The 72,089-nt window shown below is 44.5% G+C and overlaps 1 long non-coding RNA gene across 1 annotated transcript; it reads left to right on the top strand.

The window, feature by feature from the left end:
- The first annotated feature begins 58,506 nt into the window (after positions 1 to 58,506).
- On the top strand, positions 58,507 to 61,673 carry LOC144143295 (uncharacterized). Its single transcript, XR_013317082.1, has 2 exons — positions 58,507 to 58,583; positions 61,440 to 61,673. It is a non-coding gene; the product is annotated as an uncharacterized LOC144143295 (long non-coding RNA).
- The last annotated feature ends 10,416 nt before the right edge of the window (positions 61,674 to 72,089 follow it).

Raw genomic sequence — 72,089 nt, 5'->3', positions numbered from 1 at the left:
GTTCCTTGTTATTCGTGTATTGTGCTGACACTGCGACTGTAATTATCCTAGAATTTTTCTTTTTCTGCCGTTTTTATCATTAAAAGTTGCCATATTCACTTCATGCGTCCATTTGATACTGAAAATGTACGCTTCCCGAATCTTGTAAAAACTTTCTTCTTTTCACTCACCCTTCCGTATAGTTACGCTTATTGTAAGATGTCTTCTTGCAATTGACCAGACATTCCAGTTTCTATTGATTGTGTAATGTTGCCTAAAATTACACTATGGAATTTTTATTCTTCTTTCAAGTTGTAGTTTCTTCTTATTTTTTGCTCACTCACTGTTCTTTTGCCAGCTGTTGATGCATTTCATTGCTGTCTTATACCTTTTCTGTGCGCCAGCACGACTTGATTGTGTAAAGTCGGTTGGATTGCACTATTTTATTTCTAATCTTCTTTGCCGTTTTTTGTAGGTCTTTCTTTCTTTCCTTTTTTTTTGCTCACTGAGTGTTTATTAGCGAATTGTCGATGCACTACAGTGCTGCATTTTCCCCTCTGAGTGCTCCAGCACGAAGGCCTCCGCTGTTCCTGGGCACTATAATAAACATTGATTGATTGATTGAATATTATTATTAATATTATTATTATTATTATTATTATTATTATTATTGGGTTCAAAATAAGTTCCTTTCTATCTTTAGGCACCGTTTCCGTCATGTACAAGAAGACGCAAACGGCAGCATGTCTTGTCTCAAAAGTATTCCTTCCCTTTGGTGTCGACGAATGAGAGCTGACATTATCTTTCTTTATAAACTTCTTCATGGTGATATTTTGTGTGATGACTTGGTTGCACTTATCAATGTCAACTTGCCGAACAAACTTTTCCGAAGATTTCGAACTTTCAGAACACATGCTTTAAGTAGACGACGCTCGTCCATCTGCAGAATACAATGTGCATATAATGAATATTCCGATCGTCTTGATATATTCCAGAGCTCTTTGTCTTTGTTCTCTAATGAATTGAAAACTGTTGTAGCTTAAGTGCATTTATGTCATTTATGTGCTGTATTTCTGTTCCATATTTATTTTATGCAAATCATCATCTTGCTTGTTTGTTTTTCACTTTTCCTGATTTTGTGTTGCTTGAATTTCTGTCGGTTTAAGTGTCAGTGCTTGTAATGCTGAACTTCGTTTTTCCATTTTGAAACTTCCTAACATTTTGTTACAAAACCTTTGTTTTATGTGTATAATCTATCTCCGTCATGTTCATTGAGTATTTGCTTGTGTATTTTCAATTTTTCACGTGCCTTCAACGTTTTTGCTGGCCGGGTGTCATGGCTTCTAACACTAGGCTTCCTTTTTTTTTTGCTGTTTTGCATTCTGGGATCTCTGTAACTATTTTTACCTTATTGTTTCTTTCATATATATGGTTTTCTGTGTTGTGTTGTCTTGATTTTAGTTTGTTTTTATGAATGCTTGTATATGGTGTACCAGTACCAAGACCCTATGGTTGTTCCTGGGCACCAAAAATAAAGGTTGATTGATTGATTGATTGATTGATTGATTGATTGATTGATTATCGACCACTACCAATCTCGTCAACTTCATGCTGCATGCTTCGGAAGCTGTGCAAGGGAGAGGTCAACTTGATGTAGTCTACTTTGATTTAAGCAAGGCTTTTGATGTCGTCTGCCACGCGCTCTTAGCCAAAAAACTATCTGAGCTTGATATACAACCATCCCTGATATCTCTTATATGCAATTATCTATGTGATAGGTCATGTTTCGTGCATGTAAATGGACAGGCTTCTCTTTCCTATGAGGTCACCAGTGGTGTCCCTCAGAGCTCAGTGCTCGGGCCACTTCTCTTCTCAATCTTTATAAATGATGTCGCGACAATATTTATTGATTGTAATTTTCTTTTATATGCCGATGATGTAAAATATTTAAATCTGTTTCCAACTCTGCCAGCTGTTCCGCTCTCCAGAGAGCAATCTCGTCCTTCTCGCATTGGTGCTCATGCAACAAACTCCTCATTAATACATCTAAAACTAAGGTAATGACATACACAAGAAAGACTGACAACATCTTGTTTCCCTATAACATCAACGGTGAATTACTCCCACGTGTGGTAGAGGTTAATGACCTAGGCGTCACTTTGGACCGTAAACTGAGCTTCTCTCCACATATTCAGGTAATTACTCGTAGAGCTCTTCGATCGCTTGGCGTTGTCTGTCGCGTGTCCAAGGAGTTCAAGGAGCCACTTCCTCTTCTCAAGCTCTACACAACTATATGTCGTCCTCAGCTTGAATATGCATCTGTTGTCTGGAACAGCACGAGCAAAACAAACCGTAAGCTTGTAGAAAGGGTCCAAAATAAGTTCATATCTATCTTCAACCATCGCTTTGGCGATAGTAGTAATTATAACCCTGGATCGCCCTCTTCATTGACGCTATCATGCTTAACTTCCAGGCGGAACAAGGCTGATATTCTCTTCCTCTTTAAAATTATGCACGGCATAGTGTCTTGTGGTGAGCTGCTACAGCATGTTCGTCTTTATGTGCCGCAAAAGTGGACCAGGAAACATGATACCTTTTGCAACCCCAATTGTCTGCGTGTCTTGTGCCCTGTGTGCCGACTGCAATGCACGTACAATCGGTACTCGGATTACCTTGATATATTTAATGATTGCCCTACTCTGTTTCGCACACATGTCTGTGAGTTCGTATTGGCGTAACTGCCAACTTTTCTTATTCTGCATTTGTCTTTTATCCTTGAGTTCATGCACTTAAATGACTTTCATTCCGTAACTTCAACATAAGCTATACTTCCGTTTTTTTTTTCCTTTGTATTTTGTATTTTATTTTGTATTTGAGAGATGTTTTGTTTCGTGTGTTTCTGTTTCCGTGCGCCAGCACTGAGGCACCCCCGGCTGTTCCTGGGCACGCAAATAAATGATTGATTGATTGATTGATTGATTGATTGATTGATTGATTGATTGATTGTTATTATGAGCTTCAGCTCCTCAGGTCTGGTGCTCGGCCGTTCAGGTGTAATATTTGTGAAACGGCTGAGGTGGCGGCTAGGCCTAGCGTAGCCAACGACGACATCGGCCCGTCCGCAAGCAGGGCTGCTTCCCCCTCCCTTCGACGAGACTCGTCGGCAGTCGTCAAGAAAGCCCCGCCGCCGCCGTCCCAACCGGTTGACCTTGGAGGGGAAGCTGCCGGTCTTCGCGCACTCCTCATCGACGCGCTGGACGGCATTTCTTTTCTCAGCGACTAAGTGGCCCGGCTGCGGGAGGACAACGACCTCCTACGCCGGGAAAACGCGCAGGCTTTCGACCGTCTCCGTCAGTGGAGGGAGGGTGACCGCGCCCATTATGCGCAGGTAGTTGCCTCCTTGCGAGCGGAGGTGTGCTCCCTGCGTGCCCAACTACTTCACCACCCCGCCGCGTTGCCGGAAGGAGTGCGTCACAGCTCAGGGCAGCCTTCTTTTGCCCAAGCTGTAAACAAGGAAATGTTGCCTTGGGCTACGTCTGCTCCGCTGCAGTCGGTGTCTTCGGCTTCTCCTGCACTGCCTCCTACTCCGTCCCAACTTTCCCCGGTGCATTCTGCGCCTGTGCTTGACTGTCTCCCCCCTACTGCTGAGAAGTAGCGTCGAAGCCGGGCATGTGTAGGTGCATCGGACACATGTGGACTGGTCGTCGTTCCGCAGCCGAAGCGCCCCAAAGCAATGTTCGTTTCAAAGCTTTCTCCGTCCACAACCTCTGCTAGTCTTAATGCCCATCTGACAACCTTAGGTGTCTCGCCCTTGAACTGCCGACGAGTGAAGACTAAATATGACACGTACGCATCCTTTTATATTTCCGTCAGTGAAGAGTTTTTCGAGCGCTTGAATGACCCCGCTGTTTGGCCGCAAGACTGCCTCTTTAAGGAGTTTCGAGGCATGTTTCGCGAAGGCATGCTTCACAGCTCTGAGCGCAACACATCAGAAAAAGAATAATGACTAGTTTAGTTGTTTTTGTCAGAATGTGCGAGGTCTTCGAACTAAGGCGACTGAATTTTTTGGTAATTTTCTGGCATCTTGCTTTCCGTTAATAGCTATATCTGAAACTTGGTTGTGCCCTGATATTCTATCCAGTGATTATTTTCCTCAAAATTACCATGTATATCGTAATGATCGTGCCTAAACGGGATGCAAACAAAAGGGGGGCGGGGTACTTCTCGCAGTTAACAAATCTCTCCCGTGTGTGCTACGTAGCGATATTGAAAACGCAGGTGAGTCTTTATGGGTCGACATTCATATCTCTAAAACTGAAAAACTTCTAGTTCGTGTTTTTTACGTTCCTCCTATTGCAGTTCCTGACGCGTCCAATAAGTTAGTCTCCTCCATTGAACAGGTGCTCACTACTCATTGCGACCTCAAGTTCCTCCTCCTTGATAATTTTAACGCTCCTGGCGTTCAGTGGAGCCACCTCACCTGTTCCCACTACAACCACCACTTTCAACAGAAGGGTAATAGGTTACTAGATTTTTCGTCTTTCACTTCCATGGCACAGCGTAATCACATAAAAAAACTGCAGTGGAAACATTCTGGACCTGTGCTTTTCAAACTTCGATGGTGTTAGTGTGTCGCGTTCTGATTGTGCTTTAGTAATACCCGACAAATATCATCCTCCTCTTTCTATTTCCTGTTGCCTTCCTACAATACTCCACCGTTCTGTAATTTCAAGCAATGCGCAAACTCACTACGCTTTCGCCCAGGGAGATTACGTTGGGCTGTATGGCTACTTTTCTGCTGCCCCTTGGTCAACAGTCATTGACCTCTCTGATGTCAATGAACAAGTGGACCGTTTTACTGAGATTGTGCTTTTGGGTATGAAGAAATACATCCCGCAATATTTACCAAAGTTCAAGTTCCCACACTGGTTTTCTTCTGAATTGCGGGATGCCCTGAAACACAAAGAACGTGCGCACAGAAAGATGAAGCGCTCTGGTGCGAATCAGTTCGCTCAGGAGTTCCGGCGCCTACGTGCCCTATGCAAAATATTGCACAATCGTGATCATGCTTTGTACCTGGCGTCAGTTGAAGCTAAAGCAACTCATCAGCCGGGTGCCTTCTGGAAATACATTCATTCCAGATCTAGTACAACGAAAGAATATATTCGTCCTCTGGATTCCATTGGCGATGAGGTTGCAGATGCGGCCGACTGCTTTGCTCGTCAGTTTTCTTCTTTGTTTGGGCTTAGCGGTGGTAGTGATGACGGCGGCGTCTCTTGTCACCAGGACGGTAACTCCGCTTGTTTCCAATTGGATGAGAACATCGTGCGGACCAGCATCAAGCGGCTAAAGCCCTCGTTGTCTTCTGGGCCAGATGGTATTCCTGCTGCAATTCTAAAAACGTATGCAAATATATTCGTTCCTGTGTTCACCTCAATATTTATTAACTGTCTCCGGTCTGGCACGTACCCTCGCTCATGGAAAATTTCTCGTGTATTCCCTGTTTTCAAGTCAGGCCAAAAAACTGACCCCATGAACTATAGGCCAGTGTCGCTCCTTTGTTCTGCCTCTAAAATATTCGAGTTATCTCTTCATGCGGTCTTGTCTTTCTCACTTAAACACGTCCTCATTCCTAATCAACATGGCTTCATGCGTGGTCGCTCAACTTCCACAACCCTCGCATGCTTCATGGAGCAGGCTGTCCCAGCAGTCGTTGGTAGAAGCCAGCTTGATGCGGTCTACTGTGACATGAGCAAGGCCTTTGATGTAGTCAACCACTCGTTATTGCTTGCCAAGCTCATTCTGTTAGATGTTCACGCTTCTTTAGTGGGTCTAATACGTTGCTATCTCCAGGAGCGATATTGCTTTGTAAGTGTTAACGGTCAAACATCATTTAGATACAAAGCAACAAGTGGTGTACCCCAGGGCTCCGTTCTGAGCCCCCTTCTTTTTTCCATTTTCATTAACGATGTTGCTTCTGCCATTCAAAATTCTTCTTTTTTGTTGTATGCTGATGATATGAAAATCTTCAGAGAAGTGCGTAATGTTCAGGACTGTAATTCTCTTCAGGCTGATATCCTGTCATTCCATCGTTGGTGCACCAAAAATGACTTAATTTTGAACCCCTCAAAAACTAAAGTTGTTTCCTTTAGTAGGAAAACTCAACAGCTGCAATACTTCTATAAAATAGCAAGCACTGCACTGCCGAGGGTGACCGAAATTCGGGACTTGGGAGTACTGTTTGATTCTTCTCTGACTTTCTCTTCTCACGTTACACAAATTACCGGACGCTCTATTCGATGTCTGGGTGCTGTTTGCAGGTGTTCTAGAGAGTTTAAAAGTACTCTTCCTTTCTTAAAGTTGTATTCAGCTCTCTGCTTACCTCTTCTCGAATACGGTTCTGTTGTTTGGAATGGAACTTGCAAGTCCAATAGTGACCGCATCGAAAGGGTTCAAAATAAGTTCCTTTCTATCTTTAGGCACCATTTCCGTCATGTACAAGAAGACGCAAATGGCAGCATGTCTTGTCTCAAAAGTATTCCTTCCCTTTGGTGTCGACGAATGAGAGCTGACATTATCTTTCTTTATAAACTTCTTCATGGTGATATTTTGTGTGATGACTTGGTTGCACTTATCAATGTCAACTTGCCGAACAAACTTTTCCGAAGATTTCGAACGTTCAGAACAGATGCTTTAAGTAGACGACGCTCGTGCATCTGCAGAATACAATATGCATATAATGAATATTCCGATCGTCTTGATATATTCCAGAGCTCTTTGTCTTTGTTCTCTAATGAATTGAAAACTGTTGTAGCTTAAGTGCCTTTATGTCATTTATGTGGCGTATTTCTGTTCCGTATTTATTCTATGCAAATCATCATATTGCTTGTTTGTTTTTCACTTTTCCTGATTTTGTGTTGCTTGAATTTCTGTCGGTTTAAGTGTCAGTGCTTGTAACGCTGAACTTCGTTTTTCCATTTTGAAACTTCCTAAGATCTTGTTACAAAACCTGTTTTATGTGTATAATCTATCTCCGTCATGTTCATTGAGTATTTGCTTGTGTATTTTCAATTTTTCACGTGCCCTCAACGTTTTGCTGGCCGGGTGTCATGGCTTCTAACACTAGGCTTCCTTTTTTTTTGCTGTTTTGCTTTCTGGGATCTCTGTAACTGTTTTTACTTTATTGTTTCTTTCATATATATGGTTTTATGTGATGTGTTGTCTTGATTTTATTTGTTTTTATGAATGCTTGTATATGGTGTACCAGTACCAAGACCCTACGGTTGTTCCTGGGCACCAAAAATAAAGGTTGATTGATTGATTGATTAATTGATTGATTGATTGATTGATTGATTGATTATTAATATTATTATGCCCCAAAAATGTTTGATGAATTGCCAGATTATATTTTTGATGCATCCTCTAAAATAAAACTTAAGAAAGCGTTGAATGGGTATGCTGTATAATCTACTTAAAAATTTCGATGTGATTATTGAACCTATCAAGTGTTTTTCGTGTATACATGCTTATGTTTATCTGATGCGGTCCTTCTGAGTTTTCAGCGACTACATGTACCACTTTGCCTTTCATTTGTTTCGCTTCGTCAATTTGCCGGCCCCAGTCCCTCAAGCCAAATCGGCTTTGACGGGCCCGCTTCTCGGTATTGTCACAACCATGGGCAATAAAGTATTATTATTTTTATTATTATTATTAATATTATTAATGTTTTCTTCTGAATTGCGGGATGCCCTGAAACTCAAAGAACGCGCGCACAGAAAGATGAAGCGCTCTGGTGCGAATCAGTTCGCTCAGGAGTTCCGGCGCCTACGTGCCCTATGCAAAATATTGCACAGGCGTGATCATGCTTTGTACCTGGCGTCAGTTGAAGCTAAAGCAACTCATCAGCCGGGAGCCTTCTGGAAGTACATTCATTCTAGATCTAGTACAACGAAAGAATCTATTCGTCTACTGGATTCCAACGGTGATGAGGTTGCAGATGCGGCCGACTGCTTTGCTCGTCAGTTTTCTTCTTTGTTTGGGCTTAGCGGTGGTAGTGATGACGGGAGCGTCTCTTGTCACCAGGACGGTTACTCCGCTTGTTTCCAATTGGATGAGAACATCGTGCGGGCCAGCATCAAGCGGCTAAAGCCCCCGTTTTCTTCTGGGCCAGATGGTATTCCTGCTGCAATTCTTAAAACGTATGCAAATATATTTGTTCCTGTGTTCACCTCAATATTTAATAACTGTCTCCGGTCTGGCACGTACCCTCGATCATGGAAAATCTGTCGTGTATTCCCTGTTTTCAAGTCAGGCCCAAAAACCGACCCCATGAACTATAGGCCAGTGTCGCTTCTTTGTTCTGCTTCTAAAATATTCGAGTTATCTCTTCATAAGGTCTTGTCTTTCTCACTTAAACACGTCCTCATTCCTAATCAACATGGCTTCATGCGTGGTCGCTCAACTTCCACAAACCTCGCATGCTTCATGGAGCAGGCTGTCCCAGCAGTCATTGGTAGAAGCCAGCTTGATGCGGTCTACTGTGACATGAGCAAGGCCTTTGATGTAGTCAACCACTCGTTATTGCTTGCCAAGCTCATTCTGTTAGATGTTCACGCTTCCTTAGTGGGTCTTATACGTTGCTATCTCCAGGAACGATATTGCTATGTAAGTGTTAATGGTCAAACATCATTTAGGTACAAAGCAACCAGTGGTGTACCCCAGGGCTCCGTTCTGGGCCCCCTTCTTTTTTTCCATTTTCATTACGATGTTGCTTCTGCCATTAAAATTCTTCTTTTTTGTTGTATGCTGATGATATGAAAATCTTCAGAGAAGTGCGCAATGTTCAGGACTGTAATTCTCTTCAGGCTGATATCGTGTCATTCCATCGTTGGTGCACCAAAAACGACTTAATTTTGAACCCCTCAAAAACGAAAGTTGTTTCCTATAGTAGGAAAACTCAACAGCTGCAATACTCCTATAAAATAGCAAGCACTGCACTGCCGAGGGTGACCGAAATTCGGGACTTGGGAGTACTATTTGATTCTTCTCTGACTTTCTCTTCCCACGTTACACAAATTACCGGACGCTCTCTTCGATGTCTGGGTGCTGTCTGCAGGTATTCTAGAGAGTTTGAAAGTCCTCTTCCTTTCTTAAAGTTGTATTCGGCTCTGTGCTTACCTCTTCTCGAATACGGTTCTGTTGTTTGGAATGGAACTTGCAAGTCCAATAGTGACCGCATCGAAAGGGTTCAAAATAAGTTCCTTTCTATCTTTAGGCACCGTTTCCGTCATGTACAAGAAGACGCAAACGGCAGCATGCCTTGTCTCAAAAGTATTCCTTCCCTTTGGTGTCGTCGAATGAGAGCTGATATTATCTTTCTTTATAAACTTCTTCATGGTGATATTTTGTGTGATGACTTGGTTGCACTTATCAATGTCAATTTGCCGAAGAAACGTTTCCGAAGATTTTGAACTTTCAGAACAGATGCTTTAAGTAAACGATGCTCGTCCCTGCAGAATACAATGTGCATATAATGAATATTCCGATCGTCTTGATATATTCCAGAGCTCTTGGTCTTTGTTCTCTAATGAATTGAAAACTGTTGTAGCTTAAGTGCCTTTATGTCATTTATGTGGCGTATTTCTGTTCCGTATTTATTTTATGCAAATCATCATCTTGCTTGTTTGTTTTTCACTTTTCCTGATTTTATGTTGCTTGAATTTCTGTCGGTTTAAGTGTCAGTGCTTGTAACGCTGAACTTCGTTTTTCCATTTTGAAACTTCCTAAGATCTTGTAACAAAACCTTTGTTTTATGTTTATAATCTATCTCCGTCATGTTCATTGAGTATTTGCTTGTGTATTTTCAATTTTTCACGAGCCCTCAACGTTTTGCTGGCCGGGTGTCATGGCTTCTAACACTAGGCTTCCTTTTTTTTTGCTGTTTTGCTTTCTGGGATCTCTGTAACTATTTTCACTTTATTGTTTCTTTCATATATATGGTTTTATGTGTTGTGTTGTCTTGATTTTAGTTTGTTTTTATGAATGCTTGTATATGGTGTACCAGTACCAAGACCCTACGGTTGTTCCTGGGCACCAAAAATAAAGGTTGATTGATTGATTGATTGATTGATTGATTGATTGATTGATTGATTGATTGATTGATTGATTGATTGATTATTAATATTATTATGCCCCAAAAATGTTTAATGAATTGCCAGATTATATTTTTGATGCATCCTCTAAAATGAAACTTAAGAAAGCGTTGAATGGGTATGCTGTATAATCTACCTAAAAATTTCGATGTGATTATTGAACCTATCAAGTGTTTTTCGTGTATACACGCTTATGTTTATCTGATGCGGTCCTTCTGAGTTTTCGGCGACTACATGTACCACTTTGCCTTTCATTTGTTTCGCTTCGTCGACTTGCCGGCCCCAGTCCCTCAAGCCAAATCGGCTTTGACGGGCCCGCTTCTCGGTATTGTCACAACCATGGGCAATAAAGTATTATTATTATTATTATTATTATTATTACTATTAATATTTTCTTCTGAATTGCGGGATGCCCTGAAACTCAAAGAACGCGCGCACAGAAAGATGAAGCGCTCTGGTGCGAATCAGTTCGCTCAGGAGTTCCGGCGCCTACGTGCCCTATGCAAAATATTGCACAAGCGTGATCATGCTTTGTACCTGGCGTCAGTTGAAGCTAAAGCAACTCATCAGCCGGGAGCCTTCTGGAAGTACATTCATTCTAGATCTAGTACAACGAAAGAATCTATTCGTCTACTGGATTCCAACGGTGATGAGGTTGCAGATGCGGCCGACTGCTTTGCTCGTCAGTTTTCTTCTTTGTTTGGGCTTAGCGGTGGTAGTGATGACGGCAGCGTCTCTTGTCACCAGGACGGTTACTCCGCTTGTTTCCAATTGGATGAGAACAACGTGCGGGCCAGCATCAAGCGGCTAAAGCCCTCGTTTTCTTCTGGGCCAGATGGTATTCCTGCTGCAATTCTAAAAACGTATGCAAATATATTTGTTCCTGTGTTCACCTCAATATTTAATAACTGTCTCCGGTCTGGCACGTACCCTCGATCATGGAAAATCTGTCGCGTATTCCCTGTTTTCAAGTCAGGCCCAAAAACAGACCCCAAGAACTATAGGCCAGTGTCGCTTCTTTGTTCTGCCTCTAAAATATTCGAGTTATCTCTTCATAAGGTCTTGTCTTTCTCACTTAAACACGTCCTCATTCCTAATCAACATGGCTTCATGCGTGGTCGCTCAACTTCCACAACCCTCGCATGCTTCATGGAGCAGGCTGTCCCAGCAGTCGTTGGTAGAAGCCAGCTTGATGCGGTCTACTGTGACATGAGCAAGGCCTTTGATGTAGTCAACCACTCGTTATTTCTTGCCAAGCTCATTCTGTTAGATGTTCACGCTTCTTTAGTGGGTCTAATACGTTGCTATCTCCAGGAGCGATATTGCTATGTAAGTGTTAACGGTCAAACATCATTTAGATACAAAGCAACAAGTGGTGTACCCCAGGGCTCCGTTCTGGGCCCCCTTCTTTTTTTCCATTTTCATTAACGATGTTGCTTCTGCCATTTCAAATTCATCTTTTTTGTTGTATGCTGATGATATAAAAATCTTCAGAGAAGTGCGTATTGTTCAGGACTGTAATTCTCTTCAGGCTGATATCGTGTCATTCCATCGTTGGTGCACCAAAAATGACTTAATTTTGAACCCCTCAATAACTAAAGTTGTTTCCTTTAGTAGGAAAACTCAACAGCTGCAATACTCCTATAAAATAGCAAGCACTGCACTGCCGAGGGTGACCGAAATTCGGGACTTGGAAGTACTGTTTGATTCTTCTCTGACTTTCTCTTCTCACGTTACACAAATTACCGGACGCTCTCTTCGATGTCTGGGTGCTGTTTGCAGGTATTCCAGAGAGTTTAAAAGTCCTCTTCCTTTCTTAAAGTTGAATTCAGCTCTCTGCTTACCTCTTCTCGAATACGGTTCTGTTGTTTGGAATGGAACTTGCAAGTCCAATAGTGACCGCATCGAAAGGGTTCAAAATAAGTTCCTTTCTATCTTTAGGCACCGTTTCCGTCATGTACAAGAAGACGCAAACGGCAGCATATCTTGTCTCAAAAGTATTCCTTCCCTTTGGTGTCGACGAATGAGAGCTGACATTATCTTTCTTTATAAACATCTTCATGGTGATATTTTGTGTGATGACTTGGTTGCACTTATCAATGTCAATTTGCCGAACAAACTTTTCCGAAGATTTCGAACTTTCAGAACAGATGCTTTAAGTAAACGATGCTCGTCCATCTGCAGAATACAATGTGCATATAATGAATATTCCGATCGTCTTGATATATTCCAGAGCTCTTTGTCTTTGTTCTCTAATGAATTGAAAACTGTTGTAGCTTAAGTGCCTTTATGTCATTTATGTGGCGTATTTCTGTTCCGTATTTATTCTATGCAAATCATCATCTTGCTTGTTTGTTTTTCACTTTTCCTGATTTTGTGTTGCTTGAATTTCTGTCGGTTTAAGTGTCAGTGCTTGTAACGCTGAACTTCGTTTTTCCATTTTCAAACTTCCTAAGATCTTGTTACAAAACCTGTTTTATGTGTATAATCTATCTCCGTCATGTTCATTGAGTATTTGCTTGTGTATTTTCAATTTTTCACGTGCCCTCAACGTTTTGATGGCCGGGTGTCAGGGCTTCTAACACTAGGCTTCCTTTTTTTTCTGTTTTGCTTTCTGGGATCTCTGTAACTATTTTTACTTTATTGTTTCTTTCATATATATGGTTTTATGTGTTGTGTTGTCTTGATTTTAGTTTGTTTTTATGAATGCTTGTATATGGTGTACCAGTACCAAGACCCTACGGTTGTTCCTGGGCACCAAAAATAAAGGTTGATTGATTGATTGATTGATTGATTGATTGATTGATTGATTGATTGATTGATTATTAATATTATTATGCCCCAAAAATGTTTAATGAATTGCCAGATTATATTTTTGATGCATCCTCTAAAATGTAACTTAAGAAAGCGTTGAATGGGTATGCTGTATAATCTACTTAAAAATTTCGATGTGATTATTGAACCTATCAAGTGTTTTTCGTGTATACATGCTTATGTTTATCTGATGCGGTCCTTCTGAGTTTTCGGCGACTACATGTACCACTTTGCCTTTCATTTGTTTCGCTTCGTCGACTTGCCGGCCCCAGTCCCTCAAGCCAAATCGGCTTTGACGGGCCCGCTTCTCGGTATTGTCACAACCATGGGCAATAAAGTATTATTATTTTTATTATTATTATTAATATTATTAATGTTTTCTTCTGAATTGCGGGATGCCCTGAAACTCAAAGAACGCGCGCACAGAAAGATGAAGCGCTCTGGTGCGAATCAGTTCGCTCAGGAGTTCCGGCGCCTACGTGCCCTATGCAAAATATTGCACAAGCGTGATCATGCTTTGTACCTGGCGTCAGTTGAAGCTTAAGCAACTCATCAGCCGGGAGCCTTCTGGAAGTAAATTCATTCCAGATCTAGTACAACGAAAGAATCTATTCGTCTACTGGATTCCAACGGTGATGAGGTTGCAGATGCGGCCGACTGCTTTGCTCGTCAGTTTTCTTCTTTGTTTGGGCTTAGCGGTGGTAGTGATGACGGCAGCGTCTCTTGTCACCAGGACGGTTACTCCGCTTGTTTCCAATTGGATGAGAACATCGTGCGGGCCAGCATCAAGCGGCTAAAGCCCTCGTTTTCTTCTGGGCCAGATGGTATTCCTGCTGCAATTCTAAAAACGTATGCAAATATATTTGTTCCTGTGTTCACCTCAATATTTAATAACTGTCTCCGGTCTGGCACGTACCCTCGATCATGGAAAATCTGTCGTGTATTCCCTGTTTTCAAGTCAGGCCCAAAAACCGACCCCATGAACTATAGGCCAGTGTCGCTTCTTTGTTCTGCCTCTAAAATATTCGAGTTATCTCTTCATAAGGTCTTGTCTTTCTCACTTAAACACGACCTCACTCCTAATCAACATGGCTTCATGCGTGGTCGCTCAACTTCCACAAACCTCGCATGCTTCATGGAGCAGGCTGTCCCAGCAGTCATTGGTAGAAGCCAGCTTGATGCGGTCTACTGTGACATGAGCAAGGCCTTTGATGTAGTCAACCACTCGTTATTGCTTGCCAAGCTCATTCTGTTAGATGTTCACGCTTCCTTAGTGGGTCTTATACGTTGCTATCTCCAGGAGCGATATTGCTATGTAAGTGTTAATGGTCAAACATCATTTAGGTACAAAGCAACCAGTGGTGTACCCCAGGGCTCCGTTCTGGGCCCCCTTCTTTTTTCCATTTTCATTACGATGTTGCTTCTGCCATTAACATTCTTCTTTTTTGTTGTATGCTGATGATATGAAAATCTTCAGAGAAGTGCGTAATGTTCAGGACTGTAATTCTCTTCAGGCTGATATCGTGTCATTCCATCGTTGGTGCACCAAAAACGACTTAATTTGGAACCCCTCAAAAACGAAAGTTGTTTCCTATAGTAGGAAAACTCAACAGCTGCAATACTCCTATAAAATAGCCAGCACTGCACTGCCGAGGGTGACCGAAATTCGGGACTTGGGAGTACTATTTGATCTTCTCTGACTTTCTCTTCCCACGTTACACAAATTACCGGACGCTCTCTTCGATGTCTGGGTGCTGTCTGCAGGTATTCTAGAGAGTTTAAAAGTCCTCTTCCTTTCTTAAAGTTGTATTCGGCTCTGTGCTTACCTCTTCTCGAATATGGTTCTGTTGTTTGGAATGGAACTTGCAAGTCCAATAGTGACCGCATCGAAAGGGTTCAAAATAAGTTCCTTTCTATCTTTAGGCACCGTTTCCGTCATGTACAAGAAGACGCAAACGGCAGCATGTCTTGTCTCAAAAGTATTCCTTCCCTTTGGTGTCGACGAATGAGAGCTGATATTATCTTTCTTTATAAACTTCTTCATGGTGATATTTTGTGTGATGACTTGGTTGCACTTATCAATGTCAAGTTGCCGAACAAACATTTCCGAAGATTTCGAACTTTCAGAACAGATGCTTTAAGTAAACGATGCTCGTCCATCTGCAGAATACAATGTGCATATAATGAATATTCCGATCGTCTTGATATATTCCAGAGCTCTTTGTCTTTGTTCTCTAATGAATTGAAAACTGTTGTAGCTTAAGTGCCTTTATGTCATTTATGTGCCATATTTCTGTTCCGTATTTATTTTATGAAAATCATCATATTGCTTGTTTGTTTTTCACTTTTCCTGATTTTGTGTTGCTTGAATTTCTGTCGGTTTAAGTGTCAGTGCTTGTAACGCTGAACTTCGTTTTTCCATTTTGAAACTTCCTAACATTTTGTTCCGATCGTCTTGATATATTCCAGAGCTCTTTGTCTTTGTTCTCTAATGAATTGAAAACTGTTGTAGCTTAAGTGCCTTTATGTCATTTATGTGCCATATTTCTGTTACGTATTTATTTTATGCAAATCATCATATTGCTTGTTTGTTTTTCACTTTTCCTGATTTTGTGTTGCTTGAATTTCTGTCGGTTTAAGTGTCAGTGCTTGTAACGCTGAACTTCGTTTTTCCATTTTGAAACTTCCTAACATTTTGGTACAAAACCTTTGTTTTATGTGTATGATCTATCTCCGTCATGTGCATTGAGTATTTGCTTGTGTATTTTCAATTTTTCACGTGCCTTCAACGTTTTGCTGGCCGGGTGTCATGGCTTCTAACAATAGGCTTCCTTTTTTTATTTTGCTGTTTTGCTGTTTTGCTTTCTGGGATCTCTGTAACTATTTTTATCTTATTGTTTCTTCCATATATATGGTTTTCTGTGTTGTGTTGTCTTGATTTTAGTTTGTTTTTATGAATGCTTGTATATGGTGTACCAGTACCAAGACCCTAGGGTTGTTCCTGGGCAATAAAAAATAAAGATTGATTGATTGATTGATTGATTAATTGATTATAATTATTATTATTGGCCTATACTTATTCTGACAGAAACTTGGTTGTGCCCGGACATAAGTTCCAGTACCTTGTTCCCTCCGCATTAACAAGTTTTCTGGCATGACCGTGACCCGTTGCACGATAAACAACGGGGCGGTGGTGTGCTTATTGCCCTACATGACTCCATCAAGTGTAAACGTCGCCTTGACCTTGAATTAGAGAGTGAGTGTATTTGGTTAGAGGTGTTTTGTGATCGGGGTGAACGGCTCTTAGTGTGTACATACTACATTTTCCCCGAGACACATGCCAGTGAGTTTAGAAATATCTCTAACACAATCGAAACTACTGTAATATCTCACAGTGATCACCATTTCCTTGTCACTGGGGACTTTAACGCACCGGGGATTTCTTGGGAGACTCAGCGGGTCAGTCAGGCGTCTCATCCAATATCTCCGAAGTGTGACTTTCTACTTGATTTTATTTCCTTTACTTCCTTGCAGCAGTGCAACGTCATTAGGAATTCATGTGGGAACGTCTTAGATTTGTGTCTGACTAGCTTGGAAGCTGTCGACGTCTCGCGCAGTAACACTAACCTTGTAAAACCGGACAAGTTTCATCCGTCATTACATATTTCATTGCATAACGTATCTCTCCTTCACTACAGTCCCCCTGTTTGCACACCAGGAATCAGTAGTTACGACTTTACTCGTGGTGACTACCTTGGTTTATTTCACTTTCTTAGTAACACTGATTGGTCACCAATAGCTAACCTCAACGACGTTGATGGACAGACCGATTTTTTTAGTGAAGTTGTTCACGATGGCTTGAGGAGCTTTGTTCCCCGAAAATTTGAAAAGAAAGGCAATTTTCCGCTTTGGTTTTCTGCTGAACTTAAACAAGCTTTGGGGAGGAAAAATCGGGCGCACAAGCAAGCCAAGAAAACGGGGCAGGAAAGGTGGCAGAATGAGTTTCGTCAACTCAGATCTCTTTGTAAATGTCTGGTTAGGCGCGATAGGTCGAATTACATTGCCGCGGTTGAGGCTGATGCAACACGCAATGCAAAAGCTTTCTAAGGCCACGTCCGTTCTCAAACATGTAAAAATTCACCTGGGAACATTAACCTCATCGATGAACGAGGAGAGAGCATATCGGACGTTGCCAATGCCTTTGCGCGACAATTCCGTTCCACTTATGGCAACAACAGTGCAGCTTGCCCCCCTCCACAATCTCTAGGTTACTGTAAAAACTCAGAAGTGTTGGTTTCGGAAAGTCTCGTTTTGAAAGCTCTGAAACAATTGAAATCGTCATTTTCATGCGGCCCTGACGGCATTCCTTCTGCCGTACTGAAAGCGTTTGGTGATATCCTAGTTCCAGTATTGACGTGTATATTTCAAACTTCTCTCAAGTCTGGCAAGTTCCCCGCTCGTTTGAAGAATGCAAGGGTTGTTCCTGTATTTAAGACAGGTTCAAAACTGGACCCCACGAACTACCGACCGATATCTATTCTATGTGCTGCTTCTAAATTGTTTGAGTCAATACTGCATAAAGTACTCACATTCAGTATAAATACCACATTAATACCTGAACACCATGGTTTTTTCGCGGGCCGATCGACCACTACCAATCTCGTCAACTTCATGCTGCATGCTTCGGAAGCTGTGCAAGGGAGAGGTCAACTTGATGTAGTCTACTTTGATTTAAGCAAGGCTTTTGATGTCGTCTGCCACGAGCTCCTAGCCAAAAAACTATCTGAGCTTGATATACAACCATCCCTGATATCTCTTATATGCAATTATCTATGTGATAGTTCATGTATCGTGCATGTAAATGGACAGTCTTCTCTTTCCTAAGGGGTCACCAGTGGTGTCCCTCAGGGCTCAGTTCTCGGGCCACTTCTCTTCTCAATCTTTATAAATGATGTCGCGACAATATTTAATGATTGTAATTTTCTTTTATATGCCGATGATGTAAAAATATTTAAATCTGTTTCCAACTCTGCCAGCTGTTCCGCTCTCCAGAGAGCAATCTCGTCCTTCTCGGATTGGTGCTCATGCAACAAACTCCTCATTAATACATCTAAAACTAAGGTAATGACATACACAAGAAAGACTGACAACATCTTGTTTCCCTATAACATCAACGGTGAATTACTCCCCCGTGTGGTAGAGGTTAATGACCTAGGCGTCACTTTCGACAGTAAACTGAGCTTCTCTCCACATATTCAGGTAATTACTCGTAGAGCTCTTCGATCGCTTGGCGTTGTCTGTCGCTTGTCCAAGGAGTTCAAGGAGCCGCTTTCTCTTCTCAAGCTCTACACAACTATATGTCGTCCTCAGCTTGAATATGCATCTGGTGTCTGGAACAGCACGAGCAAAACAAACTGTAAGCTTGTAGAAAGGGTCCAAAATAAGTTCATATCTATCTTCAACCATCGCTTTGGCGATAGTAGTAATTATAACCCTGGATCGCCCTCTTCATTGACGCTATCATGCTTAACTTCCAGGCGGAACAAGGCTGATATTCTCTCCCTCTTTAAAATTATGCACGGCATAGTGTCTTGTGGTGAGCTGCTACAACATGTTCGTCTTTATGTGCCGCAAAAGTGGACGAGGAAACATGATACCTTTTGCAACCCCAATTGTCTGCGTGTCTTGTGCCCTGTGTTCCGACTGCAATACACGTACAATCGGTACTCGGATTACCTTGATATATTTAATGATTGCCCTACTCTGTTTCGCAAACATGTCTGTGGGTTTGTATTGCCGTGACTGCCAACTTTTCTTATTCTGCATTTGTCTTTTATCCTTGAGTTCATTCACCTAAAGGACTTTCATTCCGTAACTTCAACATAAGCTATCCTTTCGTTTTTTTGTATTTTGTATTTTATTTTGTATTTGAGAGATGTGTACATTATGTTTTGTGTGTTTCTGTTTCCGTGCGCCAGCACAAAGGCCCCCCCCCCGGGCTGTTCCTGGGCACGCAAATAAATGATTGATTGATTGATGGATTGATTGATTGATTGATTGATTATTATTACTATTATTTAAACTTTTCTGCTCATGTGGATTCTATTTCTAAGCGCGCCCTTCGCCGCTTGGGGTTTGTCTGTCGAATATCAAGAGAATTCATCAACCCTGTCTCACTACTAAAGCTTTATTTGTCTGTTGTCCACCCTATTTTAGAATATGCCTCTGTTGTTTGGAACGGCACGTGCCAGTCAAACAGTAATATACTTGACAAAGTGCAAAATAGGTTCATATCTATCCACAAACATCGTTTCTCCCGCCACAGAGGCAATGGTTCAGACTTTTTTACTTCTAATCCTCTCCCCGCACAGGGCACCTTCAGTAATCTTGGTGACGGTACTGGCGATACCGCGGACCCCGAGCCCCCAAACATAAGCTGGATCCAACCGTGGCGATGTGTTTATAGGTGGAGGGTTAGAAACCACGAACGGTGGCCGTCGGAGCCCAGGTCAAGCTCCGGCGGATGGGCTCCCTGTCTGTTCACCAGGCAGGGAGCTCCGGGACCTCTTTGACTACCAGGGTAAGGTCAAGGAAGAAAGTACCCCCGTCTCCCTGCTTTTTCCTATGCCATTAGGATAAATCAAACCCCCCCCCCCAGACGTGATCGGCCCCCTAAAAGGGGCCGCACCGAAGTATCTCTTCCTTCTTTGCCTTCTACCTCGCTCCCAAAGCCAGATAACTACCCTCGTTTTTTGATCATGGAATATGTGGACAAATCGAAGCCGGTTTCCTCTCAATCGGTATTTCTTGTTTCTAAATACCTTGAAGGTATCATCGGCAAAACATATGACGCCAAAAAACTCAGAACTGGTGAAGTGCTAGTTGAAGTTAAAACCAAGCAGCAATCTACAATCCTCCTGAAACAAACCCGCATGGCAGATCTGGAGATCAGGGTCACAACCCACCGCAGCCTCAACAGTTGTCAAGGTGTGATCTCTGAGGCAGATCTCCTAACCGAGACAGAGACTGATCTGCTCGAAGGCCTAAAAGAGCAAGGCGTGACAGCAGTAAGGCGCATCGTCATCAGGAGAGAAAACAATGAAATAGCCACCAAACATCTGATCCTGACTTTTGACCGCTGCACACTGCCCGAGCATGTCAACGGAGGTTTCATCCGTTGTTCTGTCCGGCCGTACATCCCGATCCCGAGGCGCTGTTTCAAGTGCCAGAGGTTCGGGCATGGTACCAACTCCTGTCGAGGCAGAACAACATGTGCCAAATGTGCCCAGCATGATCATCTCTCTGACAACTGCACTGCAACCAACTTCACCTGCCCGAATTGCCAGGGTCCACACGCAGCATACTCTCGCGCTTGTGAAAAGTTTCATCTTGAAAAAAAAATCATTAACCTTAAGATAACCGAAAACATCACCTTCCCAGAGGCGCGAAAGAGGTTCGCCTCCTTCCCTCTGGGCAGGTACGCCGACGCAGCTCGCCGGGGGGCGGAGCGGCGTTTGGTTTCGGCGGGGACCCAGTACCGCGAGTCGGACTTGGTCCCGCCCCCGCCCCCCCCCCCTGGGTTGCCTATGGCAGCCCAACCCACCTCCGCACCGCCCGCTCACCAAGCAGCGGCTGTGGTGGCAACGTCTGTTGGGGATGCCGCTGCATTCACTGCTTCCTCTCCACCGGCCCAAAGCACACGCAAGGGCATGGAGATGGAGACGGAGGCAGTCGCAGCGACCCCATCCCCCGCCTCACTGCCTGTGCCACCTGTGGTGCACCCCACGCCTTCGGCACTGGCAGCGCAGGCAAAGAACACCCGAAAGGGTACCACGTCAAGGGGGCCCAGTCCGCTGGCCACCCCCTTGCCATCAGATGACGACATGGACGTCGAGCCCTTCCGGCTTTCATCGCAGCGGAAGGAACGGGCTGCGACGTCCAGGTCAGTAGAGAAGGTCAGAAAACCCCTTCCAAGAGTGCAAGGCCCGAAAGACCCTACATAAATAATCACACTCCAGTAGCTCTAACACATCATAATGGGAAGAGAAAACATTGTTCAATGGAACTGCAGAGGCCTTCTGAATAATCTTGATGACGTGCATGAGATTCTGCATGCCAATCAGGCAAGTTTAATGTGTGTCAAGGAAACACATCTTAATTCCAAACACACAAATTTCTTGAATAGTTACCTGGTTTACAGGAAAGACAGGGATGGCTGCACACACTCTTCTGGCGGTGTGGCCATAATTGCCCGCAAATCCTTAGCATGCCACCGTGTCACCTTGAACACTGTCCTTGAGGCTGTAGCAATTCGAACAATAATATTTGATAGGTTGATAACGGTATGCTCCGTATACCTTCCTCCTGATGTCTCACTCTCGAGCTCTGACTTCGAGGCGCTGGTTGACCAACTGCCCGAACCATACATCCTTACAGGCGACCTTAATGCTCACAACTCTCTTTGGGGCTCTTCCAGAACGGATGCCCGAGGTGGCCTGATAGAGAAATTCCTTACATCTTCTGGAGCATGCCTTTTCAACAATAAACAGCCTACATACCATAACATAGGACATAACACATACTCATGTCTTGACTTGGCTATTGGTTCTGCAATTCTCTTTCCATGTCTTGAATGGGGCGTGGGCACAGACCCATATGGTAGTGACCATTTCCCCACTTCATTAACGCATATAGGTACAGGCCCGAGCAGTCCATCTTCCCATAAAAGGTTTAATGAAGCAAGAGCTAACTGGAATACATTTACAGAGACATCCAAACTACACCACACATCCATAGGACACCTACACGTTGAAGAAGCTACCCAACTGCTCACGGCGCACATCCTCGACGCCGCCGAAAGGTCCATTCCCCACACCTCTGGTGCCCCGCGCAACCAGCGGAGGCCGTGGTGGAATGAGAACTGTAGGCGGGCGCGAGAGGCCCAGAACAAGGCGTGGGGTATCCTTCGTCGGTACCCCATGTCGGGTAACCTCATTTTGTTCAAACGGGCCAAGGCGTTCGGAAAACGTGTGCGCCGTGATGCAAAACGCGATAGTTGGCGTACATTCATAACATCAATTAACTCCTACACAGACACACGGAAAGTATGGACGAGAATACGTAAACTCAAAGGACAACAAACACACAGCCTGCCTCTGGTCAGCACAACAGGGGACACACTCGTAGACCAGGCTGACACACTCGCACAACACTTCCAACACGTGTCCAGTTCAGCACACTACACAAACACTTTCATGAAACACAAACAAATGGCCGAAAAGAAGCCTATACTAGATAACAATAGGTCAACATCTTCTTATAACTCAGAGTTCTCACTGTATGAGCTGAGGACTGCTCTGAGCACGTGTAAACCCTCAGCTCCAGGCCCAGACAACATCACATATACAATGATACAATACCTGCACGCAGACACTCTTCTAACACTCTTACACCTATATAACAAGATATGGCTTTCGGGGCACATTCCAAACTCTTGGAAGGAGGCTATAGTTGTAGCTTTCCTGAAGGAGGGAAAGGACCCGTCGTCTCCCTCAAGTTACCGTCCTATTGCCCTGACGAGCTGCCTGTACAAGCTTCTCGAGAAGATGATCAATCGCAGGCTCGTGTACTTCCTCGAGTACAATGGTCTTCTCGAGAGCTGCCAGGCAGGCTTCAGGGCGGGGCGACCCACGAACGATCAACTCGTATCTCTTGAATCCTATATAAAGGATGCCTTCGTTCATAAACAGTATTGTGCAACGGTGTTTTTCGACCTCGAGAAGGCCTACGACACCGCTTGGCGGTACGGGATCCTCAGTGACCTAAAGTCCTTCGGTGTCTCGGGTAACATGTTAAACACTCTTGTCAGTTACCTGTCAGAAAGAACGTTTCGAGTGAGAGTCGGTGGTGCACTCTCAAGGGTTCACGTGCAAGAAAATGGCGTGCCACAAGGTGGTGTGTTAAGCTGCACTCTTTTCATAGTAAAAATGAACTCTCTTGGTAAGGCACTGCCACCCACAATCTCTTATTCTATGTATGTAGATGACGTCCAGATATCCTATAAATCATGTAATATGTCAATCTGCGAACGTCAAGTCCAGATTGGTGTAAAGAAACTTGCCGGCTGGGCAGACAAGAATGGTTTTAAATTGAATCCTGCAAAAAGCTCCTGCGTTGTGTACTCCAGGAAGCGCGGGGTCCATCCGGACCCAGACATTACTCTTAATGGCGTGTCGCTTCCTGTGAATAAGGAGCACAAGTTCTTAGGTGTGGTGTTTGATCACAAACTCACATTCATTCCCCACATCAAGGAACTCAAAAATAAATGTCTCAAAACAATGAATATACTTCAGGTTCTCTCCCACCAATCCTATGGTTCCGACAAAGTACTCTTGCTTCGCTTGTATACTGCTTTGGTTGGGTCTCGTTTGGACTATGGCAGTGTGGTGTATGGGTCGGCGACTAAGACAGCCTTGCGAATTCTTGACCCAGTGCTACACTTGGGCCTTCGTCTTTCGTCGGGTGCTTACCGCACTAGCCCTGCTGAGGGTCTGTATGCCGAGTGTAATAAGTGGAGCCTTGAGAACCAACGGACGTACATGGACTTACTTTATGCTTTTAAAATTTCATCAATGAATAATCATCCTTTTTATCCTGTCTTTAACGATACATCCACATCTCTGCTCTTTGTAAATCGCCCATCTGTTCCTCTACCCTTTTCACTTAGAGTGAAAGAGCGAGCCTCGGATCTGAGCGCTTCGTTTTTAGACGTGTACAGGTCATCCTCTTTAAACATTTTACCGCCTTGGCAAGTTCGCCCTGTGTCCTGTGACCTTTCTTTTATGAAACTTGACAAAAATCGGGTACCGCGAGCTGCAATACTTCAGCACTTTCTTTCTTTGCAATTCAAATACCCACGTGCTGAATTCTACAGTGACGCTTCTAAAACCTCTACTATGGTGTCGTGCGCTGCTCATGGTCCGGATTTCAGTGCATCCAGAACCATGAGCGTGCACACAACAATTTTTTCAGCAGAAGCGTACGGAATTTTACTGATTGTACGACATATCCTTGAAAATCAAATTCCCAATTCTATCATCTACACAGATTCCTTGAGTGTTGTTCGCGCACTGTCATCGCATACACCCCCCAAAAACCACATAGCTAATCTTGTATTTAAATCTATCATGTCTGTGTATGCGCAGAAGCATCAGCTGCTCCTCTGCTGGGTCCCAGGACACGCTGGGATCGCTGGAAATGAGTTGGCAGACGAGAGGGCAGCTGCTGCTGCACTCAGGAACACTGTAGACATAACAACCGTACCATATACAGACCTCAAGCCGCACATAAGACAACACTTGCGTAGAACATGGCAAACACACTGGAGTGGACAGATAACAAGTTACATGCTATAAAACCATGCTTGGGACCATACACCGCTGACACACGCAATAGACACACAGAAGTCGCCTTGGGTAGGCTGCGGATAGGGCACACCCATGCAACTCACTCGTATCTGCTGACGAGATCTTCTAGACCCCAGTGCGGCAGGTGCGGAGAGGCCCTATCCGTAGTGCACATACTAATCACATGCAAGGCACTTCCCACAACACGACACAAACACTTCAGAGAACTCTACAGACAACATATTCCCCTACATCCATCGTTTTTCCTAGGTGATAGTTAAGTTGGTGTATGTCATTGATGTATGTTACCTTGTTGTGGTGTAAGTTTTGCGAGTAGGGGTCAGCGTACGTCCTTCCTGTGTCCCGAGCCGCTTTGCAACGCGACGGCAGTGTGCATTGTTCGCCTCCCACCGCTTTCACTCGGACGGGGGCTGCTTGAGAGGAAAATTGCCCGGGAGTTGTGCCCGGCGCCTAAAGCCGGCGGCGGCGCAATGCTTTGCTGTTTCCCTCACTGTTGTTGTTGTCGGCTGAGGACGGTACCGGGGGGCGCGGGGCGGCGAGACACACCGAGTGCTTCCGTCGTTAGCGGGACGAGACGTCGCCGTGTTGATCTATGCTCGACGCCGTTTGACAGCGGACGCGGCGCGCGTTTGTGGCGGATGATCTGAGGAGCCGGCCTTGTCTAGCAGTACTTAGCCTCAGTAAGCCAGGCGCCGGCGATGGCGTCGCGGTAACGTTTAGTGGCTGTCAGGGCGTTGACTCTTCCTTTCCCGCGAGAACGTCTTTCCTCCACCTAAAGGGGCAGTAGGGTGAGGAGGTGACGGGATTCAGGCAGGACCAATGGCGAGGATGAATAGTCGGGGCGAATGGAGAGTACCTGTATTCTTGGCTGTGATTGGGCAGCATATGAAGTTGTGATTTGTGTATGCTGTGTTTGATGTTGATCGGGGGATTCTGGGGGAGACGGCGGTGGGACGACACGAGGGACGGTTGTGTTGGTGCACGCCGGGGTGAACGCCGTCGTCTCACGCACTGTTTACATCCCTGACTCTCCGTACATTAAAGTCTACTGCCACTGGAATAGGCCTCGTTGTCTTCGACTGCACCACCGGTTCTCGGATCATCGAGGGGGCGCCAATTCAAGAACAACGGAATTACCAACAATCTGTCAATCTACATTTAACTGGCGCAGTCGACAGGATTGGCTAGCCCCACAGTTCGAAGACAGGGGAGCCGAAGATCAGCAAGGCAAGTCGACGGCGGAGAGATTGGGAGGCGTCATAACGTCGGTGCCTGTCACGAAAGGTGCAAGTGTTGGTGCACTGCACGCGTAAACCTCGACGTTGGTGCGTCAAGGAGCCGGGTGGTAGAGGAGCGTCGGAAGGAGGAGATTCCTCGGAAATCGTCAGACGTTGGTGCGTCTGACGGATGGCTGCAGCTGTTGGTGCACTGCATGCGTAAACTTCGACGTTGGTGCGTCAAGGAGCCGGGTGGTAGAGGAGCGTCGGAAGGAGGTGATACCTCGGAAATCATCAGGCGTTGGTGCGTCTAACGGGTAACGACAGCCGTTGGTGCACTGCACGCGTAAACCTCGACGTGGAGACTTCAAGAAGACGCCTCGCGGCACAAAACTGGACTGTGTCTTCTTCGTGGGGGTGTAAAAAAAAACTGCTCGTGGCGGACGAGTGAACCTGGGAGCGACCTCGACGTAGCGGTACTTCTTGGGATGCCAGAAGAGGAGTGCTTTGCAGCAGTTGTTGCTCTGCAGAGGAGGTGACTGGAGTTATCGTGTGCGTCGAGAGAGCAGCGGAGCCCAATTCCAAAGATTCACGGCTGTGGGACTGGAGTCGTGGCCTTTCGTCAGTGTTGGCGGTGGACCAGTGGTTGCTAGGACGACTATCAGGTGAACGTTTCGTCGACGAGATCAGCTGGACGGAGCGTTGCTGTCGTCTTCCTGAATCACAAACTGGCGTGTGTTACTATGTGCGGACAACCGGGCGCTACGCATCGCACGTTTTCTGGGTGAGGCCACACATTTTTTTTTGCATCTCCTGAGGTCCTTTTGTGCATGCAGTTGCGTTCGGGAGCGCGTACGGAGTCAGAGAAAATGGATACCGAGGTTGTCGAGTCACCTGCCGGTACGGCAACAGACCTTAGTTCTGATAGCGTGCAAACAGAAATGAAGCTATTGAAGCTGCAGCTCGAGATGATGACGCTCAAAGCCGCACAGATGTCACAGCGGAACAGCGAGCTCGAAAGTGAGAGAACTGGCATCGCGCGGCACGCAAAAGATCTAAAGACCGCTCTCGCCCCGATGCCGACCGAGAACGCTCTTATTCCCGCGTGGTTTAAGACGGTGGACGCCCTTTTTAGTTCCCTAAACATTCCTGAAGAAATTCAGGGCACTATACTTCTCCCGTACCTGAACGAAAAAATTGGCGCATTCATCGCTAACCAGGCCAACGGTAAAATCATGCCGTACAAACAACTGAAGGAGGTAGTCCTCGGAGAGCTTCGTATGACCACACACGAATACCGCAGAATGTTTTTAGCGGTTACCAGGCAGGAGGGCGAGTCGTGGAGCCAGGTGGCCACGAGACTTGAAACAATGTTTTCGTGTTACCTGCGGAGCAGGAACGTTGAGACGTTTGAGCGGCTTCAGAAACTTCTGGTTGCTGATAGGCTAAAGCAGCTAATGCCAGAGAATCTCAGAGCCTATGTCACCCAAAGCGAGCTGAAGGGATGGATGCCGGCAAAAGAAATAGCCGAGATCGCGGCAAACTTTGAAGAGAGTGTCTCGTATTCCACACAGGGAGCGTCACCACCGGTCGGCGGCGGGAAGCAACCGAGTGGAAATCGGGACAGGTCTCCCCGCGGGCCAGATACGCGTGCGAACTCAGTTCGTTGTTTTGGGTGCGGCCAGCACGGGCATTACAAAAGAAACTGCAGGTCGGGCTGGAACCCAGACGCGGATGTTTTAAGGGTGGTGGCCGGAAACGTTGACAACCGGCGAGAGGAAGTCAAACGAGTGAGTCGCGACAGCAACTTCAGGCTCCCAAAGAATGGCCCGTGGGTAGAGGTACTCATTGGTGACAAATTGTGCACCGCTCGTGTTGACTCTGGTGCCGACATCACAGTAATCAAAGCTGGTGACGTGCCCACTGAAATTTTGGGGCAGAGTAGCGGGAAGGTGAAGCTCACGGGTGCCTTTGGCAAGTCAGTCACGGCAGACCTTATGTATATTCCTCTTGGGGTCCCCGACGCATCGGGAAGCGCCACTCAGCGGATGGAGGTGCTCTGTGCAGTGACAGAGGAACTTGACAGTAACGTGGGGGCCCTAATCACTCCCGATGTTTTTGGAGACCTGCGGGCGAATGCGCTGGATCTGGAAACGGAGCTAAGGGAGCAGGTGCAATTGGAAGAAGAAATTGTAGCAGAGCAGACGATGCAGGAAGCTGCCGAAGGCGTGAGTAGGAAAGATAACGCGAGCTCACTTGTGTCGGGACCGGTCGGCGGTACCCCGTGGGGGGATGGAAGATTAAGCGGTACCACAAGTGCGTCGGCGGCTAGTGGCGGCTCAGGGACGCATGCGGATTCGTACAAGCCAACTTTTCAGCGGCCAGCTGACGGGCCTAGCTGCATGCCTAATGCAAGTGCCGCCACTGTGACTTCTGAGTCGACGACCCCTAAAGAACCGTTGCCCGCCACTGTTGAAGAGAGAGGAGACGTGGTTCGAACGCGCCCGGGGAATGTTTTGACGGCCGGGAACGGTGAGCCACTGACGGGCGAGGGAAGCGATACGGGTTACAGCGAGGCCGAGGGTTTCCTCCCCGAAACTGAAAGGTCGTTCGCGGCGGAGCAGAGGAGCGACGAGTCCCTCGCAGAGTCCTGGCGCCAAGCTAGGGAGGGGACGCACGGAATGATAATTCAAGAAGGGCTGCTCTACCACAAGGACGTGGTAGAGGGCAAAACTTGTTTACAACTCGTGGTTCCCAAATTGCGGTGCGCGGAAGTGCTTGGGTTAGCACATGATAGCCCATGTGCCGGCCACTTCTCCCAGAAGAAGACGAAGGGGCGTATAAAAAACTCCTTTTTCTGGCCGGGGGTAGCTTCCGACGTCCGACGGCACTGCCAAACTTGTCATAGCTGTCAGGTTCATTCTCGTAAGCTCGTGACAGACCGAGTCCCTGTTACGCCACTCACGAGACCGAGTACACCATTCGAAGTGGTATACCTGGATTGCATAGGGCCGCTCGAGCCAGGTTCAGCGCGGGGTCATAAGTACGCACTTAGCGTGGTCGACCTCTGCACCAGGTGGGCGGAGGTGATTCCCCTGAGGTCCTTAACAGCAAAAGCCACTTGCCAGGGCTTGATCGAGGTTTTTTCACGATGTGGCACGCCGCAGCTAATATGTAGCGACCAAGGCACCAACTTCACCGCCAAGTTGACTGCAGAACTCATGGAGAGGTTGGGCGTAAGTGTGCGTTTCGCGACTCCAGAGCACCCTCAAAGCAATGGGATTGTCGAGAGGTGGAACGATACCTTCAAGGCGATGCTTCGCCACGTGATAGATGAACACGGCGGTGACTGGGATCGCTATGTTCCATGCTTATTCTGGGCCTACCGGGAAGTGCCGCATAATGTAACAGGTGTGTCACCTTTTGAATTAATTTACGGCCGAGTTCCCCAAGGGCCTCTGAGCATTCTGCGCAAGTCATGGACCGGCGAATGGGCTCCCCCATCGGGTCTGAATAAGCCAGCGGCTGGCTATCTCATAGAACTGAGGGAGAGAATGAGCGCTGCGGCCGAGGTGGTCAACGAACGAAGCTCGAGACTTCAACAGGCCTATACGCAGAAGTATAACCTGCGAGCCAGGAAGAAGGAATTTAGGGTAGGGGATGAGGTTCTGGCTGTGCAGACGGATGCCGGTGGAAAGATGCAACCAAAGTGGACGGGTCCTGTCACAATAAAAGAGAGGCAGCGTAACGATAGCTATGTGGTACGTGATGAAGAAGGTAACGAGAGACTTGTCCACGCGAACAAGTTGCGACCGTACTACGTCCGAGCTAGCAACGTAGGCGTGGTGTTTGAGACAGACGCAGAGTTTGGTGACATAGAAACGGCCCCGCATATAGAAGAGTCGGCTAAAGCAGAGAAAACCGACTTCCAGGTGACTAGTCTGGACGCCATGCAGGCAAGGCAACATAAGGAAGTCCTGGTGCAGTTCGGTGATGTTTTTTCGGATAGACCAGGGAAGTGCATTGTAGGCGAACACCGCGTTACGCTAATTCCCGGAACCACCCGGGCGCGCCCGCCCATGTACAAGGTTCCCATGGCGATGAGAGAGGAGGTTGAGAGGCAGATAACCGAACTTTTGGAATGGGATTTTATATATCCTGTGCACAGCCCGGGGGCGCACCCGATTGTGTGTGCACTGGAGAAGGATGGCTCCATAAGGATCTGTGTGGATTACCGAAGCCTTAACGCCATAACGGTAGCAGATAGCTTCCCAATGGGGAACGTGACTGAGCTTCTGTATAGCATAGCTGGGGCTAGGTATATTTCCGTGCTTGATATGACCCGGGGGTATTGGCAAATTCCCCTTGAGGAGGAATCTCAGAGCCTAACCGCTTTTGCCACTCATAATGGCCTGTATGCGTGGAAGGTCATGCCTTATGGGCTCCGAAACTCCGCGGCAACATTCCAGAGAGTGGTTAACGGACTCCTCGCTGGCCACCGCCAGTATGCGTGCGCCTACATCGACGATGTGGCGGTGTTTTCGGAGACTTGGGAGGACCATCTTTCCCACTTGAAGTCTGTGTTACAGACGATACGGGACGCAAAGCTTACGGTGAACCCTTCCAAGTGCCGATTCGCGCAGTCGCATGTTAAGTATCTGGGTCACGTGGTGGGATCTGGTACGCATGCCCCTGATCCGGACCGAATTGCGGCGATCGAGCAGCTGAAGCCACCGAGGACGAAGCGCGAGTTGAGAAGCACACTCGGGCTCCTCAATTATTACCGTGAGTACGTTCCCGCCTATTCCCACCTGGTGCTTCCGCTGACAACGCTTACGGGCAAGCGGGTCCCGAATGTTTTGCCTTGGAACGGGGAGGCACAAGCTGCCTTCGAATCAGTTAAGGAAGCACTAACGGCCGTCCCGGGACTCACTGCGCCAGACCCCCGCAAGGATTTCTGTCTTGCGACAGACGCGTCAGAGGTGGCGATCGGGGCATGCCTCTCGCAGGAAGAGAGCGGCGTTAACCGGGCAATAGCTTTTCTGAGTAAGAAGCTTACCTCAGCTCAGCGGAAATGGTCCGCCATAGAAAGAGAGGCGTACGCTATCGTGTGGGCTCTGGGCTGCCTTGACACGTGGTTGTTTGGTAATAAGGTGAAGATTTTGACGGACCACGATCCGCTTACCTTTCTGACCCGTTCCGCGCCTTCTAGTGCAAGGCTCATGCGCTGGTCCCTCGCACTTCAGAAGTACAATTTGGAAATCGCCCATGTTAAGGGTGCCTTGAACAAGGCAGTGGATGCCCTATCGCGGCTAGGGTATGACGAATAACTCTACGCGGTTAACCCAGGCCCATTTGGGTGGTTATTAAACACATGCGATTGCAGTAACGGGTTCTGTTGGGCTGATGATAGAATTGTTGACCTAAAGAGTTTTGATTCCCTCGATGCGGGGTTTGTGTTGTGGTGTTATAGGAGTGTAAGGTGTTTTTGGGTGATGTGTGTGTGTGTGTACGTTGGTGTGCAGTGAAGCATTATCGTCAGTTTTGAGGGGTGCTATGGGATTCCCAAATAGACCTCAGGAGCATGCCGTGTGGGCCTCTCCAATGGTGCACGCTGCATGGTTGCATGTTCGGGTTGTTGCGATGTGTTGTATATGAGGCGTATTTGTGTTTATCTTACTTCACGTGTACTTTCCTAAAAGTATGTTTTATTTTATCTTGATTTTAAGGGGAATAGTGTAGAGTGATGCTCTTCTTTGTCCAACGGTTATGGAGGGCTGGAGTTTGACAGATGTAATGGTATTGCAACAGAATGAGTAGATTTATTTTTTTTCTTGTCATGTTACACGGACAGCAAGTGTCCGGTAACATTCTTGAGGGGGGAGGAGTTAAGTTGGTGTATGTCATTGATGTATGTTACCTTGTTGTGGTGTAAGTTTTGCGAGTAGGGGTCAGCGTACGTCCTTCCTGTGTCCCGAGCCGCTTTGCAACGCGACGGCAGTGTGCATTGTTCGCCTCCCACCGCTTTCACTCGTACGGGGGCTGCTTGAGAGGAAAATTGCCCGGGAGTTGTGCCCGGCGCCTAAAGCCGGCGGCGGCGCAATGCTTTGCTGTTTCCCTCACTGTTGTTGTTGTCGGCTGAGGACGGTACCGGGGGGCGCGGGGCGGCGGGACACACCGAGTGCTTCCGTCGTTAGCGGGACGAGACGTCGCCGTGTTGATCTATGCTCGACGCCGTTTGACAGCGCACGCGGCGCGCGTTTGTGGCGGATGATCTGAGGAGCCGGCCTTGTCTAGCAGTACTTAGCCTCAGTAAGCCAGGCGCCGGCGATGGCGTCGCGGTAACGTTTAGTGGCTGTCAGGGCGTTGACTCTTCCTTTCCCGCGAGAACGTCTTTCCTCCACCTAAAGGGGCAGTAGGGTGAGGAGGTGACGGGATTCAGGCAGGACCAATGGCGAGGATGAATAGTCGGGGCGAATGGAGAGTACCTGTATTCTTGGCTGTGATTGGGCAGCATATGAAGTTGTGATTTGTGTATGCTGTGTTTGATGTTGATCGGGGGATTCTGGGGGAGACGGCGGTGGGACGACACGAGGGACGGTTGTGTTGGTGCACGCCGGGGTGAACGCCGTCGTCTCACGCACTGTTTACATCCCTGACTCTCCGTACATTAAAGTCTACTGCCACTGGAATAGGCCTCGTTGTCTTCGACTGCACCACCGGTTCTCGGATCATCGAGGGGGCGCCAATTCAAGAACAACGGAATTACCAACAATCTGTCAATCTACATTTAACTGTGATGATGCCATTGTTTCCGTGAAACGTGTGTTTGAGTATTTGTCCGACGTCAGGTTTTTAAACCTCATTTCCTATCACGCATCATGAAATCTGGCCCTATACACCAGCCATTCTCATTGTAGTTTTCTGACTTTACTTTTGTTTTTGCTGATTTTACTTAGTGTTTAAGGTTTCACCCCTATCATCGACTATTGTTTTGGCGCTCTTTGCCCCAGTTGGCCTTGCGCCATAAACATCCAACGATCATCATCATACTTCTAATCCTCTCCAAAGTTTGAAGTCCAGACGAACCAATGCTGACCTAATTTTTTTATTTAAACTTGTACACGGGAATATTTTTTGTTCGGAGTTGCTTGCAAATGTAAATCTTAGAGTACCGTCGAAACTTACCCGTAAGTCTCCTATACTTCGTAGCCGTAAGACATGCAATAGACACTGCCCATTGTACCGCCTTCAAGAAACATACAATCTCTACTCCCATAATATTGACCTGTTTCATACACCCCTTCGGTCTTACATGTGCGACCTTCTGACTTCTGTCTCTCCCCGACTTGGTTCCGACCATTTTTAATTCTATTTTCATTGCCCTATTTTCGTTCATGTTGTTCGCCTTTGTTACTGTTCCTACTCATATATATCTATATCTGCCCGTCTGTATTGTCAAGTTTTTATGACACTGTGTTTTATCGTTTCGCGATTGTTCAAACTTTAGTGTGCCGAAATCATTGATTTTGTTAAATGAACTTTATTCTTCATTATAGTTTTTTTCTTCGCTTGTATTTTGTTGTTCTTCTCACGCGTGGATGTATTTGTGTCGTCGTCTGTCTTCTTCTTTAGTGCGCCAGCACAAAGGATACGGCTGTACCTGGGCACTATAATAAAGAGATTGATTGATTGATTGATTGATTTTGATTATTATTATTATTATATTATTATTATTATTATTATTATTATTATTATTATTATTATTATTATTATTATTATTATTATTATTCGCCGCATGATGGCGCCCAGTAAGGACAAGTGCCTCCTCTGCTGCCTCGCTTTCTTCGGCAGGCAGGCGTTTTTTCGATGTTCTGCGTGTAAACGCCGTGCGCACGGAAAGTGCATTGTTCTTCCGGACGAGAAACTGAAGCGTTTGATCTGCGGTGAGCAGCCGTTCGTCTGCAATCTGTGTGTGGCCGCGGCGTCACCCGCTAGGCCTAGCGACCCCGGTGACCAAACCAGCGAAGACGGTGAGCCAGCGAACATCCCGGCCAAACGAGTGGCGTCCCCTGTCGGAGCAAGCTTCAACCCTTCGGAGGACCTACGCGCAGAGGTAGCGGCTTTGAAGAATCTCCTGTCCGAAGCCTGCGACAGCCTCTCCTTTCTTGGGGATGTTGTCACCGAGCTTCGCGAGGAGAACCGGCTTCTGCGACGGGACCATGTGGCTGGGCTTGCCCATCAGGCTGCAATCGTCGCGTCCCTGCGTGAGGAGGTTCGCTGCCTGCGAGGGGAGCTCGCCCGTCCGCCGCCTTCCCCGCCTGCTTCCCCGAAGCCTGCTAGCCGTTCCACGCTACCGGTGACGTCACCGCACTCCGGTCTCCCCATGAGGTCGTCGTTCGCCGCAGCTGCCGCCGGTGCAGCGGGCGAAGGCGGCCCCCTCCTGTCCTCGACGAACGCTTCGGCATTCTTAGAACGCTCCAGCGGTCAACCAGGTGCGGTGTTGCGTGATTTGAGTTCCCCATCGGACTGCCCTTTGCCTCCGCCTCTACGGTCCGACACTGCGAGTAATGGCCCGCCGGTGAACTTAGTGAAGAAAAGAAGCCCTCCTCGCGTTGGTGCATCGGAAGCTTCTGAGTTGGTTGTGGTGCGCCGACCGCCGAGCTCCAGGGAAATCTTTGTCTCGAAGTTGTCGGCTAACACTAAATCTGGGCAACTGTTGGCCCACTTGTCGAATGTGCAAGTCACGCCATTGTCATGCAAACGCCTTAAAACCAAGCATGACTCCAATTCTTCTTTTTGTGTAACTGTTGACGCAGAGTGTTTCAGGCGCCTGTGCGACCTGTCTATGTGGCCAAAGGGCTGCCTCTTCAAGCCGTTCCAAGGCAAGCTCCACCCTGGCATGGTGCACAGCTGTGAAACTTCTGAGAATGACCAGTAAGAACGACACTCTCGACATCTATTATCAAAATGCTCGGGGTCTACGTACTAAGTCCTCCGAATTTCTTAGAAATGTTGTGTGCTCCAAATTTTCTACTATTGTTATTACTGAAACATGGCTTTGCGATGATATCTCATCTTCCGACTATATTCCTCCGACCTATGAAATTTTTAGAAGTGACAGAAAGTTAACTGGGCCCAAGCAAAAGGGTGGCGGTGTTCTCATTGCCATCGATCGCTCAGTGCAATGCGTGCGGCGTGCAGACCTCGAGACTGAGGAATCAGTCTGGCTTGAGGTAGGCCTCAAGAGGGGCGAGAAGCTGCTCATCGGTGCATTCTATATAACCCCGGATATTTTACCTGCTGAATATAATCTAAAGCTCACATCTATTGAAAATGTTTCCAATTCACACTCCAACACATTATACTTGGGGACTTCAACACCCCAGGTATTCACTGGAACAGTCTTTCATTTCAGCATAAAAACCATTATGCAGCGCAGAAATGCCCCATGTTATTAGATTTTCAATCATTCACCTCCTTGCAGCAGTTCTGCCACATAGAAAACTTCTGTGGTAATGTCCTAGATGTGTGCTTCTCGAACTTGAAAAACGTAGAAGTGTGTGCCTCCGAAATATCTCTTGTACACCCCGACAAGTTTCACCCCCCTCTTATTGTCTCTGTCTCTGTCGCTGCCCAGCATTGCTATGGTGGCGTTGACGATTGTGCAGTCCCGCGATATGCTTTCAAGCGTGGAGATTATGTTGGGCTCTATCACTTTTATTCATCTGCTGAATGGTCTACTGTTTTTGATGTCAATGATGTTGACGAACAGGTTCGACGTTTTACCGAAATTGTCAGGAGTGGCATGGAAAAGTACATCCCTTGTTATATGCCTGTTCATTCCAAATTTCCCCATTGGTTCTCTATAGAACTTCCAAGTTCGCTTAAACTTAAGGACAGCGCCCACAAAAAGGCCAAGCGTTCTGGGCTCGACAAGTGGAAAGCGGAGTTTAGTCGGTATCGCTCACTTTGTAAAAGCCTCTACCGGCGTGACCACCAGCTCTATATAGAGTCGTTAGAGGCTTCTGCGTCTCAGAAACCGGCTGACTTCTGGAGGTATGTACGCGGCCATTCTAAGGAGTCTAAAGAACACATTAGCCTGCTTAATTCCGATGGGGAACAGGTTGAGGATGTCGCCACTAGCTTTGCTCAGTACTTTCATTCTGTCTTTCAACTGCCAGATGGTCACGACGAACGCCTATCGTTTAATAATATGTCTTATTTTAGTACACTTATGTTCGATGAAAAACTTGTCAATGATAGCCTTAAACGGATGAAACCGTCATTTTCCTGTGGTGCAGACGGAATTCCAGCAGCCCTCATGAAGGTTTACGGCAACATTTTTGTGCCTGTCTTAACTTCCATTTATAATAACTGTTTACTTTTCGGCAAATTTCCTCGTGCATGGAAGATTGCTCGAATTTTTCCAATATTTAAGTCTGGTGATAAGTCAGCCGTTACCAACTATCGCCCAATCTCACTCCTTTGTGTCGCTTCAAAACTCTTTGAGTCAGCTCTGCACAACGTTCTTGCTGCCTGCATCAAGAACGTTCTGATACCAAATCAGCAAGGCTTTTTCTCGGGTCGATCGACGGTTACAAATCTTGCAAGCTTCATGACTCAGGCTTCGGCTGCAGTTTGTGAAAACGGCCAGTTGGATGTTATCTATTTTGACCTCAGTAAGGCGTTTGATGTAGTGAACCATAAATTATTAATTAACAAGCTTACTATGTCCGGTGTTGATGCAAGCCTTGTTGCCTTGTTGTCCAACTATCTCCTTGACCGGTCCTTTTACGTAGATGTAAACTTCAAAAGGTCTAGTGTTTACACTGCAACGAGTGGTGTACCTCAGGGTTCTGTGCTGGGTCCACTATTGTTTTCTATCTTTATCAATGATGTGTCAACAGTGTTAACAAAATCTTCATTTCTTCTCTATGCTGATGATGTAAAACTATTTAGGCACATTAGCAGTTTTCAGGACTGCTGTGCCTTGCAGAGGGATGTGTCGGAATTATCGGTCTGGTGCAGCAAAAACTGTCTAATTTTAAATCCAGCTAAAACAAAGGTTGCCATGTACAGCCGGAAAACCCATCGTCTACTGTTTTCCTACAGTATAGAGGGAGCTCCTTTGCAAAGGGTTGAGGAGATTAGGGACCTCGGAGTTCTTTTAGACAGTACCCTCTCTTTTTCTTCTCATATTAGGCTCATCACCCGGCGAGCGCTCCGAAGTCTTGGAAATGTGTGTCGGATTACAAAGGAATTCTCTTCTCCAGATCCATTTCTAATGCTATACAATGCAATATGTATCCCCCAGTTAGAATATGCTTCTGTTGCCTGGAACGGCATCTCCAAATCTAGTAGTGAATTAATAGAACGTGTGCAGAAGAAGTTTGTATCCATATTTAAGCACCGTCATCACAATCACAGTCCGGGTCCTGATTCTGACTTACCCATAGTTCCTTCCATTCCTTCGTTGACCTGCAGACGTATGCGTGCAGACCTTACATTTCTTCACAAAGTTGTTCATGGTGACCTTTCTTGCGCGGACCTGCTTAACTGTTTAAAGTTTAGTGTTCCACAGAGGCCCACCAGGTCGCATCGCCCTTTCTTGACCGCTGCGCGCAACTCCAATCATTCTCAAGTGCGCAGAATACAGAATTGCTACAACCGCTTATCTGAACGCCTTGACATCTTTGAAAGCTCCTTTACAATTTACCGTACTGCGCTGTTGAACACAGTATGTTAAACATCTATGATATCTCTGTCATTCGTTTTTCTTTTTTTTATTGCTGAAATTTGGTTTCTCTGCGGTTCTGTTTAACCAATATAGTTGCCTGTTTTTGAAACTGTTTACTTATCATGCTTGTCTTATCATTTGTCTCTATACTCTTGTCATTATTTTTGTCGTCTTACTGTCAAACTTTGTTCTCTGCTTGTTGTGTATTCATTACAATAAGCTGAGCCACAAAGGCATCTTCTTTTTTCTTTTTTACCTGTACCCAGGCTCCGCCTGTGCTTTATTTTTGTAATTTTCGCTACTTCAATATGTGTGTGTCTTTTCGCTTGTTTGTTTCTTGCAATATGTTTCTTGTATTTTGTTTTCATATAACTATCCGTGCGCCAGCACTCAGGCCTCTGGCTGTTCCTGGGCACGTAAATAAACATGATTGATTGATTGATTGATTATTATTATGTGCTCTTTTTCTTCACTTATCGTCCTGACGTGTGCATTGACTTCACCGAGCTTGTTCTTGTTCCTGGTTATTCATGTATTGTGCTGATACTGCGACTGTAATTATCGTAGAATTTTTCTTTTTCTGCCGTTTTTATCATTAAAAGTTGCCGTATTCACTTTATGCGTCCATTTGAAACTGAAAATGTACGCTTCCAGAATCTTGTAAAAACTTTCTTCTTTTCACTCACCCTTCCGTATAGTTACGCTTATTGTAAGATGTCTTCTTGCAATTGACCAGACATTACAGTTTCTATTGATTGTGTAATGTTGCCTAAAATTACACTATGGCATTTTTACTCTTCTGTGAAGTTGTAGTTTCTTCTTATTTTTTGCTCACTCACTGTTCTTTTACCAGCTGTTGATGCATTTCATTGCTGTCTTATACCTTTTCTGTGCGCCAGCACGACTTGATTGTGTAAAGTCTGTTGGATTGCACTATTTTATTTCTAATCTTCTTTGTCGTTTTTTGTAGGTCTTTCTTTCTTTTCTTTTTTTTTTTTTTTTTTGCTCACTGAGTGTTTATTAGCAAATTGTTGATGTACTACAGTGCTGCATTTTCCCCTCTGAGTGCACCAGCACGAAGGCCTCCGCTGTTCCTGGGCACTATAATAAACATTGATTGTTTGATTGATTGATTGATTGATTGATTGATTATTATTATTATTGTTGTCACTGCCTTCACTTCGCTGCCGGCGAAATCGCGCCGATCTCTTCTTTCTTTTCAAGCTCGTTCATGGTACTATATCCTGTCCTATACTGCTCAATAGTATTAATTTTCGGATTCCGCGTAAGCAAACAAGAGAGAGCAGGCCGTTTCTTGTAACTACCCGCCTCTCTCAGCACTCAACCCTCAACAGGATACAAAGTCTTTATAATTTTTATTTTCTTGACCTCGATGTTTTTGATGGGTCACAGTTATCGTTTTTCTGCAAGGTTTCTACCGTTATAAAATAACATCACATGTGCAATTTGTTCTATCCTTCTCCTTTAGTTTATCTGGCGCATTGTTGTATGTATGTATGTATGTATGTATGTATGTATGTATGTATGTATGTATGTATGTATGTATGTATATTATCTGACTTTTTGTGATTATCATTAGCTATTTCTCATACTGTGTTAATCTACTTTTGTCATGTCGTCCTAATATTTCTGTGCGCATTGTGTCTCTGATAGTTTTTTTCTGTACAGTCATCTTGTTCTATTGTGTTCTTCTTAGTTTTTTGTTTTTTTTTTGTTTCTTTTTTTTGTGCGCCAGCATCAAGACCTCTCGGTTGTTCCTGGGCACGTTAAATAAATGATTGATTGATTGATTGATTATTAGTTTCATCCTCCGTTTTTAGTTTCTTTTCCAATCTCTTTTCAACGCCGTACTGTCTCGTTGAAGAATAACGAATTATCTTGCTACTGTTATGCTCGTGGGGACTACATTGGCTTGTATGACTTCTTTTGTACATTTGATTGGTCTGAAATTCAAGATCTTCCTGATTGTGATGCGCAGGTCGAGCGGTTCACTGAGGTTGTCGAAAGCGGTATGGACAGGTTTATCCCCAAGTTCAAGCCCAGCCGCTCAAAGTACCCCTATTGGTTCTCCGCAGAACTTCGTACCGCGCTTAAATTAAAGGACCGCGCCCACAGAAAGTCAAAGAGCACTGGACTTGCTAAATGGAAGGAGGAATTTCGGTCTAACCGAAAAATATGTTAAAGTCTATATGAGCGTGACAACCGCTCCTATCTAGATTCCGTGGAGAGCAGCATGAATTCCCAGCCTGCAAAATTTTGGAAGTATATCCGGTCTCGTCAAAACAACTCTTGTGATCGCATCAGCCTGGTTAATCCCTCTGGGGAACTGGTTCATGACGTCGCCAACTATTTTGCGCAGCAATTTAGCGCTACATATGGCCAGCGCGATGAGACAGTAATGAACCTTTTGTTAAACCATGTACAAGGCCCTAGCCTTATACTATTAGACGAAAAGCTGGTTCTTGAGAGCCTAACGCGCATGAAACCATCTTTGTCCTGTGGCCCTGACGGAATCCCTCCAGCCATTGTTAAAACCTATGGCAGTATTTTTGTACCTGTTCTAACTTCTATATTCAATAATTGTCTAGAAACAAACGTCTTCCCCCGCACGTGGAAAATCTCTCGAGTGCGTCCAATTTTAAAGACAGGCCCGACGTCTGACGCAACAAATTATAGGGCTGTTTCTCTTCTTTGTGCCTGCTCCAAGCTGTTTGAGGCAGCGCTTCACAAAGTCTTATCAAGTTCTGTACAAAACGTCCCTACACCTAACCAGCATGGTTTTATATCGGGAAAGTCGACAACAACAAACCTCGCCTGCTTCATGGAGCAGGCCTCCGCAGCAGTTTCAGAGAGGGGCCAGTTGGACGTTGTATACTGTGACCTGAGCAAGGCATTCGATGTTGTCTGCCACTCGTTGTTACTTAATAAGCTTTTACTGTCTGGCGTTGATGCACCACTCGTGGCATTGTTATGGAGTTACCTGCACAATCGGTTTTGTTATGTGAGTGTTAACGGCAGGAAGTCCGCTATGTACAGGACAACAAGTGGTGTGCCCCAAGGCTCTGTGTTGGGCCCTCTGTTGTTTTCTATTTTTATAAACGATGTGTCAGCTGTAATCAAGAAGTCTTCGTTCCTAATCTATGCTGATGACATCAAAATATTCAAACGTATTAAGTCTGCTGAGGACTGTGTTTCCCTAAACAAAGATGGGTCCTTGTTCCCTAAATGGTGTTCAAAGAATAGATTAACTCTTAATCCAAAGAAAACAAAGGTCATCTCTTATAGCCGAAAAACAAACATCCTTTACTTTCCTTACACCATTGACGGCGGCCCCCTGTCTAGAGTTGATGGTATCAGAGACCTTGGAGTGCTCTTTGACAGCGCCTTAACTTTCTCGCCCCATGTCGATCAACTTACTCAGCGGGCTCTTCGCTCTCTTGGTGCTGTATGCAGATTTCCACGGGACTTTCGGTCCCCTAATTCATTCCTGAAACTATTCAAAACGCTTTGTATTCCTCAACTAGAATATGCCTCTGTCGTATGGAATGGAACCTGTCATTCTAACAGCAAACGTATAGAGCGTGTTCAGACCAAATTTCTATCAATATACAGGCATCGTTTTTCCTCTGGGCCTCCCGAGACTGCCTTAGCAGTATCCAGATTCCCATTGCCTGTCTCTCTGAGTTGTCGGCGAACCCGCCTAGATCTTCTTTTTCTATATAAACTGCTTCATGGTATTATCACATGCCAGGAACTACTTGCACAAGTCAGCCTTCGTGTTTCGCAAAAAACAACAAGGTTTACCCCCCCTTTCCATAATGCTACAGCACTCAACACCCATTCCCCCCTCCAAAGAGTGCAGCGTCTCTATAACTGTCACTCTGGGAAACTTGATATATTTCAACGTCCCCTTCGGGAGTTTTTGACTGGGTTGTTAGCTGTGATACAATAATTACTCTTCTTTTCGGCACTTTTTTTTAGTTTTTTATATGGTTTTTATGTATGAAATGTCTTCATAGTTCTTGTTTCTGGTTTGTAAGTCCAATATATTCGTGACTTTGTGGTTGTAACTGCTTCATCGACTTGTCATATATTACGGTATGCTACTTGCTTTCCATCGCACCCGATTTATTGTGATGTGTCTGGTACTTTCCATCTTCTGTTGCTGTTTTTCATAAATCAGTTCCTGTATTTTGTTTCATACATTCATGTTTAATTGAAGCTTTGTGTTTTCGCCTATATCTGCGAATATGTTTTTATGTCTGCTTACTTCACCCAACTGCTGTGACCATTGTTCTTTATACTTTTGCCATTGATCCACCATTAGAGTTTCTTAATCGTCTAATTGATTTTGGAATACCTTTTTATTATCCTTAGGGTTTTACTGATCTTTTTTTTCTTCCCTCGTTCTTCTTGTTGACTGTTTATATTGCGAGTTTCTGCTGTATATTAGTGCCGCATTTTGTCTTCCTCAGTGCGCCAGAACCAAGGCCTCGGCTGTTCCTGGGCACTCTAATAAACATTGATTGATTTATTGATTGATTGATTGATTATTAATATTATTAATAAAATTATGTCGCGACAATATTTAATGATTGTAATTTTTTTTATATGCCGATGATGTAAAAATATTTAAATCTGTTTCCAACTCTGCCAGCTGTTCCGCTCTCCAGAGAGCAATCTCGTCTTTCTCGCATTGGTGCTCATGCAACAAACTCCTCATTATTACATCTAAAACTAAGGTAATGACATACACAAGAAAGACTGACAACATCTTGTTTCCCTATAACATCAACGGTGAATTACTCCCACGTGTGGTAGAGGTTAATGACCTAGGCGTCACTTTCGACAGTAAACTGAGCTTCTCTCCACATATTCAGGTAATTACTCGTAGAGCTCTTCGATCGCTTGGCGTTGTCTGTCGCGTGTCCAAGGAGTTCAAGGAGCCGCTTTCCCTTCTCAAGCTCTACACAACTATATGTCGTCCTCAGCTTGAATATGCATCTGGTGTCTGGAACAGCACGAGCAAAACAAACTGTAAGCTTGTAGAAAGGGTCCAAAATAAGTTCATATCTATCTTCAACCATCGCTTTGGCGATAGTAGTAATTATAACCCTGGATCGCCCTCTTCATTGACGCTATCATGCTTAACTTCCAGGCGGAACAAGGCTGATATTCTCTTCCTCTTTAAAATTATGCACGGCATAGTGTCTTGTGGTGAGCTGCTACAACATGTTCGTCTTTATGTGCCGCAAAAGTGGACGAGGAAACATGATACCTTTTGCAACCCCAATTGTCTGCGTGTCTTGTGCCCTGTGTTCCGACTGCAATGCACGTACAATCGGTACTCGGATTACCTTGATATATTTAATGGTTGCCCTACTCTGTTTCGCAAACATGTCTGTGAGTTTGTATTGGCGTAACTGCCAACTTCTCTTATTCTGCATTTGTCTTTTATCCTTGAGTTCATGCACTTAAATGACTTTCATTCCGTAACTTCAACATAAGCAATCCTTTCGTTTTTTTTCCTTTGTATTTTGTATTTTATTTTGTATTTGAGAGATGTGTACATTATGTTTCGTGTGTTTTGTTTCCGTGCGCCAGCACAAAGGCCCCCCCGGCTGTTCCTTGGCACGCAAATAAATGATTGATTGATTGACTGATTGATTGATTGATTGTTTATTATTTGCAGATGTTCTGTTTCATCAGTACGATGTAATTACCAATTCTGTTATATCCTGTCAGTTTTGTTTGTGTTCATTGCATGTAGTGTATACGCTATCTACGTTTTTGTAGTGATTTGTACAGTATACTTTGTACTATACATTCTAAAATTTTTTTTTCTACTTTTTTATTTTATACGCTGTCAAAGTGTTCTTTCCTTTCAATTTTTGTTTTTTTTTACCTGTATCCATCTGTGTACCAGCACCAAGGCCTCACGGCTGTTCCTGGGCACAATAAATATACATGATTGATTGATTGATTGATTGATTGATTGATTGATTGATTGATTGATTGATTGATTGATTGATTATTACTATTGTAGTCGGCGGCGAAATTTTGCCCCGTTCTCACGCCTTCTTCTTGACAGATTTCCGGGTGGCCTCGCTGTTCGACCAAGTTCCTGGCTTCTACCCCGCCGAACCTACTCCGGAAGGTGTGAATTTTCTTCGCAACTTCTGGATTTCCTGGATTTGCTGTCCGACCGAGTTTTGGCGTCTTCTGGGGCCTGCTGGACCTGCTGATGCAAAGAGACTCTTGATGCGCTTTTCTTCGACGAAGCTGCGCATCGCCTTTTATCTGGCTGCAGTTCTGCGCATCACCTGACCAGTCCCGCTTCGGCCTGGCTATATCAGCGGGTGTTTCCCATTCCCCCTTCGCAGTCGGCGGCGAAATTTTGCCGCGTTCTCACGCCTTCTTCTTGACAGGTAATAATTGGTGCCTTCTACATTAGGCTTTAATTCATTTTTCTGTTTGCCGCCGACTGCACCCTTGCTGTGTGATTTTGACTCGTTTGTTCCCAATGGCGGGAGATGGCATGTGTATTGCGTGCCAGAATGCTCTGCCGGATGACGGCAGATTCATGAAATGCTCGGACTATAATTACTTCTATCACCTCGGTCAGAACTGCTCGGGCATTGCACCAAACACGTTCACTACGATGGGTCAAGGAAAAAGGGACGTGTGGGTTTGCAAGACCTGTAGAGCGAGTAAGAAACGCCAGGTTCCCACCTCCCAGTCGGATGGGGTTACCGAGGTTGAGTGGCCTGAGTCAGTGTCCGCGGTGCTTTCAGAGCTGCGGAGCATAAGAAAGAGCCTAGAAATGTTACCAGCACTCCATGAGAAAGTTGATTCCTTGTTGCTACTTAGAGGGGAATTCGCTGGTTTATCTGCGCAAGTCCACGACTTGGAAGGTTCAGTTTCTTTCATGTCTTCGCAATATGACACTGTCCTTGCTCAGAGTAAGGGCTGTCATGAACAAGTCTCCCGGTGTTCTAAGGAGGTTGATGACTTGAAAACTGTTGTCCATGAACAAGCAGCCCAGACAGAACGTCTGCACGATCAACTGAACGACACTGAACAATAGAGTCGGAGGGCAAACCTAGTGATCCATGGGATGCCGGTTGAGCAGGAAGAGGACTTGCAGCAGAAACACCCTCATCTCGCTGGTAAACTGAACTTATCCCATTTTTCCGCTTCTGATGGGCTCAGCGTGCACAGGCTTCCCAGCAAACGTGACACAACGCCTACCATTCTTGTTCGGTTTGCGTCCGTCCGCTGCACGGAAATGTGGTTGGGAGCACGCGGCCAACTACGCGTGTTACATCAGTCAGGCGCGTTGCCGAAATTGTTTTTCAATGAACACTTGACCAAGCGGAACCGTGACTTGTTCTGGCATGCCAGAACGGCAGCTACAGCTAACGACTACAATTTCTGTTGGTTCAAGAGCGGCAAAATCTACGCAAAAAAAACCGAGAACGCGCCCCTCCTTCGAATTTTCAAAATCGCTGACATTGCTAAAATTGCCTAACGGGCATGTCAGTTCACTTCCTTGAATTTTCCGACTTCAACGCATTTCGGCACTCCTTAAGTAGTAGGTCTGAGCAGGATCTAATAATTGTTAATAATATTCCCAGTCTTCGGAAATACTGGGACGAATTCAGCAGTCTTGCAGAATCCGCAGCTGATTTCGTTGATATTTTTGTTCTTACGGAAATAAATATCAACACACCTACTGGTTTTTTTTAATTGCAGGGTTTCAGCTCGCATTTTTTCACTCGTTCATTCCGTCGAGGGGGCGGCATTGCCATTTTCATTCGCCAGCACTCTGTAGTGACACCTCTGGGTGCAACTTTGGTACATGCAGAATTATTAGCCGTTAAGGTAGCTTACGGTAGTATTTCAATGGGGCTATTAGCAATTTATCGCCCTCCCTCTAATAGTATTGCCAGATTTTTAATTGAATTCGATACCTTACTTAAAAGTTTTGGTGCAGTTGATCAATTGTGCTTAACGGGGGATTTGAATGTAAATTTACTACAGTCCGCCCAATCTACAGTGGCAGATTATTTGGGAGTGCTTTGTTCGTCTGGCCTTGAAAGTTTAGTCAATTTCGTCACTCGCGAAGAGGTTGTCCGCGGGAAACTGGTTCAATCTTGTTTAGTTCATATCGCTTTAAGGGCCGAAAATTGCTCTTTTTCGTCTTGTTTCATCGCTCAAAGGTTGGCGGACCATTACATTGTGGCATGTCGAATATCTGATAGTTCTTCTGCTCCTACTTATCAGGTAGACAGGGTACCGGTTTGTCAAGATATCCGTTTTTCTTTCGTAAATAAAAATATGTTTGACCGCTTGATTTCTAATTTTGACTGGTCGTCTCTGATAGCGGATAAACCGTCTCCTGGAACCGTGTACGCAAGCTTATGCGAGCATCTCAAACGGTTCCAGGTTTCAAGTACTGTTTCCGTGATTAGGAAGCGGCGTAAAGATTACAGTTGGCTAACCGCTGGCGTCATGCAAGCTATTTCGTATAGGAATTGCCTATGGAAGCGTGTAAAGCGCGCACGTAAAGATGAGATTCTGGGCGCGCATTACAAAAGTGCTCGCAACAGAGTTGTGGCTCTTTTAAGATTTGTCAAGCGTGCACATTTCTTTCAGAAATTCAGCCAGTGCGCAAAAAATCCAGCGAAGACATGGCATTTATTCAACAGCTTGCGTGGAAAGACTAGTAATCCCCCGGTCTTTAAAGCTTTTTCGGACGGTGCGGAAACTGTTGCGGACGCTTTTAACCATGCATTCCGTATCACTCCTGATAATACTTCACCTTTACTTGATTCTTGCTCCCTAGATAAATCTGTTCCTTCTTCGGCGTTTCTGCCTTGCCTCTCTAAATCCGAGCTGAGGTCCATACTGTTGAGTTTCCGGAATATTAAGCTTTCGGGTTATGATGGAATAAGGGTAGAGACGCTTTGTAGGAACTTCTACGTTTTATCGGACGTTATTCTTTTCATTCCTAATGGATTTATTAATGGCGCAGACATTCCTAACAATAAAAAAACTGCTATCGTTAAGCCTCTCTATAAAGGAGGTCCGAAGGATAAAGTCGACTCGTATAGTCCCATATCAATAGTCCCCATTCTTTCTCAAATTCTGGAAAAATACCTTTTACAAATTATGTCTTCTTTTCTGGAAAAATTTTTGGTTATGTCGCCTCGGCAGTATGGTTTCGTGTCTGGCCGTGGAACAATTGCTGTATTAGAAGAAATTGCTGATGACCTGTTCAATTCTATTGATAATAACTTATTTGCATGTGCTTTATTTATTGATGTTTCTAAAGCTTTCAATTCTGCGGTCATAATCTATTGCTAAGGAAACTCTACTTATTGGGATTCCGTGGCCCGTTTTTTGATCTTCTGTATAAGTATCTCTCGGAGCGCTCTCAGGTTGTTGCTACTGATGATCATTTTCATTTCAGTAGACCACTATCTCTATTTGCTGGTGTTCCACAAGGTTCCATTTTGTCGCCCTTGCTTTTTAACATTTACATGAATGATTTTTCTATGTCAATTTCTAAATGTATAGTTTACCAGTACGCGATGACACAGTCTTGGTAGCTAAACATGTGAATTATAAAAAGGCGATAAACATGCTTCAAAATGACATTTGTAATGCTGTGCATTGGTTCTCCGAAAATTGCCTTAAAATCAATTCCCGTAAAACAAAACTAATCTGTTTCCGTAATCCGTTGAAAACTACTGTGATTAACGCTCCTGTTTATATTCCTGATCACCAGTGCACCACCTGCGAGTGTGCAGTTGTAAATTATGTTGATTCTATTAAATATTTAGGCATTACTTTTGATTCCGCACTCTCTTGGCATGAACACTTAGCGTATATCTGTGGGAAGCTCCGAAGTGTGGCTTGTGTGCTTTACAACATTAAATCGTTCGTTCTCTTTCACGTCAAGAAAAGTATTGCGCATGCCCTCGCCTATAGTGTACTAAGGTATGGGATAACCATTTTTTATTTTCGTTCATCCCGTTGGAAAGCTCGCGTGAACAGCCTATTGAAAAATATATTGATGTCTATCACTTATGGATTGCCGTTGACAGATGTACAGGATATATTCAAAACTTTTTATTTGCCGTCATTTGATGCTTTATTTATTGAAACAGTGGTTGTTAAACATTTTTGGTTGCCTGATTTTAAGCATAAAGTCAAGTCTGCCCTGCGTGTAAGAAATCAGCCCCGTTTTTCAGTCCCCCGCTCCCGTACATCGTATGTTATGGCACGTAGAATTAATCGGTCATGTCGGTAGACCAGAAAGTTCGGGAGCGTTGGAAAGATTACAGAGTCGATAGTAACAGGGGATAACCAAGTCTGAGTCAGCATGACAATGTCGCATTCCGAAGTCTGTATTAGGTCAGTTATCTCATCGCGTTTGGGCATTATGCTTCGAATGTTAGTGTAGAGAATGGAAAAGGATGAACAAAAATTTACACGGGCTGGCGGGGGTAGCTTAGGATTTGGTTGCACTTTAGATGACTCTTTTCTTTTCGCCTGATTTGGTGGTAGCTATTGTGTAGGCGATACGGTCTCCTTTACTTGGCTAGTGGTCATATCGTAGTAGAATGTTTTTTCCCGATCAGAAGTTTTTTGTGACGCAGTTTGAAAGGGGTGTTGTTCTGGCGCGCAAACTGGAGCAGCTCTTTACGTATGAAACGTGTACCACTGCAAAAATCCTCACCTACGCTGAAGGGCGTATCATCAAATTTGACGCCTTTAGTTAACGCCGTTTCCTTCGTTTTGGAATTCGTGAGTTTACAATTATTGATCGGAAATTTCTGCTTCGAGAAGTGAAATGCGCTAGATTATACATTTCTTGACGCTGCCCTTTAAAGGAGAAATAAGTTAAAGGAACGACACGTTTAGCGCATGGATTCTGAAGTAGAGACATCAGAGAACTTAGCCTGGGTCCAAATCTTTCCTGGAAGAAAAAACGCAACTGTCAAATTTATTCAAACGACTTTTAACCCAGCGGAACAACGAGATGGCCGGTGATACTGCCAGCCTTGCCTGCCCTGTCTGAATGATATCACTGGAAGATAATAATAGTATAAACATATTGTCTTGGAAACAAGGTTGAATTATGCTTTTTTTCATGGCTATTTTTTTACAAACTCGTCGTTCGGCATCGCATTACATAATGAGGCGCAAGAACACTTACCTACAGGTTCAGTGTAGGATTCACATAAACCTTCCTTGCCTAGAGCTCTCACCGAATCTCACAGTACTGTAGAAAGGACGGAGCAGCTTGATTGCGCGTGTGAAGAGTGATATCTTTGACTACAACAAAAGGGCGTAACTACGACCTTCAGGATACAGGTGCACACTATACCCACCACTTGAGCACGAACTCAGCCGGCGGTGCCCCTTCATTTGCCTAGTAATAATACACGATTTCCAAACGACTAAAATTCGACCGTAAAACGCGCATATTAACCACATTAGGATCGCAACGGCTGTTCATAAAAATAGCAGTCAGTATTAGTTCGCACTCTCGCTAGGCTCGCAACTTGCATTTTCGAAGGAAAACATTTTAGGCACGCGTGTACATCAATGCTGAACGAAACAAAAAATAAGATATAAATAAACATTGAGCAGAAAGTCAAAGTGAGAAATAGAGAAAGAATAAACGTGTTTTGAAGTCAAGAGTAGGGCCTGTATTGAAGCTTTAAGGAGGGGGTATCAGTCTAAGATGCATTGATCGCGTGCGGCATCGCCAACCCTTTGGGACAGTCGACGCTGGTCGTCCAGGCCGATGCTCGCCAAGGTGCTCTCTTAAAGCTCGGCAATGGGAAGTTGTAGGTTGTAAGTGCTGTAAGTGCTGATTGGTCACACCCGCCTACCGTAGGGCTCAGCCTTATGGGTTCTCCCCAAAATCAGCAATGTGCTGAGTGCTGATGGTCAAAAAAGATTTATACGGCCATGACTGAGGAGTATTGTTGTTTGGAGAGCGCGTAAATGGCCTTCGAGCTCTGGTGGAAGAGATTTGTGTGGGAGAGCAAATGTCTGCTGCGACAGTCTGTAGTGCTGCATGATGTCTGCATCAAAGGTCGGAAATTGCCTGTGCTTGGGTTCGGCAACGCTGCTTTCGGGATTCGCCAATTGTTTTTTTTTTTCATGTCTCGAGCGATGGGGTCAGCCGCCTTGTTTCCAGGGATGACGTGATGTGCCGCAGCCCATACAATCTTGATTGCCCTCTTCGGAGTTTCTGCTGGATGATGAGCAGCGTTGTGTGTTCATACGCCCCTTTTCTTCCTTGTGATTTGTTTAGAGCAGCCAAGTACGTTGCATTGTTTTATTATTTTAATGCCTCAGTTTGTTCCTTCTTGCTCATTATATGCATTTGCCCTTTATTAGGAGGTAATAACTGATTCAACCTCGCCAATAGCGTACTTTGTTGCTGATTCTTGGCATTGTCCCGGTTGGTCTCTTTTCACGATATTTTTTTTGTATTTCCGTTGTTTTTGGGTTCCCTGCATTTTCATTTGTGTGCTTTGGGTCCGTTTTTAAGATAAATACTAAGTTAGTTTATTTTCACACTTTTTGTTGTTTGTATGTTAATTTTTTAGGTTTTCATTATAGCGTCGAACAAAATAGCTGGCTTAATACAACAAATAAATAAGCTAACCCCGCAATTTTAGCATTTTTGTTGGGATCCAAAGTGCTACATGCTTGTTTCGTTTTTGCGATTTTAAAAGTGTTTTTCTTGTTGTTTTCGGACTTTTCATTTTTTCTTTGTCTTAGGGGAGGGCGCGTCAGATGGATGTTTTTTAATCGTTAGTTCGCTTTGAAAATTTTTTGCCTTTTCTTTTTATTTTGCAATAGAATTCGGCACTACCGGTTACCTTCGCTTACACTATGATGATTAAATGTGTTCCTTCCGCCCCTTAAGTATTCCTGTGCAAACGCAGGGTCCTGGGAGAAATGGATGGTACTCGGCAAAGAAAGCTTTTCATTAGAAGTTACTGGGGCACTTATGTGCGCTTACGTGGCTTTATTGCGAAAGAACTACAGCGATGACAATTGATAAAGCGATTGTGCGCTACATATGGCCGGCGTCACCTCACTGGCGGCTTCGTCTTCCTGAGTGAGTAGTGAAAACTAAGGCGGCTTTGTTGACTGGTGCACCCGAAAGAAAATTGCTGAATTGGCCTTGGGCTACCGACGGAGGTGTCGCCGCCATGGGTAAGTATGCTTGACTGGATGTGTGAGTAGACCAGGCCCATTCCAAAATCTGTACTAATAGGATTCGAATCTCTGTTAAGGTGGCTCCACAGCACCAGTATGACATAAGTGTACCTGCAGGAGAAGCCGAACTGCTTTTGTATTCAAACGACCTAAGCATTGACATTAGTGTACTCCGAAGCCGTGCTCCATGTGACGTAAAAGTTGAGTGCCAGTGCAATCAGTTGCCTGTGACTTCGCGCCTTGGCATTCTATTCCTATTCCAGCCGCCTTGCAGATGCCTGAACCCTTACGTTCCCCATTGTTTCAAGAACCGGCGCTGTGGTTGTCTTCCGGTGAAAAAAATGAACGCGCTGTAAGAAGTAAATGGACATGCGAAAATGTCGCGATTTCTGCCGTTGTGTCTTTAACGCCGGAGCGTTAAAGACACTCAATACGTTTCGGAAGAAATTTAGGTTAATTAAAGTTCCGATGGTATTGAATGCGGATCTCCAGAGTGGGAGATGAGTGTGTTACATCTAACTGCCCCGCCACATAAACACGGTGCAAGCGGTGCAACAGCGTTAGTGTAATGGGGGCGGCTATGAGGACGGCTCAACCGGACTGCACGTGATTAGAATTGGTGCACCCAGCCACAGAAAACTTGGATTCTGTGGAGCATAGGCGCGAAGTTTCGCTAATCTGGCTGTCCAAGTAATAGGCGGCAAAATACGAAGAGACGCCAACACGATAAGAGGCCTTTCACAAGCATCGCCGTCAAAGTCATATTGCTTTACCATTGAAAGCAGGTAAGCACACATGAGCTTCCCGGGAATGTCTTTGTTTGGAAGGCACATGGAATTCTCGGGCAATCTCCTGCTCTGAACGCCACGTTTTTCACCGCGTGGGCCTAGATATGTTTCTTGATGGCCGTGCTCTACTGTGTATAATATGTCGCTGTTCAGCAGTTTATGCTAAGCCACAACCTGCTCGTGCCTGTCGTGGCTCTTATTTCAAGGGTCCGCGTGACCAGTGCCACGACTCTGGTAGCGAGGAGACGGCCTGCTGCTATATATAGCTACCTAAATTGAGTGCTGGCGCCAAATCGCAGTGACGTGCATATAAAATTAAGGGGGCTCGTAATCCATGAGGCAATCATCGTCGATATGCTTGCACGTAACGTTTGTGTTATTCATGCAAACCGCTTGGAATATTTTGAGGGTGGCAATAGAGTGTTTCCGCGAGGGTTTGTCGAAAAGCATAGCAGTATGGCAGAATAGTAAGTATGGTATAGCAAGTATAGCAGTATAGTATAGCTCTATTGCAGTATAGCAGTATAGTAACGTATAGAGACGCAATCTTCGTTCTGATGCTAGGGCATAAGCTTTGTGTCATTCGTGCAAACCGCTTGGAAAATTTTAAAGGTGGCAGTGCAGAGTTTCCGCAACGGTTTGTCAAAAAGTCGGTTGGTTTTTAGGCTTGCTTTGGGATCATTTTCGGAAGAGGACAATGTGCTTCCAGATATATCAGCAATAAATCTTGCGTTTACTGCATCATTGGCATAATATTATCAATACGTTTAGGTACCAGCGTAACAAGAAGCCAATTTGCACCGAAATATGGCAACTGCGCTGGATAATTGGCAGCTATTGGGAATTTGGTTTTTATTGTTTATATTCAAGTGTACTTCACAAATTTTTATTTAAATGTGCTTTACAGGCTTTATTAAGCAGCAATAAAAGAGGGGATACACAGGCAATAGGCAATACCAATATGCGAAACCAGTGCCCCAGTATACCAGAATAAACAGGGACTAATAACAAACATTGCGCAAATGCAAAAGAGGGGTGATACAGAAGAATAATTTAACAGAAGCGAGTACAGAAACAAAAGACGTCCTGAAGTTGAAAGCTTTAGGGGGGGGGAACCTCGCTACATCACTAACTTTAACTTAAAAAAACACTGCAAGCAGTTGGGCAGGTTTGACAACATGCTGAAAAATAATCAATTCAAACCCCATTACACGAAATAACGGCCGTACATCGGCGACGAACGACTCCTTTTTCCCCCATGCAATTGTGGAATCGCCTCCCCGACAACATTGCCGTTATATCTGACCGGATATCAATGCGGTAAAAGCTGGACACCCACTTGATTACAGTCAATAACCTAACACTATAGCGATAGTGCATCAGCGAACTGTATAATTTTCTTACCAAACAGTTCCTGTTTTTGAATATAATCCCTAGTGAAAGTGTTCGTTTATTGTATGGTTGTTCGTTATTATTACACGCGTTTACTATCGTATAATGTGTATTGTTTGTCTCCATAAAATTATACACCCTCACAGCTTATTTGTTGCCCCCCCCCCCTTATATAATGCCCCCGGGCCTTTAAGCATGGCATAAATGAAATTAAATGAAAAACAAAACATCAAACAGTAACCACAATAGTGCTTCCCTCACTAGAGATAGGCATTATACCTTTAACAGCACTAATACAATGCGAAATGACAATTAATTGTTTTTTGAACACCTACACCACACTAAGTAGATTAACCTAACTACTTTACAAAACGACTGTAAAGTGTAGATTTACGCAATTTCTTTGGGTACCTTCCACATCCACACTCCTGTAAATGTGGTGGTCTATAAAAATGTAATTCGCGCGCACTTTGGGTATTAAGATATTGTTTCTAGCAGACAGACGGGCGTGATTAGTGTTGGTGAGATGCCCCGTAAGACCCCTTTGATGAATTTGTGGGTATGAATGAATCGATACACAAGAGAGGCCAGATTTAAAGTAAATAATTTGTTTACAAGTATTAGGGCATAACATTTGTCATGAGACTTTTGTTTTTTGTAACTGCATAGTTGTCGGCTGTAGACTAACCTGGCTGTTAAGCAATGCGGCACGAACACACGTTGAGGACGCCTCTTTTATGTTTCAAGGCTATATTCTTTTTCAGAATATTTAAGAGACATAATAATAAAAAACATCCTGGTTACCGCTTTATATTGGACTCGGTACTCATTCTGGCCAGCTAACTCGAACGGAGCTCTTACTAGAGGCGTTTAATCTCATTATGGTCAAGGTCAAAGCATAAAGCAACGCATTGCGTACAGCCACCATTGAATGAGGGATATTTGCATAGCGGCCTATTGACCTTGAAGTCCTTCAAGTGTTCACCCTGTGTGGGAGTGTCTCATGGTCAGTGGTTCGGGAGATGATTAGAAGCTTCCGCGCTGTTGGGGGGGAGGACGGAGGACGGGATCTCTTGACGAAGAACTTTAGAACTCCCGCAGTCAACGAAGCTCAAGTAATAAGGTGAATTAGAGAGTGCCCTTTTGATCGCTTAGGGTAATCTTCCTACTCTGATAAAACTGCTGCGTTCAACGTGTTCTTGTGTTTTTTTGTGTATTTCTAAGCGGACATTTTCACTTCTGGTATTTAGGGGCTAAGCAATTGGCTCTTGAAGGAGTACAGTGAACAATTGGTCAGCTGTACTTTGAACAATAAGTACAGGAAGCAAAATTACTCGGCAAACTCAAGTTTTAATTTTGTGTTAGGGACAACCCGAAGTCACTAACCGTTGACACAGTGACGGAATGCGTGTCAGGCGTTCTTTTGCGCCCTTTCGAAGGAGAATTTTAAGGGAAAGCCTTTGAACTAATTTAAATAGGAATTGGGTGTTCTGACGCGCACCCAAAAGGAAGCGACATGCCTACAAAGAGTACAGAAAAGGCGAAAGAATGAGCGCCTGGTCGGTTGTACTCGTTTCTTTTTTACTAGCTTTTCACTCATTTGCTGTTTTAAAAATGTCCAACCAACTTACCAACATTGATCCCCATTGAGTTGAATGCACCAGCATGGAGTCGATACTAATAGGCGACATTGCAGAAGCGGCTGCAGTAAACACACCTGGAGTCAAATGTATTTGTCAGCCATATATTGCACTAACTCCTAGAAAGATGGCTGGCTTGGATAATCGTAGGGGGACGGCAAAATGTTTGACCTGTTTCACGTTGACATTTTGTTTGGCTGTATAGTATAAGCATAACTTATTTCACAGAAATTAGCTGTTTAAATCCCTTGCAAAAATGGGTTCTGAATTTTTGTTGACGTTTTATTGAGTTCTCATTGATTCAACGAAAAATCAAAAGAAATTCAATGTTCATTGAGTTTACACATTGAGAACACAACGGAATTTTCGTTGTGGTCCGCACAATAATTTTTCTATTGTGGAGTTCTTGTTGACTTTTTGTTGTATTTTCAGTGACTCATGGTGATTATTTGTGAAACTCGATGTTCATTGAGTTTACACATTGAGAACAAAACGGAATTTTCGTTGTGGTCCGCACAATGATTTTTATATTGTGGAGTTCGTGTTGACTTTTTGTTGTATTTTCAGTGACTCATGGTGATTATTTGTGGGCAAGTCATCAGCAACTGATGCCAAAAACTATCTGCATGCTTCTTCGACATGGACAGCCACGTGTATTAAAACTTTAATACCCACTGTCCTGGATGTATGAGCCTAATTAGGCAGCATCTTAGCATATTTTTGTGCAGTGTGAGTGTATAAGTGAGTGTATAAGTTGCATTTTTCAAAGAAGTTGCATTTTGTACAGGTAGCCAGCTTTCAGAATGCAACTCTCAGCGCTTTCTTGCACCGGTACGTATATCCAAGCTGAAAATATGGCAACATATCCATACGACATGCATGATATCATAACGATTTCAACGAGATGTCTTCAATATCACAAAGATTTCAACGAAAATCAAATAACTTTTACGGCATGTTGTCGACACCTTATGAGTTCAACGACATTTCGCAGTCCTCAACATCATGAAGGTCCAATATCGCAAAGATTTCAACGACTTGTCGAATAAGTATAACACGTCTTTAATGATAAGGACTTCTACTAGATGTCGATATACTGCAAGAATGTAAAGGTCTGATATCGTAAAGAGTCAAACAACATGTCGAAGATCAACAACATGTTCATGATATCAAGATTTCAACGATGAGTCCTAGACGTTCTGCAACATGTCTTCAAGGTATTCTTACAACATGTCACATATCGCACAAATCAGTGCGTCATGTCTGATGCTTTGTGTAACATCTCGCAGACAATATATGTTCTGCCTTGTCAGCAATGGAAGCATGCAAAGTACAAGATACAGCACAAGATAAAGTACAGTACAAACTGTGATAACTTGCACTTTCAGTGTGATCGAACAAAATTGAAATTCTTTTTTATACTGTTGTTTTATCAATGTTTCTAGAAAGAATATTTCAATTTCAGCCATTCACTTAACCCATAAAATTCACTTGTCCACACTACAAAATATCCGCTGCTTCACCACCAGCTAAAAATTTGTGTCCACATATCATTAAACAGCAGCGTCTGACATGGACGCTAGACGTAAACGTTTGCGTTCTGATTTTTCCCTTCTAGACGGACGATAGCATAACGATGTCTCATACCACGGCAAGCACAATCGTTTGTTGCTGAAGCCTCGGTTGCTCTTCGTCAACAACAAACTGAATCGGCCGGACAGCTTTCTTCGAGGGCGTGTTTCCATTTCTGCACAGGCCGGCGGGGGCGGCCCATGTTACATCTTTTGTCGCTGGTCGCTGCCGCCCACAGTACCTGTTTGCTGCACTTATTACGTCGCCGCCACCGCATGCTTCGGTCTCTTCCTAATATTGCCTTGCATTATCCCCAACTTGTTACAAACTCAGAGGTTTTCGCTGCTGTATGCGCCTGACATGCCAGGAGTGACATCGCTTGTAATTTTAGCGCGATGTTGCTTGTCTGCAAGATCGGTGCGTGACAAACAAGCGTTACCAACGCCGCAATTCTAACGGCGCATGCCATTACCTTCGTGGCTACCGTGGCCTGTGAAGAAAAGATCGCGGGTGACCTGCGATAGCTTTGCTTGAGTGAAATAAGGGAGCTCCGGCTCAATCAATTGGAGTACTAACAATGTGACCTCGTCTGCAAGATCGGTGCGTGAGAAACAAACGTTAGAACTGACAGAATTCCAAAAATGCAGCATAAACGAGACACAAACGACAATTTTCATTGGCGGCTTGCGTAAGTATACAATCATTTTAGTCGCCCGCAGAGGTCCCGCCGATATGGCCGAGTGGTTATGCCTTCGATTACTGTTTTGAGGCTCCATGGTTCGAATCCTCGTCGGCTATTTTTTTTGTTTGTTTTTTTCCCGTGAAGGTTTTATTACCTCTTCTTTTTTAAAACCAGAGTAAGCGCCTGTTCCTTGCTTTCAATCACACCGACGTTTGCCACCCTCTTCCTAAACCCAAAGTAGTTCGTTTTCTCGCACCTCCTCTGTAGAGAAACCCGCAGTGAAAACAAAACCAAAACTAACTTTAAAACTTCTTTACAATTTAGGTATATATGTCAGTTATTTTACTTTTATTCACTTTTGTGTTTAAAACCTCAAATTTCAGTATAAACACTTTTAAGACTTTGAAAGCAGGAAGTTATTTACCAATAACACAATTTTCGTCAAACATAGAAATGCTGTATTGCAGTCTGGCAACTATTACTCCCTTTTTGTGTGTTTGTTTTTAGAGTTGGTTTTGTGCGGAATGGTTGCTGGGGCGATTTGTGCTGTTTTATCTATTTCAAGCTTAAATCATAGTTATAAAACGTGTGTGTTGAACACGCGGGAACGGGAAGAACGATCATCGCCTCAACGATCATCGCGCGTCAAAGGTGGATGACATTGCGTCCGAACAACAAAGTGTGTGGTGTCCTTGAAGGGGAAGACGAGCGTGAAGAAGGATTTTAGGCGGGAAACGTCGTTTCTGCTGGGGTGAGTACTCATTTTTTTGTTTTTCTGTTCTTGTTCGCAACGAGTTCTGGGGCTTATGGGTCAGTAATTCGGTAGACCCCCATCTCATTTGCTCTCAGAGCCTACGCGATATAGCATACTTGTTTGACGCCTTGGATTTACCAGTCTACTGTTTCCGCAGCCGTCAGCATCAGTTTACGCTGAAGCTAGACCTTGGTTACGATGCTCGCGCTGTAGAACGCGGCAGCTAATTATTTGACATCACGCAAGGCTCTTAAACACCGGTGCGTTTGTTTGTTATGTGTATCTTAAACGGTGCCTTTGCGGCGACTGTTAATTCCGTGCAGTGCGCTTCGCAGCTATTACGCTCGCGAGACCGGCTGCCACCGTCGCGACCCGCCTCGTGGTCTTCGGGCCGTGATATGCGTCGTGGTATGCTTGCCGTACTCGTGAAGCTCACATTCACATACGTGGAAATTGAAGGTGAAATGCGCGCGCGTGGCCTCGCAGGGGCGCCTGCCCACTCAACTCTATTTATATTGGAGAATCGAACTTGCAAAGGCAAGCCAGGCATTGAAATGGAGGAGCCTCAACTAGTATACACCAGTTCCGATTGAAAGCTAGGGATGCCTATGGGCTGCTAGCAAGCGTTCCATGCAAATTAGCATAGCAGTGAGCTTTGCATATATCAGGCATACCCCACTCACAGTACCTGCGTGCCTAATAAATACATTATTACTGTGACTTAAATTTCAGTTTGGGTGTTGCAGGAATGTTCTTATTACTGCCTTGGAGGTTACTGATTAACGATTAGTAATCCGCTTAATGTTAGCATTCGTTGTTTGTGTGTGCTTTTCTTGTATTTCATCAAGTGCCACCACACTCACAGATTATGCAGTTTCAGGTGCTGCTGCTGGCTGTCCGGGTTGGCTGGCTTTCAGTCCAGTTTCGAAGGCTTTGCCAGGTCCCGCCATGGCCAACTGACACTGCACCTGCTGTACCCAAGTACTGCCTGGCCTTTCCTTGGTGCTGCGTACGCTTTGCCGCCAGGAATAGTCAATCCTTCATACATCATCTGGCTGCTTGGACCACCCGTTCAGAAGCCAGCGCATTTTCTCAACGCATCGGTCCAGGCACTGCTGCCACATCAGTGCACCCACTGATTATGTACTTTCAGGTTAGTTATTTCATGTTGGAACCTGTCATAATGTATACCTGTTAGCAGTGCTGTAGCCCCTGGTTATTTGAAACAGTTTCATAAAGCAGTGTTGTGCATTTTGAGTGTGTCATTGCTTAGCAGGGATATTGAAGCGAATCTGGGGCCAATGGCTTAAGTGCAAGAATAGAAATTGAACTGACTTTGAAGCAAGTATGCGTGTGTAATAGCCAAGCAAACATTTAGGATTTTCCATATGGTTTTGAATTTGCAATACAAACTGGTGTGGAGCTACTTCCCATTTTAAGTAAGCTTACAATATTATCTACTTCAGATCATACTGTTAATAATCACACTATACCGAAAAGTACATACCGCAGTCTGTATATTTTGTCGGTACTTTTTTTGCAGTCTCTCATGACAGGCACTATTCTCAGTGATTGGCGGATAGCTGACGTAGCACCAGTCTTTAAATCAGGGACGGTACTTCACCGTTAAATTTTCCTAACAAGCACCATACGCTAGGTCAGGGAACATTTCATCCACTCTCAAGTTGCTAATTATTTATAACATCACATTCGAATATTCAAAAGGGTTACTTGAGAATTTTTCGCGTACCCAAGCTGCAGCATAAGTGTCTGATTGATTTTCGTCGGCTTCCCGTTGATGAAACGGACCAAACATACCTCCAAAGAACAGATATGTTCGATAAGGATTGAGCATGAGGGTGATTAAACAGCGCTTCCAACAGCAGCGTACCATCGGGCTCATTCTGGCAAATTTGCCAGGCTCTAAGTCTTTGCGATTTAGCGCGACGACCAATTTATGGTGACACTCAAGCGGCGCAGGAAAATTGTGCAGCAAATAGACTCCGCACATGCAGACACTTGTTTTGTCATGGTGCACTTCGCACGGTTCTTGCATGAGCACTTTGCGCTTACGCTGATTGTTGGTGCAGCCAATAACGACGTAATCATGCCTGCCCGGACATGTAGCTTCTAAACATCGCCAAATAAAAGGCAATGACGGCAATTTTCCCAGAATTCCGAAAATAAACATCAATTGGGGATATAAAGGCCAGGCGTCCTGCTGGCAGGACGAAACGTGGCCTCACAGGTGATGCCTGTCAGGACAAAGCGGTGTGGACTGGCCCGCCACCTTAGCGGGTTAGGAACAGAATTGATGGGCAAACGGGACACCTCTTGGAAGAATTAAACGTTCTCCTTAGCCACTGCTAAACTTCTTGCTGCTGAAATGCCAAATAAATAACACCGATTTTCGATGCCGTTCGGGGCGTCTGATATTCACGCACGGCACGGAGCAACAGCGTGGTACTCAGCGTCGTCTGCTCGCCCCGCAGTCCCAAAGAATTGGTGGCGCCCAGTACAGGATGGACATTTTTGTCTATCATGTCTGCTGCAAAATATGCCCATGTGTTCGAGATTTAGGCGCATGTAAAGATGCGCAGGTTGTCAAAATTAATACGGAGCCCTCTACTATGGCTCATCTCACAGTCTGTGTAGTGTTGGTGCATTAAACCCGAGAATCAATCAATTATAATTTATGCTTCATCCACATGGCAAAGAAAACACTTGATAATCTTTGTCCCCCAGGTGGAGTCTATGTTACTGCCACTGATTGTAATTTTATTGCACTCTTACCTCGCAGTCGTTTCCACCCAGATCCTGTGCATAATCGCTCAGCATTGAAAGCTCAGGTGGAGCATGGTCGTGCACTCAACATACCAGAACACTGTCACCAGAGCACCTCTCAAACTCTCATACTCCTCAAGAAGCGCGCAGCATGCCTGGGGGGCAGTAAAAACGGTGCCTCTTATCACACGCCACCACCACATAAATATCGTTGCAGCTTTAAGTGCATAAATTTTCCTTATTCGAGCCACAGTCATTTGAAGCAATGAAAAAAAATAAGGCAATCAGCGTGTGGAGATGACACAGACAGTGCAAAATGGACCACCTTATCTGAGCCGCTGTTCGCACCTGTCCAATTGTCACGCCAAGTCAGTCCATCTTCAAGCACTGCCCTAGCATTTGCTTCAAGAGAAAAAAAAAACTCGCTGTGCTAGCATTCGTCATGCAGCCTGCTTTGTGTCTGTGGTTGTAGGAGGCATTATCAGTGCAATGCGGAATTTCAAACCAAAAACAATGCTGGGTACTCCTTACGACAAGGCATTCGCAAACCCACAATCCCACAGAAAGAACACCAGCCGCACAAAAAGTTCCTGCTAGCACCACGCTGCAAACCACATTTCGCGTATGAGCCTCGTGCACTGCTAGCCAATGAAAAAATGATGGAGCAAATTGGCTTAGTTGTAACTAGGGTTCACTCTTTTCAATTTAAATAATTTAAAGAAATCAATAATGGTCTGCTTATTTTATTTTGCTAAATCGTGTGCTAAAAAAAGGTCAGTTTTTTATGGATAGTTGCATGAGTAGGGCAGGGCATCGTACTGCCTACTTTGTGTGCATTACAGCGATCTGACTATTTTAGCCACATAACCTTTCATCCAGATTGACCTAACAGCACCCAAATGGTTTTTTTTGGCCTTTCTACCACAAAGCAATACACCCACTGTGTACTGCAGTGGGCACTTGGCAAACACTTTAATGAATTATTGAAACGCCTGTTTAAACAAGCCGAAAGCATGTTGAGGTAGGCATGTTCACCCATAAAAACTAAAAATATACATTTAAAATAAATCTATTCGAAAAGAATTTTTAGTGGATCAATGCCAAAATCTGTAAATGAATTACCATAATATTCTGAGAAATTGTTCATGGGTACTCAAACTCCTCATTGTCTCGATCCTGGAGTTCATGTTGGTTCAACTTTTTCGGTTTTATTTTCTGCTCGCAGGTTGACATTGGGGGCGGTGTGCTAATTGAGAAGGGGTACCTGGATCAGCTGGTGCATGCGTGTGCGAGTGGCCCTGGCAAATTTGCCAGGGCTCTTTTGCGCCATGTCTTCACTCCGGAGGAGCTCAAGGGGAAAACTCTCTTTGGAGGGAAAGGCAAAGCCCAGGGCGACGCTCCTACAAAGCCAGGGTTGGACCCCGTGCGGGTGAAGGCTGTGGTCGGTGAGTGCACATGATGCGCATTTAGAGTGCCAAGAACAAAGCTGTCATCTTTGTCAACTTGTAGCTAATCCCCCGTTTTTCTCCATGTGCACAGTGAGATCAGTGCATCGCTTTTATGCTTTTTGGGAACGTGTCTATTTTTGCACACTTTTATTACTAATTTTGAGAACTTGCTTAACAGGTTTTTATTTTTTATAGTAAATGATAAATTTATTCTATCTCTTGCAGGCTTACACGGGCCAGAAGTTTACAGGTGTGAGTGCCGGTTACATTAAAAATAGCCTATCATCGCTTTTGAATCGGGAAATAAAGTAAAAAGAAGTGACGCTGAACTTTGTTTTTCTTTTTTGCATGTCTGCATGAGGCAGAATTTTTAGTCACATGACATGCACTACTGCCGCACCATAAACTCGTGTATTGGTGGTGCGATAAAATGTAGATTCTTCTTCAACCTATCATGATCGCAAAAATCTTTGAAAGAAATCGCAGCAGAAACACATTGAGCACTTGTGTAAAACTCAACAACATATCAACAGAAACGCATGAGGCACTCGTAAAAATCTCAACAAAATATCAACAGAAACGCATGCGGCACGCGTAAAAATCTCAACAAAATATCAACAGAGACACATTGGGCACTCATAAAAACCTCGACAAAATATCAATACGAAATTCAGTTGGGACTCAAAGGAAAGGCAACAGAAACTCAATGGGAATTCGACGTAAGAAATTCAACGGAAAATAAATGAAACCACGGTGGCCAGTTTTCCTGAAAAACTCAACAAATCCTCAACACAATCACAACAGAAACTCTTTGGATACTCAACAATGTTTGTTGAGTGAATTCAACAAAATTTCTTATAAAACTCAACAATCATTTTTGTAAGGGATGTTTTCTATTTAGTCTTTGGTTCCACTAATTATTTCTGTGTTCGCGTACTGTAAACCCGCCGGTGCCTAATAAAAAAAGGTCACTGCTTTACTGCAAATGTCGGCAAAAGAATGGTCTGCAAGAACTGCCTGGTCACCCCTTTCCCGCCTTCCGTTCCTCCCCCTCGCTCATGCTATTCAAAATTAAGTGATTTTTTATACCCAATAAAATTTCCCGCCTGGGCGTTACTCGGACACTATTTGTTGGGACAGCGCACATCATTCGTTTATTTTGTGCTTCTACTCTTACTTTGAACAAAATGAGTCTGAACACAAGTCGTCGCGTGCGTGCTTTTATTTTGAGTTTCTGTGCCATTTCTAACCCGTTATATTTTCACGCGATATCGCGAAAACCAACCCACGCTGTACTCTTTAATTAAAAAGGTTGCTTCTCCATGTTATGTATTCACATCGTTTTTAATTGCGCCCGAGCTTATCTTGAGGGAAAATAAAATGGACATCTATGACACAAGATGTCGAATTGAAACCTCTTAAAGGTTCTTAATTGGAGACCTCATTACTAAAAGAAACAGTTTTTAAACACTACCTCGGAGCAAAAATGGGGAAAATTCAGAGAATCGTACATAATGCGTAACCTGCCGCGATGGCACCGCGGTAAAGGCGTTGTGCTGCTGGGACCACGGAAGCGGGTGTGATCGCTGTCGCTTTGTCCTCTTTTCAGATAGAGGAGAAAAGCGAAAACGCCTGTGTGTCGAGGTTTTGGCGCAGGGTAAACATCCCCTGAAGATGGTAAAAATATTTTCCGGAGCCCTCCACTGCGGCGCGAATTGTTGAACACCACAATCAATAACGCAGTAAGGCGTAGCCGTTCTTCCGCACCTTGTGTTTATTGGGATCTGTTTATAGACAGATTGGCCATCAGTAGCCATGAACGTTGTATCACGTTATTATTTTACGTTTGTTTTTGCTCCTCTTCGATGACGTACATGTACACTATTATACCGATGAAGTGGCAACGTCTTCAATGTATTCTTGCGCAGATGCACGATTTTCAACAAATTACTTCTACCAACTGCCCGCACTTACGATATTATGACTACTAGACCAACTATGCATTTTTAGTGCTACGCACGTTATCCGTTTTATTCGGGTTTCCGTTGTTTACGGTCCCTATTTTTTCGGTGTTTTGAGGTGTTTATGTAAAGGGCATTTTTGGGTACTTCCTTCTCGCAATTTTTTTTGTTTTAATTCTTTATGTTTGTTATTTCTTTATGTAATTATTACCACTTACGTTTGTATAACGTAAAAATGGGTTAACTCCGCCAAATATGCATTTATATGCAAATTCAAGGCGTTACATGGTTGGGGTACGGGGGAACTCGGAAAAGAATACGACGCATCAAAACCAAATGCTACCGTCCGTCTGGAAGTTTTGAGAGTTTTTACTATTTTGAAATTCCAGTGATACTACGCTGATGTTACTATTTTTAGCAACGGTTCTTTGTAGAATATGATCAACCATTCATAAAATTTTGTCCACTCTTTGACTACACCGAAAAAAGACAAGCGCTTAAAAAGTTCACCACGGTTTTACTGAATCCCTACGTTCTTCTAAGCTGATGAATGCTGCTACAGTCACATAGAAAGTTCCCCAGAGAAGTTAAAATTCGGCCGAAGGGAACTACGTGCGTGTATGTGATAATTCTTTCATATGGAGATCAGTGCGAGCGAGTTAATGTCACTCTTTCAAGGAGCCTAGAAGCTCATATCAATGCTCCCCTGGAAAGGTTGCTTGAAATGCGGTAACTAAAGCTGGTTCAGCCGCTGAAAGTAGTATGCAGCTTTTCGAATCCACAAGTTCCACGCTACACTACTGACATTGGATGGGGGGCCGTGTTACCAATTCCTACAGGAACAATTTTCAATGAAAAGAATGAAAAAAATGACAGGTAAAATGAGTTATTCTGGCATATTTTCCATGAGTATTCAAAGAACATCAAGCTGGTATTTCGCATGGTGGTGTCGTAACACGAGATAATGTCTGAAAATGTCATGTTTTTGAAGAGCACAGAAGCAGAGACGATGGGTTACTGCGAATTGTATATGTGTGCCAACAAATATCCAACGTTACATTTCCGTATCACACATTGACGCATTTTTTAAGAGAGTGGTGTTTTCAATGAGCATTATGAGGGAGCAGCGCAAACTAGACAGGACAAAAGGTAGGACACAACACGAGCGCTTCGAACAAAAGCGTTCGTGTTGTGTCCTACCTTTTGTCCTGTCTAGTTTGCGCTGCTCCCTCAGAATGAATGTATACCAACTGGCCCAGTTCTCGACCTTGTTTCAATGAGCACTTCGGTTCCTTTCAGCTTTTGCTTTACAGATAGATGCGAAGAAATTTGTGCGAACCAGTGGTTAGAAATAATGCAGTAGAACGGAAAGTTGAGCTAGTTGGAAATGATTCATGTTTGAAGCACGGAAAGACGTAACACAAGAAGAGGACAACACGAGCGCTTTCTATCAACTGTTTATTCAATACAAAAACACACACACATTTATACTGGATAGTTGATTCAGAACACATGCGCAAAGAGCATTAGGATAACGTTTTTGTTATCGTGCATTACCATCCCCTATTACCCTCGACTGCTGCATCCAAAAATTTGACTCCATTTTGCTGTAGTGTTATTGATGGCTGGGCGACACACGCGTCTCCGGCTTTTCGTATCTTGTAAGCCTCAACGATTAGGCGACACATCTCATCTTTGTGCGCATATTACGCGGTCGCACTCATACAAGCTGGCAGGAACCTTTGTAGGCTTTGCCATGTTGTGCAAGGATTGAGTTCGGCATTCCTTTCGTGGAATTGTCGTGCTAGTGCAGTCTCACATTTAAGCAGCTACTGGTTTGACCGATGTAGTGCTTTCCGCAGTCTAGCGGAATGTTGTACACAACACCTTACTTCAAATATACATACGGGTCCTGGTGCTTGACGACGCATTCTTCAGAATCTTTGCCCTCTCCATCTATTCTCCTAGCAACGCTTCCGTTAATTCTGCCAAGCTTGTTCCGAGCCGTAAACACAACGTCGACGCCATAGCCCCAACCACGTTCTGGAGTTGTTCAAAAGGAGCGCAAATGGCTTGACCTTTACAATGGAAACACCAAAGCAAGGCGCAATTCAGTTCCTAGGCCTACGTCTCAAGTTTGAACGAGACCACGTATGCTTGTCGTATGCGCCGAGATCTATAAAGCCGTTGCTGAGCTTCGCTTCTAACCATTCAAAGTTTCCGAAACAAGGCTTAGCCATGTCGTGCCTAAAGGCATGAATTAACAAGTCATGTGTGGACATGATGCACGCAAGTTTCGAAGTGCAATTCTGGAGGCTGACACAAGCGGGTTTTCCTACGACATTGCTTGCTTCCATTTCAGAGCGACTGTGGGCGAAATTGAAGCGATCGAGCCAGGGGCCACCCTACAGGGAGGAGCAGGAGGGTAGAAGGAAGATGTCGGTGGTGCCCTACATACACAACCTGTCGCATCGCCTGAAAAAGGTCGCGGCGGGATATAGCGTCCACGTTGTGTTTACGGCTCGGAACAAGCTTCGCAGAATCTGCGGAAGCGCGTCTAGGAGAATAGATGGAGAGGGCAAAGATTCTGAAGAATGCGTCGTGAAGCACCAAGACCCGTTTGTAGAGTGCAAAAAAGGTGTTGTGTACAACATTTCGTTGGACTGCGGAAAGCACTACATCCGTCAAACTGGTCGCTGCCTAAATGTGAGACTGCGCGAGCATAAGGATTCCGCAAAAAGAATGCCGAACTCAAACCTTGCACAACATTGCAAAGCCTGCAAAGGGTGCCAGCTAGCTTGTAGGAGTGCGACCGCAGAATATCCGCACAAAGATGAGATGTGTCGCCTCATCCTTAAGGCTTACAAGTTACGAAAAGCAGGAGACGCATGTGTCGCCCAGCCTTCAATAACACTAGCAAAATGAAGTCACATTTTTGGATGCAGCAATCGAGGGTAATGGGGTGAGGGTGAGGCATGATAACCAAAAATTATCTTCATGTTCTTTGCGCATGTGTTGTGAATGAACTATCGAGTATAAATGTGTGTGTGTTTTTTTATTGAATAAACAGTTGATAGAAAGCGCTCGTTTTGTCCTCTTCTTGTGTTACGTCTGTTCGCGCTTCAAACATGGATCAGTGGTTAGAAGACGTGAAATTGAAGCTTCGTTTGACGGAGACCCTAGTGTGTCTGGGCCAGTTTAGACACACTATTTCACATTAGTCAGCACAGGAGTGAATTAATACGCTCGTTAAGATACACCATCAATCACAATGGTTCTTGCGAAACACTTTATGTTCTTACACTTCCAGATGGTCTCAAAGATGTCCGTCTTGGTAACAACCCCGCAGGCGCTGTTAAAAGGTCAAGTGGGTATTGGAGCACCACTTCCGCATGCGCGCTGTTCAAAGTTACGAACAAACGAGTGGCTACCATTCTTAAAACCACATCAGTGAGCCAATGCTTCCGGCATGTCAGGCCGTACGCACCTTTAGTCCAGACAATATTCAATACAGGCTGGTTCGATTATCAAGCATCGCTGCATGCAGCTGGCAGCTTCGTGAATGAATAACACGAACGCCCCGTGTACACAATTTTAGCGGCAACTGTTTTACTCTCTGGCGCTGTTCTAGTAGCCAGCATTTGGTCCATATAACCTGTTCAGGGGAAAAAGGAACAACTTGGCCTCATAGGGATGGATTGACAAAATAACTGTTATAAATCTTGCCCAAGGAGCGCAAAATACGACGAATAAATGCAGTGCTGGCGATATGTCTTCTCAATTTTGATTTGAACATTCTAATGCTATTCAGGGTGTCTGAGCACCATGTGCTTGAATGCTGGTTGTGGGTGACCAAACTTTGGTTGAAGGATTTGCGCCACACAGTGCTTATGCTTTGCAAAACCTTGTGTTTGGAATGAAATGTCTAAGTCTATCTAAGCGGGCTCTCCTGTGTGTTTTCTGCCTTGTGTTTTTTTCGTACCCTTATTTTGGGAAAAAACTTTTCCAGAGAGGCTTTCAGCCTTTTGCTCGTGCGGTGTACTCAGTGCGTCCCCATCATCAGAAATGGGGTGGATACCCGCCGCTGAATTAGCCATGCCGCCTCGTCGTCAGGAAAGCGACGTTGTCTCACTCCAACTGCGAACAGTGTAGAACTGACGAAAGAGTGGAGACTCAACAGTACCTTCGTGACCCTTTTATTGAATCAGAGCTATCGATGTCTCAGTGATGGCGCCCATGCTCACCACAAAATGCAGAATGTTACAAACTGCCAACATAGTTTTCAACGAGGCCAATCCACAGACATGGCACTATCGGCACAAAAAGAACCTACACTTACAAATATTTAAGATAAGAAGCTCACACTCGGTATATTCATATACTATAGCAAAGCTTTCGACTACCTGAACCCTGTTATTCTGCAGACAAAGATTCAACGATATGGTGTCCGCAGTATAGCTCATCCTCTTCATCAGTGATACCCTTCAGAACCGAAACAGTGCGTTGAAGTTGGGGGCTTTCTTTCTTCCAATAAAACTATACATCACGGAATACCTCAAGGCAGCCTATTGGGGCCGCTGCTGTTTAATATCTACGTTAATAATATTGTTAAAACCAAAAACGCCGTCACCTTCTTTCTCTATGCAGACGACCCCAGTTTGTTTATTTCAGGCCAAAACACAAAAGAATTTGCGGAAAAGGGTCAGGAATACATGTCGATCATTTACCACTGGTCACATTTCAACAGCCTAAAAATTACGCCCGTAAAACAAAAGCCGTCCTATTTGGAGCTAAAGACAAGAACACAACGATGCATCAAATGATAACTTTAGGCAGCGTACCTATAGGGATAGTGAAATTGCACAAAATCCTGCGAGTAACTTCCCCCCCTGATTTGACATGGTCGGGTCAACTAGAAGTCTTGACAAAGATCACTGTCGTCAGCGGCTGGAGCACTAGAGCAATGCAGGCATTATTTTTTAATAAAAATAATATTCAGATTTACCATGCCCTGTTCGTGCCCATTTACATTACTGTACTCTCATATCGGGTACCACTACCATTGCAAATATTGAAAGACTCTTTCTTTTACAAAAAAGGGCTCTGCGCTACATCGACAATGTACCCTACTCGCACTCAGCTCAGTCTTTCTGATCTGAATAAAAATCATGTCTTTCAAGAAGATTTATAAATTTCGTTTATTGTATTTGCTTTTCTTTTCAAATGAAAGATACCGAGATTTTTTCGAACACACGGGCGATTTAAAAATTCAGCAGAGTAATTCAGGCACTCGAGGTTGTGACAGGTGGCTAGTTCCGCTTCGATGAACTGACTATCTCTGCAGTATTTAAGATGTACTGCCCCATCCCTGCATAACAAATGTTATAAACACAAGTTTAAGCGGCTAAACCCGAAAAGAAATGAGGCAATTGTTTTTAAAAAGTTGTTAACACACACCGTTCTTTATTATTAAGGTTGATCAAAACTATCGTTTGTTTCTATTTCTTGTTTTTGTTTTGCTTTTTTGTGTCTATGGAGTCACTGTATAAAAAGGTTTCCATTTTTGCGACTGGTTTTCTTGCTCCTGTGTCACGGCAGTTACTATGCTTGATTGGTCATCTGCGCATGACATTGTATATTGTCCTTCGCCTACTCTTGAAGTTGAAACACTCTGTATATTGGAGGAAAAAAGGGAAACTAACACTGACGCTGTCTACGGTGGAAGGGCAGGCCCTCAGGCACCTTCGAATTGGTCTTTGAGGTAACTTCTCGCATGGGGGACCCCCAACTTCTTGTTGGAAATAAAGGTTGAATTGAAAAAAAGCTTTCTCTGACGACGGTGACGATCGTGGGACAATTCAAGAAAAACACGTTTGCCATGGTGGTATGAAACCAGGACCCTTCGGTTTATGAAGCCGACGTACATGCAACTGATCCATCCCGACACGATCTAAGCAGTTTGTATTTGTATAGCAGTGAATGGACGTGCAAATTTAAACAAAAAGATGCAAATATTCATCAAACGATGACGGTAGTTGAAAGCGAATTGTTTTTGTGCGAAATTGCATGGCCAGGACTCGCAATCAAGGTCGCTGTAATTAAACGCCCGAATTGCACGTGGGCAAATGTCAAATCTCTGCAACACCAGTGTTGTACAGAACGGCCTTCCAAGGAACGGTGTTCCTGGAACTAGTTCCTTTTTGGAGGAACGGAGGAACGACACGGTTCTATTATGGGTCCGTGGAACTGTAATGTAACTCGTTAGGTTTATGAAGGAACGGCAGGAATGGCGTTCCTTCTGCAAACGTTACATCGCTAGGATTTGGCTGTTTGCGTGCGTGCGTGTCTGATTGCGTGCGTCCTTTTTCCCTTAGTTTTTCGTTGGGCTATTTAGCCCAACCAAAAACTAAGAAAAAAAATGACCTCCCATTCGTTAGGTGAGCGGCATCTCAATTCTCGATAGTGCCGAATATCTGGAAATACCCCATTCCCGTCTGCTTTGTAACCAGTTCGTTTTCTTTGTTTTATAATCACAGGTGTAGTATTCTTATTCAAGACAGCAATAACAACTCTAACGAAGCGTACGTCCAGTGTCTTCAGTCTTTTCGAATATTCGGAGGGAGATTTCTTGATGTCTCTTTTATCAGGCTAAGTCAGATGTAAGCGAGTTGCATGAGAACTTTCACTCGCTATTTCAGTAGCTGAAGAAGGGGAAAGTTTAGCTTTAGATACATTGGTCCGCAGCAGGGGCAACATCAGCAAACCACGATAGATAAGGCGGTGATAGAAAGGATTCCCAAGCGGTCACGAGCACCGGGGTACCCGGCAGTGTCTCCTTATACGTCCACTTTGGCGGTCAGTCTTCCTGCTCCACATCACTACTTACGTGTTCAGTCTTCTTTATATCATGATGATTTAGAGACATAGACAACTCCTTTCATGGTTATATACAACACGCTTAAGCACACTTCTGTGCTCAGCCCACGCCCACAGGAAACAACGCAAAATTTCTCAAGAACTTAAGTCTGCTTACGTTCTTTGAAGGAGAAGGACTGGTGACGGTAAATAACAACTTTGTCACTGCTACATCGTGTTTCTGTGTAGTTTTTCGTTTTGTCTTCTTGGTTGTTTTGGCACGAATTGCTTCGACCGACTTCTTTTTTTTCTACGCCATGTTTGCCTCTCATCGCTTTTGATTCTTCGTCTTACGGTTGAATTAGCGTCAGCTAGCAGACTGACACACGCCATAACGGTTGTGCGCTTCTGGTGTGAACTTGTTCTGCTCACGTGTCATCACGTTCAGTCGTCACGCAGCACGCGCTGTTCTACAAAATTACAGTCTGTAGTTCACAGTTTTGTGACTTTTCGAAGCGCGTATATCAGTGGCCCGAAGCTCCTGATTCTGGCTAATTCCTCAAGTTGGTACATGCCAAGAAAGGAACAAAAACAGCGACAACTTTTCTTCCAGATAGCTCTGTGGTGGTGCATCGATAGATTGTGATTGTGGCGTTTAACGCGCCGAAGGTCCACCAGGGCTATATAGGCGCGTCGTTATGGAGGGCTTCAGAATAGTTCTCATTACCTGGGGATCTATATAACGGCCCAATTCTGCACACAAGGGCATTTTTTCTTTTCGCCCCGAATATAAAAGCAGCCACCGCGGGTGGCAGTCGAATCGGCGTCATTTGGCTCAGCAGCACAGCGCCTTAGCCACTGAGCCACCACGTCAGGTAGTGGTAGTAGAACGGACTGCTACCATAAAGATCAGGGTTCAAACTTGTTGGATCACACAAATGTGTTTTATTTAGCCTCTACAGCGGTGATAATTTTGTTGACCGGCCAACTGTAACGAGACGTTTTCAAAAAATAGGACACTAAAAGGATTTGCCCTAATAATTGGTATTTATTTTAAACGGAGCTCCAGTATTTACGATATCAAGGTAGTTTCCTTGACGTGGGTGGTATAGTGCTTGATTGCACTTGAACTGTCGTTTTTGTCATGTTAAATACATTGTGAGTGGCATTGTGCGTCATCAACCTTCCGCTGAATATGATGAGTTTTTTGGCAACACGGTTTTAGCGTAAAGACAAAGAGAATAAAGGCGAAACCGCGACTGCTGCTATCATATAGTCTACCAAGGCCGAAAACTATTTAAGTGTCTGGAACCTTTGTTAATACATAAGTCCATTTTAATGATGTATATGGCAGCTCGGTGTACATAACACCAACAGCTTTCTGCTTTCAAGGTTTAGAGACCTCGTTGCTATGGCTGCTTTGTTAGATCAAACAGCAGTAAACGTTCAGCGGCACTGGTTCCAGGTGTTTGCGTACAAATTATGTCTCGCTAACACTATTACGGGTGCAAAAGAGCAACCCGCAATTACTACCGCACACTTAAAGAGACAAATTCGTTAAACCTAGCATTATATTTCAGTCAGTGTTAATAAACACTGCGAGCCAGAAGT

This window comes from Haemaphysalis longicornis, unplaced genomic scaffold (assembly GCF_048455015.1).
Source record: "Haemaphysalis longicornis isolate Haplotype H1 unplaced genomic scaffold, Haemaphysalis longicornis Haplotype H1 scaffold_6, whole genome shotgun sequence".
NCBI classification, from domain to species: domain Eukaryota; kingdom Metazoa; phylum Arthropoda; class Arachnida; order Ixodida; family Ixodidae; genus Haemaphysalis; species Haemaphysalis longicornis.
Note: the sequence above shows the minus strand (reverse complement) of the source record. Positions and strands in the feature narration are given on the sequence as shown.